Here is a 72,089-nt window from a genome sequence, read left to right on the forward strand (position 1 = left end):
GCCCTCATTGACTAACTTTTACAGGTGCACCATTGAAAGCATCCTATCTGGCTGCATCACAGCTTGGTATGGCAACTGCTCGGCCAAAGACGACAAGAAACTTCAGAGAGTTGTGAACATTGGCCAGTCCATCACATGAACCTGACTCTCCCATCTACTGACTCTATCTACTCCTCCCGTTGCCTTCGGAAAGCGGGCAGCATAATCAAAGACCCCTCCCACCCACCTTATTCATTCTTCCAACTTCTCCCATTAGGCGGAGGTACAAAGGTCTGAGAACACCCACAAACAGATTCAGAAACAGCTTCTTCCCTGCTGTTACCCGACTCCTAGACGAACCTCTTATGGACTGATCTTCTCCACTGAGTGGTACTTCACTCGTGTATGCTTCACCCGATGCCTGTGTCTATTTATTTACATTGTGTATTTTATATTTGACCTCTGTATTTTCTTTTCATCTATGGAATGATCTATCTGAGCTGTATGCAGAACAATGCTTTTCACTGTACGCCGGTACATGTGACAATAAACAAATCCAAATCCTTAAACTGAATGATTTGCTGGGCCACATTGCTGTGCGGGTCTGGAGTCACACATGTGGGTCTGGAGTCACATGTAGACCACGCATCTAATGGTCATCATTAGACTTCTGATTCCAGATTTTAATTGAATTTCACCATCTTCCCCAGAGCATTATCCTGGGTTTACTGGACTACTAGTTCAGTGACAATAGCACTCTGCCACCTCGCAGTCTGCTCTACTAGGAATCAATTTTACCTGTGTAGGTTGCACAAGATCTGCTTTGATGATAGGTTTTTGCACAACACACGCTTGCTGACTAAAATAACTACAGCAGAATGTCTAAAATGCACCCAACAATCCTATTAATTGCTTTCATGACACCATAAACAACCTGTTATTGCTCTTTATTTGATATATTTTGGATGATGGGAATATTCTATCAACTGGAAGGTAGCACAGTAGTTAGCACTGTTGCTTCACAGCTCCAGGTTCCCAGGTTTGATTCCCAGCTGGGTCACTCTCTGTGTGGAGTCTGCATGTATGTGTGGGTTTCCTCCGGGTGCTCCGGTTTACTCCCACAGTCCAAAGATATGCCGGTTAAGGTGGATCGGCCATGCTAAATTGCCCTTAGTGTCCAAAAAAGTTAGGTGGGGGTCACTGGGTTAATGGGATAGGGTGGAGGTGTGGGCTTATCTAGGGTGCTCATTCCAAGGGCCGGTGCAGACTCGATTGGCCGAATGGCCTCCTTCTGCACTGTAAATTCTATGATTCTAGCAGGTGAATGTCTTGAACTTTCTCCAGATCGTACCTTTATTAGTAGCAAAATCCAGAAAAATGCCTCCTTAATTTATTTTTGTCATATGTTTATATCACAAATTGCTTTTGCTCTTGGTACAGTGCATGGCTTTATAGAATGCTACTGTTAAAAAATTTTGTAGCATTTTTCCCCCCCCTAAAAGCATTAAGTCATCTGACAGCTATTTGGACTGAAGGATTATTTTAGAAATAGAAATTTCCACCTCAAGTTTACATTCTTATCTCATACTTATTCCACAGGTGGAGTTTCTCATGAACTCCTTTTATACACATTCATGAAAATGCAGTGATTAATATGCTATTTATTAAAAGGAGCTACTACCACTACTTTGCTGCTTATGCAGCTTTGACCTCTCTGCTCCAATGGTTGACCCTGACTACAATTTTTGATACCATCCCTGAAACCTTTGACCGAAGCACAGCCAATGTGAAGAGAGAACAGCAAGATCAAAAATCCTGTGAGGGTGGCATATATCAAGATCATGTTTCATGAAATACATTGGCCATTGTGACAAATTCTTCAACCTTGTTGTGATGAATCCATCTACTTCAGAATTTCATCCATTGAAATGAACATTCCCTTTCAGCAATTTAATGTTGATATCATCATATAAGTTCATTTTAAACCAAAGATTGATCCTAACCTTGAATTAAAGCTTTACTCTTCTACCAAGCCAATGCTCAGCCAACTGTGGAAATCTTCTGAGAAAGTCAAAATCAAGTACCAGAACAGTATCTTGGATCTCCCTGACCCACTTTAAACCCTGTCAACTTGATTTGCACCCAATTGATGAGTTTAAAATATCACTTCCTCCACCGTTGGTGTACTTTGGTTGCATTGCATACTATCTCTACCACTTAGAAGGATAAAGACATCTGGTGCATGACACCATCATGACATGGATAAGTATCACTGTTTTTTCAAGAAAACTGGGCAAAACATGTGAAACTTCCTACCTAACTGAGAGTACATTCACGACACAGGCTGTAGCTCTTCGAGAAGGCAGCATGGTAGCATGGTGGTTAGCATAAATGCTTCACAGCTCCAGGGTCCCAGGTTCGATTCCTGGCTGGGTCACTGTCTGTGTGGAGTCTGCACGTCCTCCCCTTGTGTGCGTGGGTTTCCTCCGGGTGCTCCGGTTTCCTCCCACAGTCCAAAGATGTGCGGGTTAGGTGGATTGGCCATGCTAAATTGCCCGTAGTGTCCTAAAAAGTAAGGTTAAGGGGGGGTTGTTGGGTTACGGGTATAGGGTGGATACGTGGGTTTGAGTAGGGTGATCATTGCTCGGCACAACACCGAGGGCCGAAGGGCCTGTTCTGTGCTGTACTGTTCTATGTTCTATGTTCTAAGGCGGCCCACCACCACTTAATAATGAGCAACTAGGGATGTATTGCCAATGACACCAATATCCAGATATATTTTTGAATGTAATTTGTTCGTATTTTTTATTGTCACAACTTCATAAAATTCACATTTCAGCAAACTACAAAGGATATCATTGTGTATCTAATTATATTCTTGGAATCTCTTTTGTGATGGGCGTGCCCAATCATATTACCAAATGGACCATATAATATTGACGCATATGTTTAAGTACTTTCCATTTAGTAATGATGTGGACAAGTGGGATAGAAAAATCACAACTGAATGTATGTATGAGAAAGTTAAAAAGGTGCTAAATTTGTGACCAAGCGTTTGACCCCCATATCCAGTTACATTCCTCAATTGGTACTTGTTGCGCACTAACAAAGAATGGTCCAGGAATGACAGAATGTTTTAATATCAGAGTTAAAATGACAGAAACGAATGAACAGTTTTGCTTCTCCATTGCAGTTAACACCTGCTAAATAATAGATTTTATGATGTTATAAAGGCATCTCTAATTTTATGAATTTCCTTGTAAAATTAGAAAGAAGCTTAATTGCCGCCTGCATGTGACTCTAGGTAACTAAACGAAAGCTGAAATAAATGCAATTGTGGTAGGTGGGGCACTGAATAGTGCAGCGAGCCAACACAGTTCCCTGTGTCCCAAGCAGCTAGGTTCGAACTTGCTTCAGTTTCTCAGTTGAGTGGATTTACAAAACAAACCTGACACCAGGCTGACATTCTGACTCAGAGACACCAGAAGAAAGGTAGAACTTGCACTTATGTGGTGGCTTCACAATGTCCCAATCATCAAAAACATTTTTAAAGTGCAGTCACTATTATAATATGCGTAAACATGATCAACAATTAGCACACTCCCAGAAACAGCAATGTGATTATGCTAGATAACTTTTGAGTCATACAGGTTGAGGGATAAACAACTAACAAACCCTCCTGCTCTTCTTTGAATAGTGCCATGTGGTCTTTTAAAGAGGTCAGAATCTTGGTTTAACATCTGATCTGTCACTGATGTGTCAACCTGTATTATATGGTCAATCTGGATTGAGTCTTGAAACGCTATTTTCAATTCAAAAAATCTGTAATTAAAAGTCTAATGATGACCATGAAGTGAAGTTCTCGGACGAGGAGGAGGAGGAGGAGACATCTAAAGATGCTGAAAGATGCCCTCGTATGAACGGGATATGGTGCTCAACTCAACAGTTCCAACGCTCCACAGCAAAAAAACTGCACTGACCTCCTCAGGAGACAAACACGGGACACAACCAACAGAGTACCTTTTGTCATCCAGTACTTCCCCGAAGCAGAGAAACTACGACATCCTCTTCGCAGTCTTCAACACGTCATTGATGAAGACAAACATCTTGCCAAGCTCATCCCCACAACCCCACTAGTTGCCTTCAAACAACCGCGCAACCTTAAACAAACCATTATTTGCAGTAAACTACCCAGCCTTCAGATCAGCGACCACCACACCACATAACCCTGCCATGGCAATCTCTGCAAGACGTGCCAGATCATCGACATGGGTACCACCATTACACGTGAGAATACCACTCACCAGCTCCGTGGTACATACTCGTGCGAGTCGGCCAGCGTTGTTTACCTCATACTCTGCAGGAAAGAGTGTCCCGAAGCGTGGTACGTTGGCGAGACCATGCAGACGCTGTGACAACAGATGAACGGACATCGCACGATAATCGCCAAGCAGGAATGTTCCCTTCCAGTCGGGGAACATTTCAGCAGTCAAGGGCATTCAGCCTCTGATCTCCGGGTAAGCATTCTCCAAGGCGGCTTTCAGGACGCGCAACAACGCAGAATTGCCGAGCAGAAACTTATAGCCAAGTTCCGCACACATGAGTACAGCCTGAACCGGGACCTTGGATTCATGTCACATTACATTCACCCCCGCCATCTAGCCTGGGGTTGCAAAATCCTACCAACTGTCCTGGCTTGAGACAATCCACACCTCTTTAACCTGTGACTATGCCTCTCTGCAGTTGCTCCGTCTGGACCTGTAGACTTAATTACCTGCAAAGCCTCGCATTCAAAGTATCGTATTGCGTCTTTGACTTTCTCTATATATATGTTTCTGGAACCCACCTCTTCATTCACCTGAGGAAGGAGCAGTGCTCCGAAAGCTAGTGATTCAAAACAAACCTGTTGGACTTTAACCTGGTGTTGTAAGACTTCTTACGATTATCATGAAACCATTGTTGATTGTCATAAAAAACCCATCTGGTTCACTAGTGTCCTTTAGGGAAGGAAACCTGTCGGCCTTACCTGGTCTGACCTACACGTGACTCCAGACCCACAGCAATGTGGTTGACTTTTAAATGCCCTCAGGGATGGGCAATAAATGCTGGCCCAGCCAGTGACGCCCATATCCTATGAACGAATCAAAAAATAAGATGAGGAGGACCAATCCCAGGCGATGGAATTTGTGACTTTGTTTATGACCACTCGTTGTGGCAGAGGAGAAACATTATTGGAAAGAGTTAAACATAGAGAGGTGGGATAGATTGCCACAGATCTGGAAGGCTATAATTCATTCACAGACTTTAGGGATCAGATAGTTGTGGGTGAGGTTGGAGACATACAATTTGTTTATAGGACAGAAACATAAATGGTGAGCTTTATTAGAAGGGACGATGATGGCAATTTTGATAGGACCCAGAACCTGAGGAGAGGAAACGATTTTGAACATAAGTAAGCAGGGGAAACCAGGAAGCCCTACAACAGGTTAATGCAATGAAATAATGAAGCAGACATTATGTCATGGTATGCATGGGTGCCTGTAGAAATGGGACATATCCCTTGTGTCTTGCCCTACTCAGATCAGATAATGCGAGCAAGGCTTGGGTACAAGCTTGTGACTTATCTGAAGTGTTTTTGGTCCACAGGGTCAGCAAGGTGACGGGTCAGGGCTCTGTTTTTGGACATCCATTATTGCTGCTGCGGGCCTGAAATATCCAAGTCCAGCAACTGGATTTGCATACTTATTTCTTGTGTAGAAACTGGGATAAATCAGGCCAATTTAAACCCACAAATGTTGTTAGATGATGTCAGGTGGAATGTGTTTATGGTGCGATGTGTATGTCCTGTGCATCATTGGCAGGGGAAGGCAGTATAACCGTTAACAGCATTTATGTAGGACAAAGATTCATGTGAAGTCAATGGCAAGAAGGTTTCTTAAGCTTAATTATTCTGGGCAATGCTATTTTTGAGGTTTTCCGTCTTTGTTTCTTCTGGCGTAATCTATCATTGTTACTATATGGGATATCCTCTATTTACTCAATACTTCCTGATCAGGCCTTACAGTCACTTAATTTTTGCCTTTTATTTTGCATTTTGTCTTTCTACACTTCAAGTTATTATTTGCCTTTTTGTATCTTGCCCATATACTTAGGAGGCAGCTTTTCCACTTCCAAAAAACTGTTTAAAATGAATCACACTGAACTTAGTAGCAATATTAATGAACTTGTTCAAATGGCCATTTCTCTCCATAGGGTTGTGAACAAACTGATCTATGGATGCTAAATACAAAATTATCGTAATTTAACTATGGATCGCATATAAACTAAGCCTATAAAAGGTCAGTTCCTTTCAAAGCTTAGGAGTTTTTCCTGTTTGTTTGGTGCCAATTTGGAAAACTGCACGGAAAAGAGGTGCTCAGATAAATGATCAACCATGATCTAACTGAATGGTGGAGCAGGCTCAATGGGCCGAATGGCCTACCCCTGTTTATATGTTCCTAGGTGATGTTTCCACAAGGTGCCAGGAGGTCCTCAGAATGGTCTGAGGTCAATTGTTAAACTCTGGCCCCGAGGTCCTGGCTACAGTTCTGCCCGAAGCTCAATAACCTCGTAAGTGTAGTTGAGCTCAGTGAATGCACCTTCAAATGACATATCCTACCCGCAGCACCATCAGCCTCTCAAGCTGCTCAATTTACCACTCTCACGTCACTCACCCAGCAGCAATGTTATCTCATGCCTAACATCCAGCTACTCCACCTCACCCTCACACACTTACCAATAATGTCAGGCTCACATCCACCTCTTGAAAATTTTGCGTAGTAAGGCAGAAGAAAGAAAGGCAAGAAAGAAAGTGTGGAGAATAGTAGAGGAATGGGGAAAGAACAGCAGGAAGAGGGAGTGTGGAAAAAGGGAAAGACAGGCCTTGTATTGAATGAGGTTCTTATCACCACCTTTAGTACATACATCTGTCAGCAGAATAAAATTTATGATTCCAGTTTGTTATATAGATGTTACTTTAATATGCCTTGAAACTCATTGGCTAATTTTCATAAATGTCTACTTGCTAACCAACGAAATTACACCCGATAAGGATAACCACAGAATAATTTAATTGAAAATCTTCAGTGGAGGGCCAAGCTGCACAAAGAATAAAAAGACAGGAGATAAATCGGGAAGAATTGATGAAGCAATGGTAACTTTAGTTATGAAAACCTGCAGGCAGAAACGTAGACTGAGGAAGATACAAAGAAACTAAATAGCATATAGTTCCAATTTGGGCTGGTTTAGCACAGGGCAAAATCGCTGGCTTTGTAAGCAGACCAAGGCAGGCCAGCAGCAGGGTTCGATTCCCGTATCAACCTCCCCGAACAGGCGCTGGAATGTGGCGACTAGGGGCTTTTCACAGTAGCTTCATTTGAAGCCTACTTGTGACAATAAGCGATTTTAATTTAATTTGTGGAGAAGTGAGGGGGAAGCAGGGATATGTGCCCAAAGTAGGTTACCTGGAAATGCCAGAAACATGGAGATTCTGCTTAATTTAATGGCACAGCCTAATCTTTGTTTTTTTCCACTCCATTTCCTGCCCTGATACTGTCCAGATTGAGAGTTTGACCAGCTGCCAGACAGGAATCCAGCAGCAGAAGGCCATGGCAGGAACAGCTGGAGGTCATCTCCAGATCATGGAAAACGTTTGGGACATTGTGGCAGGGGTGGGTGGTTGAGGAGAAAAACATGGAGAGAAGAGGAAAGGAGGGGAGTAGAATTGTATGAAGGGAGGAGGACTGGTAGGAAGGGAAGGGCAAATGTAAGATTTCAGCACCAGAGGAGGGAGGACAGGAGGGTCATTTGGAGCATAATTGGGTGTTTGGAAGATCACAGGGAGGGGAGCAGATCACAGCACCAACTGTGCTTGAGGACAAATCCTCTAGCTTCTCCTGGCCCTCAGGTAGTGCTATAAGTAGCACTTCATCTTCTGGATTCGGCATCTGCACCTTCCATTCATTGCTGTGTTGTCTGAGGCCTGGGAAACCAGGTCAACCAACATTAAATTCAAATGATTCCCAAAATCTAAGGAATAGAGCCTTCCTATTGTAATTACAGACCCACCTCTTCCAGACAGGTAACTCAGATATTCCCAAATCCACCGTGATGAGACTGGATGTAGCCATGTCTTTCGTTGGGTTGTGTTGGCTTTCATATACTGACCCTCTCCCACCTGTCATGAGGGTTTAAAATGCCCCCAATATTTGTAACTTTGGGGGAATAGACGGGCACCTTCAATATTTGGAGCTTAGAGGTGTCCATTATGGCTTTGCTATGTGGGAAGAGCCCAAAGCCACAAACCCTAGCACCATCCCCCCCCCCCTCCCCCCCCCCCCCCCCCGCCCCACTCCGCCACCCACCACTGACTACTGCCACCTCCATTAAGCTGGTAGCCTCCCTGCAGTGGGGAGGGGCCGCTCTGCTGCTAGCATTTCATGAACGATTGCTCATGATTGGGGTCTTAATGGCTTCATTGGCTGCCCACTTGTGTTGAACAGCTGATCTGCCTGCCAGCCTGACCCCGGGGCACTGCCCTGACAGTGGGAACGAATCAGGGAGTATTCCCAACATGGTTACCTGCTATTATCCTGGCCCAGCCCCAACTCCTAGCTCGCCTAGCCAAGACCATGTAAATTCAACCCAGGTGTTCTCTCAATCTATCTTTGAAAAGATTGGAGAAATACATGTGACAGCCCATAGGTTAGATATATTTGGATTGCAAATGATTTTTCTTTTCACACCATGGGCTGAAATATTATCAGGCACAGCCAAATAGGTGCTAGCATGAGGGAAGGAAAGTTCCAGAACCTCAGTGATAGAGCTTTGGAATCTTCAGCAAGGTATCAGATAATGGGGCTATAGGGTAAGATGTGCAAACATGTTCTGGAGCTTCCAGAGGCTTTGCACACCCAAGTGCGAGTGATAGAGGAGTCCATTCAGTTTGTGAGGGCAGGAATGACTTGTGTGTGTGCATAATTTCCTTCAGTGAGAGATTGACGACTGTCGTGAAGAAACACATCCAGCAAGCTGGTTGGAGGATGCTGGAGATTTGTGCAGAGCTGCATGTTATTGCCACCTCCAAGAGCTTTCTGCAGGAATGGTCGGGTGAGGAGAGAGGTGAGACACTGGAGTCATTGTCAAGTCCTCAAACTCCTCACAAGGGGTGGCACGATGGCACAGTGGTTAGCACTGCTGCCTCACAGCACCAGGGACCTGGGTTTATTTTTGATCTCGGGTGATTGTGTGGAGTTTGTACATTCTCCTCTTGTATGTGTAGGTTTCCTCCAGGTGCTCCGGTTTCCTCCCACAATCCAAAGATTTGCAGGTTAGGTGGATTGGCCATGGTAAAAATTGGAGCTTTGACAAAGAGTCATCGGACTTGAAACATTAGCTCTTTTCTCTCCCTACAGATGCTGCCAGACTTGCTGAGATTTTCCAGCATTTCCCTTTCGTTTCAGATTCCAGCATCCGCAGTAATTTGCTTTTATAAAAATTGCCCCCTTAAGATGGGGTGCAGGAACAGATCGGGGGATTGGGCCTAGGTAGGGTGGTCTTTTGAAAGATTGGTGCAGATTTGATGGGCCGAATGTGGAAATCCAGATAGCTGCACTTGAGCTGGACGAGTTTATTTCCTGATTTTAGATGCTACCTTCGGACCACGGAATCTCTACAGTGCAGAAAGAGGCCATTTGGCCCATGAAATCCACACCAATCCTCTGAAAGAGCACCCTACCTAGGCCCACTCTCCTGCCCTACCCCGTAACCCCAGCTAATCTACACATCCTTGGACCCGAAGGAGCAACTTAGCATGACCAATTCACCTACACGGCTTTGGACTATGGGAGGAAACCGGAGAATCCAGAGGAAACCTATGCAGACGTGGGGAGAAAGTGCAAACTCCATATAAATAGTCACCCAAGGTCGGAATCGCACCCGGGTCCCTGGCGCAGTGAGGCAGCAATGCTAACCACTGTGCCACATTGCTGTCCTTGATGTGTACTTGTCTGAAATGTATTGTTCTTTGGTGGCCATGAAAAAGACCCTTTATTTCTTTAAAAACACCAGCACAACAATTTACATTTATGCAGTGCACTTAACATGATGAAATTTCCCAAGACACTTCACCAGCAGCATTATCAATTAAAACATGACATTAAGTCGCACATGGAGACGTTAGGTCAAATGACTGAAACCTTAGTCCAATAGGTTTTAAGGAGTATAAACGAGGAAATGAGTCAGAGAGACAGAGTTTTAGGGAGGGAATTCCAGAGCCTGAGCCTAGACAACTGAAGGCATGGCCACCAATGATGGAACAATTATAATTGGCAATGCACACGACGCCAGAATTAGAGGACACAGATATCTCTGAAGGCTGTAGGGCAGGAGGAGATTACAGAGATAAGGACAGGCTGGGTGTTGTAAGGATGTGAAATCAAGGTTGAGAATTTTAAACTCAAGATATTGCTCAGTCGGGAGAGAATATAGGTCAGTGAGCACAAAGGTGATAGGGGGAATGAGACTTGCTGTAAGTTAAACCACAGGCAGCAGAGTTTTGGATGACTTCAAGTTTATGGAGTGTTGTCTGTGGGAGACCAGCCAGATGTGCTTTGAATTAGTCAAGTATAGAAGTAACAAATGCATGAATGAGGGTTTTAGCAGCAGATGATCTGACACAGGAGCAACGTTGGGTGGTACAATGGGTGTAGAAGCGGATGTTCTCAGCGATGACATGGCCATGGGGTCAGAAGCTGATCAGGGGGATGAAATATGATACTCAGGTCACAAACAGACTGTCCTAATCTAAGACTGTTGCCAGGGAGTGGGCTGCTGCCGGCAGTGAGGGTTCGAAGTTTGAAATGGCTTCAGTCTTCCCAATATTTAATTGGAGGGAATTTCTGCTCACTCAGCACAGGATGATGGATAAGCAGTCTGATAGTTCAGCAAGAGTGGAGGAGTCGAGAGAGGTGGCGGTGAGTTAGAGCTAGGTATCATCAGCAGGTGTGAAAACTAACACTGTGCCTTCGGGTAATGTCACTTACAGCCAGCATGTATTTGAGAAATAGGAGGGGACCAAGGATAGATCCTTGGGCGACATCAGAGATAACGATGCAGGATCAGGAAGAGAAACTATTGCAAGTAATTCTCTGGCTACAATTAGATAGGTAAGAATGGAACCAGGTGAGGGCAGTCCCAAGACAGTGGAGGAGGACGGTGTGGTCAATACATCAAAGGCCACAGACAGGTCAAGAAGGACCAGGAGTGAAAATTCCCCTTTGTCCCAGTCATCAGGGGCTGGTTTAGCACAGTGGGCTGAACAGCTGGCTTGTAATGCAGAACAAGGCCAGCAGCACGGGTTCAATCCCCGAACAGGCGCCAGAATATGGTGACTAGGGGTTTTTCACAGTAACTTAATTGAAGCCTACTTGTGACAATAAGCGATTATTATTATTATTATTATTATTATTATTTGTAACTTTGTTGGAAGCTGGGCGATGAACAGTTTGTTAGTGGCCACCCAGGGTGTGCAGGGAAGAAGCACACTGAGTGAAGTCACAGCATTTCACATGCTGCTATCTCATGTGATGAAGGGCTGCAGGGAAATAGTAAGGATAATCAAGGACAGCACATTGGGTCAGCAGAAGTTGGAGGAATTATTGGATTGACTGGGTAGGATTCAAGTGAAACATGCCTGAGTAAGTTCTCTGTGACCCTCCCTTGTGTTTTTCTCATCGCACTTTGTCTGATGTGCTCAAAGTGTTCACCCTGTGGTACCTGGTCTCCACAGACAAACATCCCCCCCCACCCCCACCCACCATGATCCTCAGCACCAGAGAAAACATCATACCCTGGATATCCTGGGTACCCTGGATATCTTCATTGTCCAATACTTCTCCCCTGTGTAACACCAGCGCAAAGCACAGCACAATGTGTGAGACTCTGCTGGGGAAGTTTGAAAGGCCCAAGCAGATCTATCCAGGCATCTGAAACTCGTCTTCAGTTGTCCTATGGCCTGTTCAATGGTCGCACGTGTTGTCATGTGGCATCTGTTATTTCTCTCTTCTGCATCTGTACTAGAGTTCCTCATTGGTGTCATCAGCCATTTCGTCACACAGTATCCATCACTGAAGCTGCACCAAGGGCCTGAACAGGTTGGGACCCAGTGCTGCCTTAGTATGTATACATTCTAACAATTTCCCAGGATCCTTGCACAGATCTGAAAGATTTGATTGAAGTGGTCACAGACCATTGAGTGAGTTGACATCATTCCTGTTGATGAAGGCTGCTGCCTGTGCTGAAGGAGCCTTGATGGCCATGTGTGTGCAGTCCATGACACCTTCCGCTGGGGTAGTCCGAAAATAGTCCTGAAACCTATGGCCCTCTCAGCTTGATTGTCCAGATCAGTGCAAAACCATGCATACTGGATAGCCCCCTTGAACATGTCATTGGTGATCTTCCTGATACAGCAATAAGCCACAGACTGGGAGATCCCATAGATATCCTCTGAAGATCCCTGGAATGACCCTGAGGTGTCGAGATTCAGCGGCATGGCAATCATCAATGTGATAGGTGCACTCTCCTCTCTATAGGATCCAGCTAATCTGCATTCGTGGTACATTGGTCAGTAATGAATGGTCTCCATGGAGAGGTGCATTCTTTGACGACTCTGCTCCCAAAACATTTGCAGGAAATTAGGTCACCAACAGGAGGCATCATTTGTGTTGCAGTGGTTGGTTTCACCCGCATCTGCACGTCCTCTCCCTTGCCCACTTCCAAACTCCTGATCCTGGTGACCCTCTAGGTGCTGCGTTCCTGCTGCCCAGTGGTTGCAGCTTGCTCCCTCACTAATGCTCCTCCTCATTAGAGGCCCTTAGCAAACAGCCACACTCTGAGCCTTCCACTTCCTTCTACTCCATAGATACCAGTGTCAATTCCATGACGACAATTGAGCCATCTGCTGTGCTAGGCAAATTCGCCCTTGCTCTCAGCTCCTACTTCTACTGCCCAGTCAGTCTCATCCTGTCTGCCAAGCCAGTAATAATACTGCTGCCTGCAGCTAACACTGACATCTCACTAAAGTCCCCACTTTGTTATAGCTGGTGAAGCTCCAAAGTGCTGCTGTTCCTGGGCACTCCTGGAAAAATTAGAAAACCTGGTCAAATCATTGTTAATTGCCTGTTTCCCAGACATCACCTGGCTCCCGGGTGATTTCTTACCTCCAGCCGGGCCACCTTTTGTAACATCAGAACACATTGTGAAGGCATTGGGCCTCGCTCTCAATGACCTAAATATTGAGGCTGGCTGGGAAATGGCCGTAAGCAGTCAATAAGTAGCCACTTAAGGGGCTCAACTTGGGCAAGAGTGTGCAGCCAATCTGGGGCCTCGCCCACCCAGTGTAAAATTGCAAAGAAGTTGTGGCTGGTGGGAACCCAGCAGGAAGCCCATCTGAATAATTTTATGCTCACCACCGCCTCCAAACCCACCAGCAAGGGAGCATAAAATTTAGGCCTCAGTCTTGTGAAGCCTTGTATCTGAACTGAATAATGCTTTATTGCAACAGGAGGTGATTTTTTCCTGCAATTAAATCTCTCACCATGATGGAGCATAAAAATCCCTCCGTAAAATAAAAGTTAAATTACAAGTGATTACTACTAATAATTAAACATTTCATTTCACTACCCACTCTGATATAGATATTTAAAAGAAAGATATATAGAGAATTTGTTTTTCAATTTAAAAAATCTCATTTTTAATTTCACTGGCCGCTGTCACAAATGCAGCACAGAACCCTTATTTCCAATTATGTCATAATTGGATATCAAACCCATAACCTTAAAAATCTGGTTTGCCAAAACATCACATTTGAGTTTTGACGCTCAATAGATTTAAGGTATGAAACATATCTGAATCTTGATTTTGGTAGTTTTGTTCTCAAAAGCATAAGATTTTAAACAATATTGGAAAGGTAGCCATCTGCTGCTGTATGGAAAGATAAACCATGTTTACTACTCTCTTTCTATATCGCTGTATAGGTGCCTACAGCAGATACTTCAAAGAACTGCCAAAGTTGCCTTTGCAAGATACCCCAAATCTCTTTGCAAGAATTGTGGTCCAATCATCCAGCTTTGCTGGGCAGGACATCCTCTTGGCATCATAGAATCCCGACAGTGCAGGAGGAAGCCATTTGACCATCAGGTCTGTGCTGACCCTCTGAAAGAGGTAGCTCCCGACCTAGGTCCACTCACCCACCCAATCCCCATAACCTAACCTGCACATCCCTAGACACTTAGGGAAAATTTAGCATGGCCAATCCACCTAACCTGCACATCTTTGGACTGTGGGAGGAAACCAGAACACCTGGAGGACATGCAGACATGGGGAGAATGTGAAAAACTCCACAGTCACTCAAAACCGGAGTTGAACTCGGGTCACTGGCACTCTGAGGCAGCAGTGCTAATCACTGTGCCAACATGCTGCCCATGTTGTTAGGACTGACACCAGACCCCCAAAACAACTGCTCTGCTCAGAATTTGGTCACAGCAGGGGACTTCCAAGAGGTCAATGTCAAACACTTTAGGCATCTCCGGAATGCATCCCTGGAAAAGTTAAACATCTATGCCAACTCCTGGGAGTATCTGGCTTGTGACCACCCAAAATAGGCAAGTTTGAGAAGGCACTGAACATATTCAGAAGATTTGTCAGGAACAAGCAAAGGCAAATTTAAGGTGTTGGACAGAGTGCACAATCCTCCAAACAACTTGTCCAGCAGGCCATCCAAGCACCAACTGCCCCGCAGGTGGCAAAATCTGCAGATCATATATTGGGGTTTTCTGCCATCTCAGAACTCATCGTATTGGAGTGAAAGCGACTCATCCTTGATCCCAAGGAACTGCCGAAGAAGGAGAAGATATAACTGTACATGAGTGTGATATCATAAATGTCCACCATGGAAATTTTAAATGGACAGATACATATTCACTCCAAAAAATATACCTGATCTGAGCAAAAAACCTCAACTGAACAAGCAACTACCCATTGTACATACATCCTGATTCAAGCAAAACAAAATGGAAAATCCTCAACCCAAGCATAAAATAGAACACAATTATCTGCATTGAACTCTCTTGACTGAACATAGCTAATCCATTGCCAATTTTCACTGATAACATTGTTATTCTGCAGCTACCAGTTTGACACTGATGCTTCTGTTACATTTTTGGCTTTTATTCTTGCTATTTTTTCAAGTTCAGCATCTCAGTCCACTTCCATTGGCACATCGACGTTCCGTATGTTACAAAGAACACCTTTACTTGCCCAATGACGGGGTAACTGAGCTTAGAGACAAGGGAGGCCTGCCATTTTTTCAAAATATTGGTTAAATGTCTTACTTTAAACATGATCAAGTTCAGAAGAAAACAAAGATTTCACTAAACCATGACTGGACAAACTGCCAGACAGGTTGATTAAGCAGTTACTGGATAAATAAACAGAAATATTGACACATTGTAGACATGACGATAGGGTGAGATGAAGTAAGGTGGGAGGAGGCTTGTGAGTCACATAAACTTCCCAGAGATCTACTGAGTTAAATGACCTGTCTCTGCTGTTAATTCTAGGAATATTTACAGTCATAATTGGCCAGGTATTCCTTCTTGGATGGTGCAAAGGTGGCCATGTAAATAGAAACTGGACCAGGTATCAAGTCTAAATTTTAACATGTATGTGAAAGTCTGTTGCCAACCAATCATGGGTGGCATGGTAGCACAGTGGTTAGCACTGTTGCTTCACAGCGTCAGGGTCCCAGGTTTGATTCCCGGATTGGGTCACTGTCTGTGCGGAGTCTGCACATTCTCCCTGTGTCTGCGTGGGTTTCCTCCGGGTGCTCCGGTTTCTTCCCACAAGTCCCAAAAGAAGTGCTGTTAGGTAATTTGGACATTCTGAATTCTCTCTCAGTATACACGAACAGGTGCCAGAATGTGGCAACTTGGGGCTTTTCACAGTAACTTCATTGCAGTGTTAATGTAAGCCTTCTTGTGACACTTACAGATTATTACAAAGTCTATCTGGCCTTTCGTGCTCTCTCAGATGTGTTTAGATGGGCAGCTCACCTTAAACAAGTGTGCTGAGAAACTCTTAAAACATCTTATCGAGACCAAGGACGTCCAAACATGTAAGTTACAAACTCAAAATAAATTACCTATGAAATAGATATGCAAACAAAACCGACAAATATTTGTTTCTCAATTGATTGCGTGGACTCCTGAGGCTACCTGACTTGGGCATCAAGATTCTGGGATACATGTATCAAAGTCAACAAGGCAACCTCCAGTGAGTGAAACTGATTTTGAATCCCATATGCACTGTGGCTACGCGATAAAAAATACCATGACATCTCATGAACAAAAGTATTCATTTTTGTTACGGGATATTTAAAATACTAAATTATATTGCCAGCTCCATATCATTCCATGGCCAGGAAAAGGTGTGTCCATGCAGGCGTGTTTGTGTGGAGTTCTACTCACTGCAGTTCAAACACTGGTTACATTTTTAATGTTAACAGCCAGCTCCCTGATAACTTAAAAACGTCAAAAGCCGGGTTAAAAGTTCACTTTGCACTTGCTTGTCGAAACACTGAAGCTGGCGGGAAATTAAAAATGGAGTCCCGCAATACAATGTGACATCAGGGGGTGACAACTTTTTTCCCTGTGCTTTATCTTAAAGTTTGAATGCATATGAAACTGAAATTAATGCAGAATATTCTGGTCTATTACAAAGAGTAGGAATTTAGAATAGTATTGTTGTGCCACGCGTAAGTGTTCTGTATCGAATTTCCGATTATGTTGAATGAGGAACTTAATCATTGAACAAGAAGTGACAGAAATATATGCCGCTGAATTACTTGTGGATGAAATCCAGAACTTAAAATAACTCTGATCCAAACATTACGTGCCATGGAAAATCCACGAGGCTGTTATAAAGAATTCAAATTAAATTTCCCTATAAATGAAAATCCAAAATGTTGAATTGCAACGATGGTATCAAGGAGAATTCAAATGTGCCTGCTAACTGATACTTGTCGTCTGCAGTCTGCACTATTAATAAGCCACAATGTACAAATTAGTTGTTAATATTAAATCACAGTCGTTTGTGGAAATATGTGGAAATAAATAACTCATTTGAAATAACACAATAGTATGTGACAATTATTAACTGTAGTTTGGGAGTTTTTGGCTATTGGTGAACTCTCAAATATACAGCTGCCTTCTCATGAGCTACAGAAGCAGACAATGTTGAACGAGTTTGTACACTCTCACGTGGATCTGTAACGCTTGGGTCAATAGTTTGCCACTACAGCTCTGGACTGTCAACAATATTTGTATTATGCACTCGAATCCGCATCACCTCATTCTAAAACAAGCAACATCTGACAATGTGCTGACAATGGAACATGGGAAATGTTATCAAATTGGAATTTTCCTTCCACCCAGGAGTTGGTCATCCTGCACAGGTCACAGCAATCAGATACAATGTTTTTTTTTCTAAATATATATTTTACACAAGGACCCAGCGAAAAAGAGCAGAACACTTGCTGCCCATAGCAGAGAAAGACTGACTTTCTGTAAGTCTGACAGGAATGTACTGAACGAAAAATTGAAACAAGGGATCAAAAGAATGTTCTGTTTAAAGGATTATTTGGCATTTAAGAAGAAAGCGCTAGCTGCTTGGTTTATATCTGGAGTGGGAATAATGGAAAGATAAGATGACCTATGACAGGACCAGCGCCAACTCTATCTTTGTTCCTTCTTGTTTACCTTCAGTAGAACGCACGAAGATACGGTATCCCGTTTACTTGTATATATTTGGATTCAGGCAAAAGCTGCGCATTATGAGGCATCTAAAGATGAAAAATGTGTTTTGAAAAAATTAAAAGAGGCTTATCACTTCCCCACACACAAAGGGCCATGGTAAATCAAGGTTCTGTGTCCGTTGTAATGCAGCAGGGGAAGGAGACACTGCCTCGTTTATGGGGAGTAGCCGATGAAAGCAATGAATACATCAACAAACTGCAAATACATTAGTGCAGCTGTAGGAAACGCATTAAAAAAATCTAACGAAATACTTCCATTTTACAAAATATGCCCCGTGCCTCTTGGATCTGGCATGAGTGTAAAGACAAAGTCCAAATGAGTTACATTAACGCCTTCAAAATGCTTCAGTATCAATCCATAATTAGCCCTTGTTTCCGATATTCAGAAATTATTGGTTGCCACATTTGTAAAATAAAACACTGGAACATTTACTCATCGTATTATTCTAATTTTCACAGTAACTTCATTGCAGTGTTAATGCAAGTATACTTGTGACAATAATAAAGATTATTATTATTAATAGTCGAAATATTTGAACCCGAGTGCTGTGTTGAAATATTAGACTGAGTGGCCCTTGCAAATGCGAACATGGTGAATTTAACATGTTTAAATATGGCGCGTTTATACCGCAGCTGTTACTCCCGACGCTTCACAGTTAGTCCAGATACAAAGATCAAATTAGACCTTTCTACGTTGATAGCAGTATGTTCAGTCATAGCACTAATATTTTCAAATCTTTCCCTGGCGATTCGTCAAAACGCAGTTTTAGCGAATGTTTGCAACATTACGAACGGAACATCTATATGATATATCAAATATCCAATTCTATTTATATATCCAGAAAAATCTATGATTATGTTGTTGTTGTCAACATGATTTCTTGAGGCATCAAGGTGAGACTCCCCAACTGTAAGCACAGCGCTGAAACATTGTAATGGTCACGAAGGTTTCATCCGCCTTGGCTCTTTTATGTAACTGCTTTATATTTAATCTTTATAAATTTAAAGGCCCTGTCATCTGCTTCGAAGTGTGTGATTGCGAACGTTAAAACCAGGAATTAAGCCCCAAGCATCTGAAGAGGGATCCTCGATTTCCTGTACCAGCCAACCTTCACATGTAAACCGCCCACTGATTGTTTTCACCGGAGGGTGCGGTCCTCTATATTACTCGGAATATATTAGTAAACAGATGATCAAATAATTTGTAAATATATATACTAATAGTCCTGTATCCTGAGGGGTAAAATTGAAAAATCCACATATCTGAACTGCGTGGAACGCTTACAAGAAAGCTATGGCAACAATTACATCTGATATGTAGTCATTAAATGCACTGCACAGAAACAAATATCCATTAAATTCTATTTGATTACTTTGCCACTAATGTCACGTGAAAGCTGATTTCTCAACAAACATCTGAATGCTGTCCAAAGATGTGCGGGTTAGGTGGATTGTCCGTGCTAAATTGCTCCTTAGTGCCCCAAGATGTCCAGGTTAGGTGGGGTTGGGGTATTGGGTGGGGGGAGTGGGTCTGGGTAGGGTGCTCTTTCAGAGGATCGGTGCACACTCGATGGGCCGAATGGCCTCCTTGTGCACTGTAGGGATTCTGCGATGGCAACAGGTATAATTCTACTATTGTCACTTTTAAAGCAGCAGTAACAGGAATGTATAGTCAAATCTTCAACTGTCTAAGTGCAGTGGATATTCTGAAAGGCGGGAACGCCATTCAGTACTCAGTTTTTCTTTATGAATTGTTCATTCTTAATTTCGTGAAAAAAACCGTTTGAAGAATTATTCCCCCCCCCCCCTACGTGGTTTTCAAATTTCTTTAAAATAGTCATTTGGTATTACAGAACGTCACTATTACTGAAAAAATACAGTTTGTCCAAGTTTTGCATCTTGCACTGTTCAGGTCCACCGCTAGAATACCAAATGCCAGGGGAAACAACACTTTATGTTTCTTTAAAAATAATAAAGATGCCGATTCCGAATTTGTCAGTTTCAGACCATAAATTTGCGATTTGCTACCTTGACCAATATGTTGAATAATAATAAATAATGTTTCACAGTAAAAGTGTTTACATTTCTGCTCGGAGTGATCAATGGGGTTAGAGTCTAGTCCCAAATGAATTTACATAGGTGAAACATCCCTCCTCTCTTTCAATCATTGACGATATTTCTTTTTTTTTAGTGGGGCAGAAATTGTGGGGACAAAGCAATATATGTCCCCAAAGAATTAATTAATATGGGAATTTCGGAAAGCATTGGATCGCCCGTTATATTTTGTAATGTTTCTACACGATGTTCCATTAACCTTCCATTAATCTTTGCATAGAGGTATTTCTAATTAAGGAAAATTATGCTTCATGGGCATCATGGTAGCATGGTGGTTAGCATCAATGCTTCACAGCACCAGGGTCCCAGGTTCGATTCCCGGCTGGGGCACTGTCTGTGTGGAGTCTGCACGTCCTCCCCGTGTGTGCGTGGGTTTCCTCCGGGTGCTCCGGTTTCCTCCCACAGTCCAAAGATGTGCGGGTTAGGTGGATTGGCCATGCTAAATTGCCCGTAGTGTCCTAAAAAATAATGTTAATGGGAGTTGTTGGGTTACTGGTAGAGGGTGGATCCGTGGGCTTGGGTAGGGTGATCATTGCTCGGCACAACATTGAGGGCCGAAGGGCCTGTTCTGTGCTGTACTGTTCTAATTCTAATTCTAATAACAGAACACAGTTAAAACGACGGTGTAACTTGGGCCTCATCTGCGTTTTGTTTTAAAGTCAGTGCAAAACACACCACCAGGCAGGTTAATATTCACTCTAAACGAAAGCAGGATTGTTTGTACTTCTGAAAAGCAAAGTCCCTCCCCCACCGAGCCCGCCCCTTTCAAGAGCGCTGCTTTATCGAAACGTTTATCAAAATATCTTCAGTATTTCAGTGCAAGGTAATGGTAGAAAAATGATGTAATCAATTATTGTTGGATCCCGAAAGAAATTCCGACATCTCTAAACAGACGGTGCTACCTGTTGAAGTGCTGGACGCAGCCTTGTTCCAGTTGGACATGTATATACAGTGATTGGAGTTTAAATTCATAGTCCGTTCACTTGGGGACCACTGCAACTTATTTATCAACATATCACGCTTCATCAGATTTATTTCTAATCAGTCGGGGCTCTGATTTTATTTTTATGGGGCAGCTTTGGCAATAAAATCATGAGTTTACTTGAATGTGCTGAAGCGGTATAGGCATCGTTTCACTAAGTGTTCTATTGGATGTGAAAGGTTAGAAGTCGAAACAGAAAGAATCTCTCTTGAAATTCACGATTGGAATGTTTCAATTTCATCCACGCACCTGCATAAGTGATATTCTGAGCAAATCCGTTCCAATTTGGCCATGCACACCATTACTGATCGGGGATTGAAACATATCATTCGCGCCAAAAGAAACATATTTTTCACCAGTTTTAATTAAAATGACAGATTGTTTATTTCACGTTTAAACTCACAGTAACATTAACGGTGCGCAATTTGACTATTCAATCGGAATCTCCAGCTGAACCGGTCTAGTGATTGAAGACAGAAAACAGTGTTTGGTTGTGCAGGTTCTGATCGAAATCTTCATATTGTCAGTGCCGATTGCATTACAGAGGGCTGGGGGGATTTAATGAAGTAAGGGAATTGAATTACATGCCACTGCGTTTAAAACCGATCTGTCATTCCATTTCATTTCATTTCATATAGCCCAGTAGACTGAAATGGATTTGCTAATGATGTTGCTAAACCGCAATGCACGTTGTCAAATGGTGAATTGTTAAAAGACATTTCGTTTCTAATTGTCCGTGCCTCCCAGTGAACAAGTAACGCACAAAGAAGCACGAAAAATAACCTTTATTGGAACTGGAGCATCGTTCGTTTGAAAGTACGTCAACACGTTCAATGGAGTATGTTACACTTAGAGACATGCTTTAATGGGAAACCTGGACACAAAATGAAACATCAAATAATATTTTGTTTAGCACAAACGTTGACATATCAGGAGGACTGAATTGTGCTCGGATCCAACTGTAAGTAATTAGGGGATGCCGATGTTTTGATGTTCTTTTCCTTTCTTCCCTTGCAGCCTGTAAAAAAAATGTGAGAGAGCTGCTCTCGGCTGGGGAGACAGTACGGCGTCCAACGTTCATTCTTTAACACCGCTATCAGGGGAGAACACACACACAGCTTGTTCTGTTTAGTCCAGCCACCTCATCACTCTTCTTCCTGACCGCAACAGCACAACAATCTCTCCAGCTCCGTGCAACCAGCAGCCGTCCTCAACTTGGCAGCAAAGAGCCAGACACTAAAAAGCTCGTATGAAATTCTCGGCCTTCCTCTCCAGCGCAAATATTAACCAGCCACCCTCCAAAGTTGGACGACTCGTTTTAATCCTCGTCAACACCAAACCATCAGAATTAGACAAGGATACATACATCGCCCGGCAACAACAACAAAAAAAAACAAGTTGCAGTCCCATTTTTCAAGGTAATGCAATCAATTGCTCTTTGTATTAATATCAATTTGATCCCTTTACAAGATCAAACAGACATCTCCAGCACGAAAAGTAGGAATCCGATTAGAAGATGAATACTTTGGCCCACCTTAGAAACCAAGTTACTCCGCTAAGGCTTAAGAGAAGTCATTCTTCTTCACGGAGATTACAAGCTCTAAGGATATTTCATATAGTTGCACACCAAGATGCATTCACACTTGAATATGCACCATGCGTTAGAGGAATAATCGCTTGTGAATGCAAACTGGAAGACACTTAGCATTTCACCGAATTAATACACAACAGACAGTTCCATACATCGGCCAAGTGCACTGAAAAGCTATTTAACATCAATTGTCTGGTCGCATTACACGCTCCAGGCTATCTGCGAGTGCACACATATATTGACATAGGTATATAGCTTTAAATACACTAGACTCTTGCAACTGCTCTTTTCTGGTCCCAATATTGTATATTATCTCCTGACAACGAAATCCTAGACCTTTTTTCCTGATCACTTTAATCTTAATCTTTGAGAGCTGAAAAAAGTAACATAAAAGTTACTTTAAAAACTTTTTTTTGTTGAAAAAATCGACCTGTCAATGCAGATGACTGCTCCATGCATAAAGCAACCAGACCGTAAACACACGCAAGGTTTGACTTCTTTTCACCCGGGAGCCACAAGTTCATCCCACAGTTTCAATCAAAGCGATTTAGCCACTGACGTGATTATCTGACTAATTGTTTATTTCAATTTGCACTTTGTCCATTATCCAGTTTATGAAATGAATGGCGGCAGTAAATTATCACTTACTCGGAGTCTTCAAAGAAGGATCCCCGGTCAGGCAGTGGAAAGGTGTCAGGCCCCCGACGCCGAGATGCTTTAACTAAACCTTTGCAAATAGTTCGAATGCAGTCGCAGACAAATTAACAGGACAGACCATTGATTAGTAAGAACTTCTTATGCAACAAGCGGCAGATACAGGACGATTTGTAACTCCCTCGCAGGACTGGACGTAAGGATTTTTTTTTGCAAAAACTGATAACGACCTCAAAAGCAGATCTGGAAAAACGACGATTGCATAATTGCAGCCACGATACAAACCCCTTAAGTGTCGGAATAAAATGCCCACATTCCCAGTGATATGGTGGCGCGTGAATATCGATATTTCTGATAGTGTGTAACGGCAGTATCGATCGTGGTTTTTGTGTGTGTGGGGCAGAGCAGCGGGAAGATAGCTGCATTGTTGTTGTTTTTTTAAATAAGTTCTGAGTAGGAAGAGAGTGTTTTCAGACTCTCTTGCAGAGAGTAATATAATTCTGAAAGATGGAATTGAAAATCGTTCTACTGTTTGGCGATACTATGTAAAGATGAATGCATTGTTACAGTGTAATATCCTGCTGCTTCATAACAAGTGGTAAGAAGGTAAGGATTTGATTGTCATTGGTTGAAATAATGAATCCCATGTTGTTTTTTTTGATGTTTTTATTCAAATCTACTGCAGGCACTGGTGCGACGCAATTGTTTACAAAAGTGAAATACATGGGCAATCAATTTCAACCCAAACCATGCCTTGTTCTCATCTCTTGAAGCGATTGCCTTTGTTGAAGTTGTGAAGCTGTGTGTGTGTTTCCCGGGTGTTTTTCTTGCAGTCGGAATTTTCAGATTTCCCTGTCCCGCAGTCCAGCCTGATGTCTCCATGAATCCCGGCCTGGCCGAAGATTGATGATAGAAATGTGAATGCCGAACTGCACACCTGACCTCAGGGCAACCAAGTTATTTTAACCGCGCAACACCTCTCAGTGTCTCTCTCTTTCTCTCTCCCTGCGGTGGGGCCGCTTCACCCTTTAATAGCAAACTAGCGGCAAGGTTAGTGTGTGGGTAACGTTGCATAATATATCTGGAAACGTATTGCTCTCAGCTTATTCGGCCCTCAAGAAAAAGTAGCTGAAATGGACGGAATGAGACAGGTGCAGTGAACATTTACCACCGCAAAATTGGCTGTCCTCAAACAAAACCCCATGGTTTTGAACACAACAATTAATTCTGAAATGCACAGTGTGTCATATAATTAACCCGGGTGGCAGTATCGAATGTGCTACTTTTATTTAACGTGTTTTAAGAGCGGGGGTTCAAAGATTCGCCTGTCCTTTGTTGCACACAAACATTTTGACATTCTTTTTAAAAAAAGAAATCTATCTCTCTGTCTCCGATTCCTTCAGTCTTGCCGTCTTCACCTCTCTATGGAGAAACGAGACGTGTGGAGCAGTTGGGAGTCTTGCTTGTGGGTGAGTTTTTGCTGGGGTCATGGTGTATGTTAGAGCTGGCACCGCTGTGGAGGCGCTGCAGAGTCTGTGTTTAGTCAGCACTGTGTGAATCCAATCAGCAGCTCCAGTTTACCAGTGGATTGTGTTTAAGGCGCTGCCTCCTCTCAAATAGCCCAGCAGAGAGCAGAGACTCACACTCTACCACCCAGCACCTAGACACACTGGTCTTAAGACACACTGGGCTTCTACAAAGATCTAACTGATGGCAAACCACCATTAGGTCGGCACCTTTCTTTGCACACTCTTTTCCGAATGCTCTACGGTCTGGTTCAAGTGTGGAATGACGGCTGTGATAGTACTTGGATGTTTTGTGGTTATTTATCGTGTTTAGTTCTTATCTGTGATAGTTCTTATCTCGGAGTTATCTTACTCGAGTCTGGCGTAACTAAGACATATTACTTACTGTTCGTTTTGGGCCTATCTCTATCGATGTGTGGTTTCTGTAATTTCTGACGAACTTATCTTTGGAAACCTCAGCGCTCTCGCTACTCCGGAGAACGCATTAGTTTCGAGTTTGCGAGTTGCCGAGTTTTGTCTGAGCCAGTTCCGTCGAGATCCCGAGTTCTTTAGCAGGGACTTATAAGGACAGGTCCACGTCGCTTCAATGTAGTTGCCGGCTTTAATATCGGTTTCTATATTTCTATATTCCAATAACGCTGTGTCGGCAGCAAACGGTGGGAGCGCCAGGGAAGAGGAGGGAGCATGTCTCGTCACCCGCTTCCCTTGTGGGCTCGACTAGGAAGGAATGCGAATGAGTTTGTAAAGCTCCGATTGAAAGGCAGAGTTTGCGATGGTTTAGACTGGGATGGTGTAAAAATCAATGTCTGTAAAGCAGGTAGGTGAAACCTACAGGGACCGATAGAAAAGGCTGTGTTGAACTGGCTATTTGGCATGTTCTCTCTGCCCCCCCCCCCCCCCCCTTCCCTGACCTCCCAGGCATGTCCACTGCTGAATGTTATGAATGTTGAACCCTTATAAAGGGACTGATTTTTCAGCCCATTGAGAGAATTCACCGCCGTCTGCTCTTTGCGGACCACAGCAGCTTCTTAAAGAGTCAACAAGGTGATTATATTAGATATGTCTCAGGTAAAGTTAATAAATGCAGAGTGCCATGCTCTTTCGGAGCATCAATACAGTCGGAGCCAAACAGAACACGTAAAATGGCACTGCCTAGGTTTCTGGATGTTTGTTGAGAAGCGCCACTTGCTTCTCTGGCTCAAGAATATCAACGTCTGCCTTTCTGAAAGCCACTTAAACGTAGTCTTGATTCAAACCCCGTGGGATAAGCGATAGAACAACTCGTCATTTCTGATCTTAAACTGGGACTATTTAACTTTCCAATAACAAACTTAGTTTTAGTTCATATTCCCCCCCCCCCCCCCCCCCCCACCTTCGAATGCCTCTACATGTCGGGATTAGTTTAAAAGGCCCTTGGGAACCAGTTCACGGTCAGAATCACTTTTGCAATTTGGAGAGTGAAGGAGCTTCAGCGAGGAGTAGTCTAAAGTGAAACACTTTGGGGCTCTTTAGGTTTCATCATCCTCGTCAATATAAACAGTCTCTCGAAGCAGATACGCAAGGCACATTCAATACGTTTCACAAATTGGCCGGTCAATGATCCTTCAACTCTTAACCATTTTATCAAATTAAATTGTGTTGAGCAAGAACAGACACTGCAAGTTGCTGGGACCTTTGTTTTGAGAAGGTATTTACGTGTCTGATAGCATTGTTCCTTTGGTCTGCTGGGCGACAGTATGATAATAGAAGACTTGAGTTAATTTAATTAACTGGGGAATGACTTGTCTTGCTGTGTGTGTGTTTTTTCTTACCGCCCCCTCGCTGTTATTGATTCTTTACATTTACTCTGTGTTTCTTTCGGGCTGATCTCCAGGACCCAATATTGGCGTTTGGATTTCTCAGAACCTGGATGGACCTGAATGAACCCGACTGGTCAAACGTGGCAAAACATCTCGCGTCAAACGGGCTGGGCTCGCCGCCTGAGCAGCCGTACCTCAAGTTTGTTGCTGGTCGCCACCACAGCGGGGCAGAGGAAACCCCAGCGTCGGAAGAGAGCTTGAGGCTAGCGGGCTCTTCAGTTACCAACCTGGACACTGACAGGAGCCACCTTGTACAGGGGAGGTCAGTAGACGCCTACGTCCCCTTTGGCCACGGCTCGGAGGAGCTCACAACTTTTATCACGGATCTGGATCAAACGGGCAAACTGTTTCTGACCCGGGGAATCAAGAGGGAATTCGTCACCCATCCATCTGTTGAAATGTACCAAAGTCTGCCTGTGGCAGCTGCCCAGGGTCCGAGTAGCTACCCTCACGATGTTCCCAACAACTTCATGCACTCCAGTACCAGCTCTCCTGTCTATGTTCCCACCACCAGGATCCAGAGCATCCCTTACCTCCAGGGCAGCGGAGCGAGCCAACAGGGTCACCCCGTTACTAACCACTCGGCCTGGACTCAGCCTGCTACAGAAAGCTCGACCTACAGCTCCAGCAGCCCTCACCATATGGTTTCCAGCCGGTTCTCCTTCTCGCCGAGCCCACCCATTTCAAACGGAGCTGCTCGAGATGCCGGCTACACTAACAGTCTGACTATGAACGGCAGAGATCAATACACTAGCCCTTTGGCTAGGCCTCTTAATGGATCTTATCCCAGCCCTTACACTTCTTACGTTGGGCCACAGTTGACCTCGGCTTGGACAACAGCAGGAGCTTTCGAAAATTCAATGCTGCACAGCTTGCAGGGCAGGCCCACCGCTCTACCTGTCCGGGGACCCAATGGAGGTGAGTCAACCCTCTCAGTCTTTGCTAATGAGACGTGTCGTTACTTTTCTATTGTAGCCGACAGTCCTTAATTCAAATACCCCACCTTGAATCCACGCCGTGGGCCTGTTAACCGCCTAAAATTATGTTGGTGCGACTCTGATATCAAAAACCGTGCAAATGTTGTAGTTCGGTGGGCCCCTTACCTGTAAAAGCGGTCAGTTCCTATTGTCAGTACCAGACCTCCCAATACATTCTCGAGTTTGTCTGGAATTTCTATCTTGTTAGAAAATGACAATGACGAACGGAAGTGTCTGTTTTAATTATTATTATATCACTTGCTCTATTCCAGTAGAAACGGTAGAACTCATGCTTGATATCACTTAAATCAGCCCTTGTTCTTGGGCAATATATCACTTAATCATCAGTAAACAGTTATGAATTTGAAAGCCAAAGTCAAAGAAAAGCCAACGTGTAACGGATATAAATCAGAACTTTAGAATGTAAGCTCAGTTCACTTGTGTATTGCTGCCGTGAGAATGGCTTTATTCCAGTAGCATAACCCGTTAACCTAACCGAGTAGTTATAAATCATTGAATATGTCAAACCTCTCTGACGTATTAGTATATTAAATAAAATTGTGGAAGTTAAAACATTTCGTTAACTGCAAGTCATAGAGTAAAATGGGAAAAGTCAACAGGTCCAATAACATTGAAATAAGCAACTGGTAATCAAATCGTACAGAAACTTCCAGAACCCGAGTCAGCACATTAAACTGAAATGGCCAAACCACAAGCCAAAATATCGTCAATTCGTGACACCCAAATGCACCACGTATGCATTTAGCAAGATTGTTTCCTTGTTGATAAAATTCACATTGAAATTTTCTATTCTCCAACTCCCACTCGAGTTTATTGATAACGAAAGATGTTCGTTGTTCTAACCGCAGCGCGTTTTACTGGGTTAAACGGGTAAGTAACAAAGTCCTGTGACGCCGTATCAAAATGTAACGGTTTGCAAAGGCAAAAAAAAAAACATATTTTGGCAAGCAAAAGAAAAGAACAGCCATAAGAACTTTAGATTTGTACAATGTGATGGGACTTCTTGTATCCGCTAACCACTGAAAAAGCCTGTGCCGTGACAGTCTACAATCATCGTCAGTGTGTCATGTTCTGGAATTAATACAAAATTAAACAGCAGTATCTTTCATTAAACGGTTTTGGAAATATGCATTTGCCAATAGCCTGAAAACTCAGCAAATGCCAATATGAAGTAGAATGTGGCTGACGCACGTGTGTATAATTCATACCTATAAAATCGGAATCTATTTTGTAATCCACTATATTGTAGCAAAATATATCGGAAATTATATTAATTTTGGGGGCTTTTAAAAGATTTTCATTCATTTGCATGGTCGAGTGGGATTCTAAACTCAAAACAAAGTTGGACTTGCAGATGGCCTGTTGAAATTCGCCAAATAATTGTGAAGAAATGGTGTTAGCATCATGCAGTCTTGCAAAAACAAATCCTAAAAAGAGGGGGGGGGGGGGGGGGGGGGGGGGGGGGGGGGGGGAGTTCTCTATATTCTGGCATGATCGACTCGCCTCTGACAATAGGAAACAATAAGGTTTGAATAGGAAAATGAATTCTCAAGGGATACAAAATGACATGCAAAGTAAATACGTAAGCGACATTGAGTCTCGGTAATCTGAAAGCAAATGTTAATTGATCGGGAATGGTTCTAAGTTTTTAAAAAATTTAGTAGTAACATAACTATGACAGTATTATGACACTATGTTAAAACGAATAGAAATTCCACCTCATTTGCCAAAGATAACAGCCAGTAGATAAAAGGTAGGATTTACGCCAGGTAACAACCCCTGGAGTAGTGTAATCTCAATGTGATAATTTCATTGAATTCATCATTTATTCCGACCAAAAATGAAGGAGCAAATCAAAAGGCCTCTTGTGTCCTGAGAATTGTTTCTTAAAAGTCCTTTTCCTTTTCCTGCGCCCCTTACATTGGCCAACATTTAAAAAAGAAACTGATCGATCTTGAGTTTGTGTAACTTTTTGGCTCCAGCATATATTGTTCAATGTCCTTAATTTATAGAACATAGAACATAGAACAGTACAGCACAGAACAGGCCCTTCGGCCCTCAATGTTGTGCCGAGCCATGATCACCCTACTCAAACCCACGTATCCACCCTATACCCGTAACCCAACAACCCCTTAACCTTACTTTTATTAGGACACTACGGGCAATTTAGCATGGCCAATCCACCTAACCTGCACATCTTTGGACTGTGGGAGGAAACCGGAGCACCCGGAGGAAACCCACGCACACAGGGGGAGGACGTGCAGACTCCACACAGACAGTGACCCAGCCGGGAATCGAACCTGGGACCCTGGAGCTGTGAAGCATTTATGCTAACCACCATGCTACCGTGCTGCCCCGTGCACAATTTCATGGGCATAGTGAGAAAAAAGGAAAAACAAAACACCGAGGGACGATGTCGAATAGGAAGATGTAGGGAAGAATAATGCAGTTTGGAATTAGATTACTGAAATTATAAAGACAAACTCCTAGGGGAAAAACAACACGCTTCGGCTTTGAATGAAGATGCCAATTTACAAAGTATTTTGGTCGTGTTTGTTTTTTTTTGCACTCTAGGACACAACGCTTTTGAAATTAACAGTCTGTTATCTGAATTCAAAAATTAAAGTGACCTGTAGTCGGGAAGGCTGTTTTGCGCTCAGTAAGGTTTCGGAGAACACGTTGCAGCAATAACACAAGAAAGGGAATTATTTAAAAATAAGATTGGGTGGCCAGCGGTCAATTCCACATTCCTGACATTGTGATATCCACCTCATAGGCCAAAGGCTGAGGGACACAAGGAGTTAAAGCTTGTTATCCGTACCCATCCTCCCAGATTGAGCGACTGACGTTATAAACGTAAACTGTTGCTGAAGTCAAACCACAAATCCGAGAGGAAAGTTTCATTTCTTCCACCCGCCCACATCAGTGACATTATCTTGCCCGGCCAGATTTTAAAGGCTGAAATGCCTTTTGAGAAAGCAATGACATAATGGTTTCCAATACAGGCAGATCTTTAACATCAATCGCAGTGACTACACGCGGACTCAGACATGATAAGCTTGAGACATGTGCTAATATCTGGAGCCTTTGTCGATCAAATAGATATTGTTCCTTTGATATCCCGCAATGGATATTCGGCAGTATGAATATTCTGCAGTGCATTTTTCCAAATGCTCTCTATGTGTATTGGAGCCACGGTGCTCTCGCTGTAAAGACGACCGTTTAGGGCCCCTCTCTGATTCTATTGCTATCTTTGCCCGCCGCCCCTTCCCTTTGCAGAGTGACGGGAGAGGACCAGCTGAAACCAGATGTATGCAGATCAAAGATCTGTTCGGGATACAGTTGGGACTCTCAGCTAAATCCGAATCAAACAAAGTAAATATTACTCGTTCAATCAGTTCACCATTGAAAAATGTTTGAACACTGATCAGGCTGATATCTTTCGTTCTCAAGTTCCCGGTTGCCATTCATTTTAAAGTTCACATTTGCTACATTATTTAGTAAAGTCCGGTCTAATCAATGACTGGTCGTGGTTAGACCAGCTAAATGGTCAAAAATGACAGATCTTTTCTGAAGGTGAATGGTAACATCTCGTGGTCAACGGATCTGACTATTTTTTATAACATACCACATTGTGTGATTCACGGTTTCTGAACACAATCAATCCCTCAGGGCTGATGGTTTTCACACACACACACTGTAGGTCAAGGAGCAGCTTATGGTACAAAATGCCGTGAACACTATATTTACTCATGCTTTGGGAGCACAAATTGGTCCAATTGTGGCAAAATTCTCCCCCAAACTGCAGCCACGATGAATCGAGTAAACCGAAGTGATCCAGGCATAAGAGGTGGCCTAGTTTACTCCCAATTCCAAATCAGCTAATTATGAACACCATTATTCGACATACAAATGGAGCAGTTTGGGCTGAGGGTAAATATGTACCCGGGTCTCCCTAGTCTCTGTCCAGCCATAATGAAAGTGGGTTCATAAAGGCCTGTCTGGTGTTTTCCCTTTAGCGAAATGAGAAACCTTTTTCTCTCCAAACGGTTGTCGAATGCTGACTCGCCGGAGCCATTGTTTCTTTTTAATCGGTGAAAGTGCAACCAAATCATACTTTTCTGCAAAACTTAAACGTGTTTATGAGACATAATTTACCTCTGCAATATAAATTATGTTGAAAGGTCCAGCAACGTTAGCTGGTGTCTAAAATCACGATTGTAAGTAACACAAATGACACACTTTCCATTTTCTTGCCGGTTTTTGAATGTTGAACGAGTGATGCATTGTTATGTTAGATCATTGGGTTGGAACAATGCGTAGCGTGGCAGGTTGCTGAACATTTCCAGCCCTTTCTGACTATTTCTGACCCCCAGCATTTTGCCCTTTCAATGTAGCAAACTGTGGTGTTTAATTGCATCGATCGGGTCACACACACAGCCCAGAGGGCGAGAATAACCCTCGTTTGCCAGCCCAGCTGGGACGTGGGGGCTCACTTTGGAGACCCTCTCCTCGTTGTTACCTCCCTTCAGTTAGCCACAAGGACAGGGTAAACACAGGAACGATGGCGCTAAATCAATCCACTTTGAAGCAAGCCGCAAAATAAACGGTTCTGGTGCTGGGGAAACAGGGCAACGTGTTTGCAGAAAGCGTTTGTGTAGCGACTGCTGTGAAGGATAACAACACGAGGTGGATTCTCTACCCGCTGTTTATTGTTGCAGCCATCAATCTAGGAGACAATGGTCTCCAGCAATTATGTGTCCTGTAGACTTGTAGGTTACATCTAAATCTTGGGAGTACTTTGCAAGGCCTGTCTACTCTCCGTGTTTCGATCGGTCAATTTCGACAGGGGGAGTGGGGGGGGGGGGGGGGGGGGGGAAGTAAAAAGATTTTGAAGGGAGAAAATATTTTGGAAAGCGCGGGATATAAGCAAGTGATTTTAATGGCACAATATCACACTTGCTTTTAAATTCAGTAATTTTGTTTTGAATCCAGGAGGATTCCCTATTGCATTCATCATCATTATTAACTGGGACAATTGGAGGAAGGTCCTGCCGTCTAATTTGATGGCATTATAGCGCTACTGATTTATAACCCCAGGTCGTGCACTTGCATGTGGGCTGGGGAAAGCGCGCAAAACGCCTGTTCTTCCATCTGAAATCAACCAGGCTTCCCGACTGGGCGCGGGGAATGGGAGGTGACGCTCGTGCTTTATTTCATTGCGGACAGAATGAATACATTTTTAATTTGGCATCTATACGACTGATCATTCGAAAGATTATACATCTTTTACAATGGCAACAAAAGCAAAAATGTTGGAAATGACCAGCATCAGTGAAGAGAAAACCCAGGTTGACGGTTCATACGGAACCTTTGGTCAGAATTCATGTATATCGGCCGTATATACAGGGAGCAAAAGTGAAACTATCTTCTGGAAATATGTCCAGCTCTGTCAACTCAAAAGGCATTTGAAAAATATATAGAAACCCTAAGTGCGAACACTGAACAACATGGCTCCCCTTTGCTGTGTGCTTAAAGAGAACTCTCCGAGTGTTGTCTTTTGAGTGTTGTCCTAGAAATAATAACCCCAAACGCTGCAACCACTCAACATGCAGGCAGCACTGGTGTGGGGAAGGGAGGCCACTTTATTTCACAATTTCATCATCCATAGTACCTTCATTTTGCTGGGATGGGGTATAAATACAGTGGATCATTTCGGGCTTTATTAGTGGATCCGTTTTTATTCTTAGGCGCTCTTCTTGACCCCAATTAGTTATGCAAATATATTCTTTGAAGACGGCTTTACTCATTATTAAATATTCAAAATAAATAAATTGACCTTTCAATTACCAACAGGCGAAAGGTTGTTAAGAAAAATAAGCAACATGTCATATCTTCTCTTGGAATCCAGTTTTGTCATTGGATTTTGTTATACTTAGAAAACACTTCGGCAAGAATGACGTTCATTGGAGATTTACCAAAAAGAGGTTTTCTTGAGTGAGGAGGTGAAGGTTTAGCCCAGCTCTGATAACTTCACAGCAGCGTGGCTCTCTGCTTTTTGCTTAAGGTCGAGTGCAGGATGGAGAACAAGACGGGGTACATACAACACCTTTTCTTGTCAGCTTGCATCGAGTGCATCTCTCTTGTGGAGACCAGGAATTGGATTCAATTTGAATTGTTTTTTTTGGAGTAAGCAATAAGATGGAGTAGGAGCTTGCCACGTTCATTCTGCGCATTGACTTTGTAACTTTGAGAATGGAATACATTTTTAAAAAAAGGGAACACACTTTGAGATATATCGGATTTGGTTTACACTAACTACACAGCCTGCTTTTAGTGATTAACACTAAGGACGTTTTTCGTCAGCATTGAAGCACAACAAATCGTGGGGTAATAGCGGCGTAACATATTAGTAACGAATTGTGAGTGTCTATTAACATAATAGGAAACTGTCTCGTTTGACTAAAAATGATTGGTTTAGGCAGGGAGTAATAAACAGCGAACTGGGTCAATCAAGTGGAGGGAACATTATCTGGAGTGATTTATATTAAACAATCCCAGGTTGTGAGAGCTGCTCCGTTTTGTTTGAGTGGAGAGAGTGTGGAAGGATTCCTGGGCTGATTCTCAGCCCACTGAACCGCCTCACGAACCATTCCTACCCTGGCGAACAAAACCTGGCCCGGGTCTGTCTCGCTTAGATGTCCAGCATTTACTTTGAATGTGCAGGGTGGCAAAAAAAAAAAACATATTGCCGCATAAGTCAGGGCCCGGATCCAGTTAATCAGAGCACGAGTTGAGCGATCACCAGGAGTGTGCTGTGAACATGTTGGGGCTTGGCTACTCAGTCAGCTGGGAGGCCCCCGATTTTAAAATGCTCTCAGCAAGCATGGATATCCAGTGGGGGTATCAAAGATATAAACCTGCCTATTGGATACTTCCAGCGGGTTCCCTCTGAAATCCCATCTGCCATTCATTTTAAGGAGTTTTCACCTCTTCGAAAACAGGAGAGCCAGGAGTTTTAGGCGAATGTGTGCAACATCTGTATTACCTGCTTGTAAATGGACATAACGTTCACCCTTCAACAAGATTATTTGTGTTATTCTAAACCAGACTGCTTCTTTCGATAAGACGTTAAACGCACCCTTTATCCTTCAGCAGCCAGGTCATTTCTATCTCCCAAATTCCTGAAATTCTTCTCATTTCTTGGGACGGATCCTGATGCGTTGGGGCGATTTGAACAAATGCGCTAAAAACCAAAGAGAATCTGACATTAAAATATTCATTGCACCCCCCCCCCCCTTTAAACGGAGAGCAAAATATAAAGCAATGAAAATGCATTCCCTCAGGTGGATTGCATTTAAAGATGGAAAACTTGCACGAAAGGTAGGCACAGCAAAGGATTTAAAAATAGGACCGGTTAGCACTGCTGCCTCATGGCGCCCAGGACCCGGGTTCGAATTCGGGTCAGTGTTTGTGGAGTTTGCACATTCAGCCCATGTCTGCGTGGGCCTCGCCCCCATAACCCAAATACGTGCAGGTTGGGTGGATTGGCCACGCTAAATTACCCCTTAATTGGAAAAAAAAATAGGACCTATTTATCTGACTCTAGTACTAACCTTTTACAGTTCAGTCCAAATCCTTCACAGCATCTAGTCACAATAAGGGCGGCATGGATATTGATTGAGTAGAACCTTACTATATGTGCAGCGTTTGGTGCGGTATTTCCGTGTGGGGAATTCTTTCAATAACGTGGATTTGTTCATGTTTGTGTGTGTGGATGGCAGAGCTGCTGGACGAGCTGTCTGAAGCCCGGGAGTGTGTCAACTGTGGGTCCATGTCCACCCCTCTGTGGCGGCGGGACGGCACCGGCCATTACCTGTGCAACGCCTGCGGTTTGTACCATAAGATGAACGGACTCAGCCGACCTCTTATCAAACCTCCGAAGAGAATGGTAAGCGACTTATGCAACCCTGTCACTCAACTCCAGATGCAGCAGGTATACTGATAAGTGTACAAGATAACCTGGCTCTGCAAGGCAGCAATACCTCCAAAGGAAATGGAGCCAGGCTCAAATAACTGTTCATCAGAGAAAAAAGGTAGCCCCCCCCTCCCCAACTCTTTGACTGGCATTTACAGTCAAATGAGGCATTAGACCGTCTAATGATTTTCACCCTATTATTTAGCCAATCCCGCTGAGATTGTGAAGTTCACCATTTCCAATTATTACTGTATTACTCTCAACCTTGACGTTTATTTATCAATTAGGGCCTCGGCTATAACACGAATAAATAGTTTAAATCCCAGTGTTCATTACTGCCACTTTGTTAACATTAAAACATGGCTCAGTAATAATAAACCAAGTGTAGCTGTCGCATTAAGATTTTCTCTGATTTGCCTACAATCCACCCCCCTTAATCTTTTCTAAAAGTCCAATTTGTTCACAGAAGATGTAACACGGAAGGAATGTTAGATTATTCCCTATGGGAAAACGGCAAATGCTGCAAATCTTAACCTAGAAACAATAATATTTACTCGGAATACACAACAGGTTTGTCAGTATCTGTGAAACTGCTCTGATTGGAACAGGATTGTGAGAAAGTCCTCGCTATTCTCGACTGGTTTCCTTTCTGATTCGAGATGAAGCGAGGCGAGTCACCGCTTCCCTTTAATAACCAGCAACCCGGAATCAATCATCTTATTTTAAAAACTTATACTTGAATTAATTTCTGCCATCCTGTAACCAGGGGGAACCAAAGATAGAAAGGTGTGATTTGACACAATAGGAGCTGCCGAAGGAGTATCTGCACATTGTCCCGCTGCTTGATGGTATTAAAAACGTCTATCACAATGTGACCAAAATTAGCATTGGTGTGCGGCCGACTGTACTGCAATGGGTGTTAAATAAATCAACAAGCAGACAACCCAGCAAGTCCAAACAAGCCGCTGAGATTTCATCTGATCACACCTTGACTTCATCTATTCTCCTTGAGAAAAGCGAGAAACCTTTTAAAAAGAGTGTTAATTAACGTTTTGCAACCCATTGCACCCCCAGCTCAACGAATGACGCCCCCTTTTTAATTGTGTTAAAATTAAAACAACTTTAAAGTCTTTTTAAATCTGGGGCGGCGGACGAATTGTATCTTCAGCCACTAAATTTAATGAGACAAATGGAGTTGAGATAAGGCAATAGGAAAATACTATTGTGTCTGAATGAATAAGGGTGGGGGGGGGGGGGGGGGGGGGGTGGGTCAGCCTCTGTTGAGACAGAAGGTTTGAAGTCCGAAACTAACTAAGGCACAACGCAAACAACGAATTTCAACCTTTATGCCCAGGTCACTTTGCATCATTAGGGTTTGCATGGAGACTCCAGAGGAGCGTGTTGCTCCCATTGTCCTACCGCATTATTTTTTTTTGGAAAGATTTATTTTGAGATAAATCGCAGTCTGAATCTGACGAGTAATTTAATACGGAGTGAGATAATTTGAAATGTTGAAACCTGAAGTCCAGTTAAACGTCGACCCACCCCATTCTTCAGAAGTAAACTTTGAACTTCCACCGGCACCTTATCGATTTTCCAGTTAATGATGAAGCAATCAGAAGTTGGGGGAGGCGAGGCCCTGGAATTCCTGTCAGTTTAATTATCTACCATCGTCTCCAGCTAGCAAGTGGAATAAAAGATAACTTGTGCTCCCAAATGCACACGTATGAATTCTCCCCGGCTGCTGAGGGAGTGATGAGGCCAGCACTAATCTTTTAATATCACCATTCATGATCCGCAATCGGCCGACGACCTGGCCCTTCAGTGCATTTTATTAATTTACACTTCCCCTTCACAGAGGGTCGGCTGGGTGGGGAGATTATAACAGTTGGGAATTTGAACAAGACCCCCACTAAAAAAGCATGGTGTCCAAGTAAAAGGAATAAAACCGCTCACATCATCTGTCTAATGTGGCTGAAGTTGCCGAAATGCATTTTTATAATTCTTTTTGCTGGAAATATTGAAGAACAGGATCCCACTATAGCTGGATGTTTTTTTACTCTAAATGTCTTGCATTAGTTAACCTGATAGCCCATCAAATAACCAGCGTGTTCTTCACTTTCACCTCCAGCTGTTTCATCTCTTCCCCACCATACACAGTAGAATTCGTTTTATTTTAACAATCACCGCACTTTTTAGCGACTGAACCATACTTGGGTAGGTGTCTCCTGCTGTAATGAGCAGGCCAACGGCAGCAGTCCTCCCAGAGCAGCAGTCCTCCCAGAACAGCACTCCTCCCACGGCAGCAGTCAGCAGTCCTCCCAGAGCAGCAGTCCTCCCAGAGCAGCAATCCTCCCAGAGCAGTGGTCCTCCCAGGGAAACAGTCCTCCCAGAACAGCAGTCCTCCCAGATCTGCAGTCCTCCCAGCCCAGTGCAGCAATCCTCCCAGGGCAGCACCAGCTGAGGTATGCTAATCAGGGTATGCAGTATCAGGAAGAATGATCTGCAGCATCTCTTCCATCTAACCACCCTGAAACCAAGGGGAATCTGTGTTGTTAGACACATTGATAGAGTCTTCATTCAATATACACTCTAGCCATACCTCAGATTGAGGTTAGTGGTCAAGGGGGTTGCTTTGCACGCAGACATGCAGTAATCACCTAGATTAAAATGTGTATCGGCACGAAGTGTAGTTGCGGAACACAAAGGGCACCTTTTCAGCATTGGTTTTGTGCTTGACTAATGCTTCGTCCAAAATGTAAGCGGAGCGATCAAAGATGGTCTTGAGCATTTTAGTTAAATGATCTTGGGAGTCAGGTTGACATTAGTAAATGTTGTTTTGTTGTGGTCACACCATGGAGTTCCTCTAACACGTGCCTTGTAACCACCCTGAAACCAAGGAGAATCTGTGTTGTTAGACACATTGATAGAGTTTCACTAACAGCTGGTTGCCCTGTTGCTGGTCCAGCTGGAGCAGCCCATCTCAAGGCAAGAGATGTCAATTGCATTAAAAAAAAATCACCATTAAAAAAAAAATCACACCCTTCAATCCTACCGTTTTCTATGGCCAATCCCGGGAAATACGAATTGTTGAGGGCAGGGCAATCCAACAGCATCTGAGATCACATGAACGTTGGAGGCCAGTGATTTATCTCCTTCATCAATACAATTTAAAATAGAGAAATGAACTGATTGAATGGCCCAGAGAGAAATAGGGTGAATTGGAGATGCACACACAATACAGATACAGAAAAACACAGAAAAAGAGACAGAAAGATAACAATATTTAAAATTGAACATTAAAAAGAGACAGAAAGATAACAATACTTAAAATTGAACATTTAAAAAATAGGCACTACCTGTGGAAGTGGCAGTAATTATATTATTCCCTTTCCCGAAGTGGACTCCTCACCATTAATCATTTCATAACAGGTTCTAAATAATCAATGACCAGGCCTAAAGGTCTGCAGCGACATTCATTCATATTTACAAGTTTAACTTCCCAGTCAAAAGAGGAGTGTGTGCCAGGGATGTGTAAAACCCACAACACAGTTCAACCTGGACTCTGAAGCTATCTTCAGAGACACAGAAGATCTACCAGGTTGCAACATTTGTGATTTGAATGCCAACAACTTAGATAGGCAGAACACACTGCACTGATTGTAGAGTCAAGAGGATGCAATCCAGGAAATTGTTTTAAGTGAAAGCAATGAGGAACTAGGATTAAGAATGATTGGGAAGAAGACCAAGGCAGTGGTGATAAGCAGAGATCATACCCCAGAAAGGAAAATTGAAGGAAGCCTTCGAGTCCTGTAACAAGTTCACATACTTAGGATAGATTAGCATAGGCGATGGGAGATGTGATGGTCAGATCTGAAGAAGGACGAATAAGGGTAGGGAATCTAATGCATGGGTTAGGGTCTATGGCCGGGGGTGGGGTGGAGGAGGGGGGGGGGGGGGGCGGTTGGGTATGTTATTCTGGGTTTTTATGAGTGTTGGATCTCTTTGTTTTTTAAAATGTTAAAATTATAAGTGCCTCAATAAAATATTTTCTAAAAACAACGATCCGAAGAAGGATTGAGATAGCCAAGACCAGCTTTATCAGAATGAAGGATGTATTAATATTTTTTAAAAAAATAATTTTTATTGAAATTTTTACAAAATATAAACATCTCAACTCTATTAACAAAACCACCGCGGTAACACCCCAAGAACAATACCCACCCACTTCAAAAGCAACTACAAACAAAAGAAAAAAACAAAAGAACACCCAACGACAAAAGGGAAAGAGATAACACCCGCCATATCCCACACACCCATGTACACAGTTCTCCCTCCCACCGATCAAAACCCCCCCCCTCCCCCCCCCGGGTTGCTGCTGCTGCCGGCCTATTTCCCTACCGTTCCGCCAGGAAGTCCAGGAAAGGCTGCCACCGCCTAAAGAACCCTTGTACTGATCCCCTCAGGGCAAATTTCACCTTCTCCAATTTAATGAACCCCGCCATATCATTGATCCAGGCCTCCACGCTTGGGGGCCTCGCATCCTTCCATTGGAGCAAGATCCTCCGCCGGGCTACTAGGGACGCAAAGGCCAGAACACCGGCCTCTTTCGCCTCCTGCACTCCCGGCTCCACTGCAACCCCTAAAATTGTGAGTCATCAGCCTGGCTTGACCCTGGATCCCACCACCCTCGACACCGTCCTTGCTACCCCCTTCCAAAACTCCCCCAGCGCTGGGCACGCCCAAAACATATGGGCGTGGTTCGCTGGGCTCCCCGAGCACCTAGCACACCTGTCCTCGCCCCCAAAAAACCTACTCATCCTCGTCCCAGCCATGTGGGCCCTGTGCAGCACCTTGAACTGTATGAGGCTAAGCCTCACACAAGAAGAGGAGGAATTCACTCTCTCCAGGGCATCCGCCCACGTCCCCTCCTCAATCTCCTCACCCAGCTCCTCTTCCCATTTACCCTTCAGTTCCTCCACCGAGGCCTCGTCTACCTCCTGCATCACCCGGTATATGTCCGACATCCTCCCTCCTCCAACCCACACCCCCGAGAGCAACCGATCCCGCACCCCTCGTGGGGGCAGCAAGGGGAACCCCTCCACCTGCTGCCTGGCAAATGCCCTCACCTGCATGTACCTAAACATGATCCCCAGGGGGGAGCCCAAACGTCCCCTCTAACTCCCCCAAGCTCGCGAACCTGCCCTCCACAAACAGGTCCCTCAACCTCCTAACCCCTGCCCTGTGCCAGCCCAGAAATTCTCCATCAATGCTCCCTGGGACAAACCGATGGTTCCCCCGTATCGCGGCCTCCATCAAGCCCCCCACTTCTCCCCTATGCCGTCTCCATTGCCCCCAAATTTTGAGGGTAGCCGCCACCACTGGGCCCGTGGTATACCTCGTTGGAGGGAGCGGCAACGGCGCCGTTACCAGCGCCTCCAGGCCCGTGCCCACACATGACGCTGCCTCCATCCTCTTCCATGCTGCCCCTTCCTCGTCCATTACCCACTTACGCACCATCGCTGCGTTGGCAGCCCAATAGTACCCACAGAGGTTGGGCAACGCCAGCCCCCCCCCTATCCCTGCCCCGTTCCAGGAACACTCTTCTCACCCTCGGAGTCCCATGCACCCACACAAATCCCGTGATACTCCTGTTGACCCTCCTAAAAAAGGCCTTCGGGAGGCACTGGAACAGAAACAAAAACCTCGGGATCACCGTCATCTTAACGGACTGCACCCTGCCAGTGACAGCGGTAACATATCCCACCTCTTAAACTCCTCCTCCATCTGCTCCACCAACCTTGTGAGGTTGAGCTTGTGCAGGGCCCCCCAGCTCCCAGCCACCTGGACCCCTAGGTACCTGAAGCTCTTCCCTGCCTGCTTCAGTGGGAGCCTACCAATCCCCTCCTCTTGATCCCCCGGATACACCACAAACAACTCACTCTTGCCCAGGTTCAACTTATACCCAGAGAAACCCCCGAATTCACAAAGAATCCTCATCACCTCCGGCATCCCCCCCACCGGGTCCGCCACATACAGCAACAGGTCGTCCGTATATAGCGACACTCGATGTTCCCCCCCACACCGCACCAGGCCCCTCCAGTTCCCTGACTCCCTCAATGCCATGGCCAGGGGCTCAATCGCCAACACAAAGAGCAAGGGGGACAGGGGGCACCCCTGTCTCGTCCCCCTGTACAGCCGAAAGTACTCCAACCTCCTCCTATTTGTGGCTACACTCGCCATCGGGGCCTCGTAGAGCAGCCTCACCCACCGGATAAACCCCTCCCCAAACCCAAACCTCTCCAACACCTCCCACAAATACTCCCACTCAACCCTATCAAAGGCCTTCTCCGCATCCATTGCCACCACTATCTCCGCCTCCCCTTCCATGGCCAGCATCATAATGACATTGAGGAGCCTTCGCACGTTCGTATTCAACTGCCTTCCCTTCACAAACCCCTGGACCTCATGAATGACCCCGGGCACGCAATCCTCTATTCTAGTGGCCAGGATCTTTGCCAGCAGCTTAGCGTCGGCGTTTAGCAGCGAAATCGGCCTGTATGACCCGCACTGCAGAGGGTCCTTGTCCTGCTTCAGGATCAAGGAAATCAGCGCCCGTGACATAGTTGGGGGCAAAGCCCCCCCCTCCCTTGCCTTGTTAAAGGTCCGGACCAACAGGGGGCCCAACAGGTCCAAATACCTTTTATAAAATTCCGCCGGAAACCCGTCCGGCCCCGGCGCCTTCCCCGACTGCATGCTCCCTATCCCTTTGACCATCTCCTCCAGCTTGATCGGCGCCCCCAGTCACTCCACCTGCTCCTCCTCCACCCTCGGGAATCGCAGCTTGTCCAAGAAGCGCCCCATTCCACCCCCCTCCACCGGGGGTTCCGACCGGTACAGTTCCCCATAGAAGTCTCTGAAGACCCCATTAACATCTACTCCCCTCCGCACCACCTTCCCAGCCTTATCCTTCACTCCCCCAATCTCCCTGGCCGCGTCCCGCCTTTGGAGCTGGTGTGCCAGCATCCTGCTCGCCTTCTCCCCATACTCATACACCGACCCTGTGCTTTCCTCCACTGAGCCTTTCTGGTAGTCAATAGGTCGAATCTGGCCTGAAGGCTACGCCTCTCCCCCCCCAATCCCTCCTCTGGAGCCTCCGCATATCACCTATCCATCCGCATCTCCCCTATCAGTCTTGCCCTCTCCCTTTGCTCCCCCCTCTCCCTATGGGTTCGGATGGAGATCAATTCCCCCCTCATCACCGCCTTCAATGCCTCCCAGACCATCCCCACTCGGACCTCCCCGTTGTCATTGGCCTCAAGGTACCTCTGTTACACCCCTGAACCCTCTCGGCCACCTCCTCATCTGCCAGCAGCCCCACCTCCAAGCGCCAGAGCGGACGTTGGTCCCTCTCTTCCCCCAGCCCGAGGTCCACCCAGTGCGGGGCATGATCTGAAATGGCAATGGCGGAGTATTCCACATCCTCCACCCTCGAAACCAACCCCCTGCTCAGGACAAAAAAAAATCAATCCTCGAGTAGGCCTTATGTACGTGGGAGAAAAACGAGTATTCCCTGGCCCTTGGCCTCGCAAACCCCCAGGGATCCACCCCCCCATCTGGTCCATAAATCCCCTCAACACCTTAGCCACCGCCGGCCTCCTACCCGTCCGGGACTTGGATCGATCCAATGGGGGATCCAGTATCGTGTTGAAGTCCCCCCCCCATTATCAGGCCCCCCACCTCCAGGTCCGGAATGCGACCCAACATACGCCGCATAAACCCCGCATCGTCCCAATTTGGGGTGTACACATTCACCAACACCACCTGATCCCCCTGCAGCTTACCACTCACCATCACATATCTCCCGCCACTGTCAGCCACCACATTTAATGCCTCAAACGACACCTTCTTCCCCACCAGGAACGCCAACCCCTACTCTTCTTATCCAGCCCTGAGTGAAATACATGGCCCATCCATCCCTTCCTCAGCCGAACCTGGTCCACCACTCTCAGGTGTGTCTCCTGGAGCATGGCCACATCCGCCTTCAGCCCCTTCAGGTGCGCAAATACCCGGGCCCGTTTGATGGGCCCATTCAGCCCCCTCACATTCCAGGTTATCAGCTGGATCAGAGGGCTCCCTGCCCCCCTCCCCTGCCGATTAGCCATACCCCATCCCTTGCCCACCACCGGCAGCGTCCCCCGCTCTGCCAGTTTCCCACGGCGGCAACTCCCCCCCTCCAGCAACCACTGCATCCTCCAGCTCCTTCCTGACCATTTCAGCAGCAACCCGGTACCCCCCCCCCCCCCTCACCCAACCCCCCCCCCCCCCCCCCCCCCCCCCCCCTCCCCCAGGCTAGGACCCCTCCTAGCCGCGCCCCTCCCTCCATAGCACTCCCGTGAGCCAGCTAACTTCTGCTGACCCCGGCGACTCCCGCCCTACCTCTGACTCCTCCCCACGTGGGACTACCCCTCCTCCATCGTGCCCGTCAACGGGTCCTCCCCCCCCCTCTCTTGCGCGGGAAAAGAAAACAGCCAGCAATGACACGCGCTTCTCAGCCCGACCCCGCCCCCACCATCTCCCAGTGTGGGAAACCCGCAGAAAGCCCGCGCTTTCGCCCTGCCCGGCCCCGCCTCCTCCAGGGCTACTACCATTGTCAGTTCCCCCCACCAGCTCCCCGAACTCCCCATTTACCCCCCTGCCCGAACCCGTCCACCAGACCCCTACAGAGAAACCCATATAGAAAAGACAAATCGGCATCACCCCACCCACCCTAAGGCCAACCCACATCTTACATTAAACCAAGCAAATACAAATACAGTATTATACAGCATCCCCCATCTTAGACCCTCAGTTTGAGTCCAATTTCTTGGCCTGCACAAAGGCCCACGCCTCCTCCGGGGACTCAAAATAATGGTGCCGATCCTTATAGGTGACCCACAGACGCGCCGGCTGCAACATGCCGAACTTCACACTCCGTCTATGGAGCACCGCCTTCGTCCGGTTGAACCTCTAACTCCAGGGGCCCCTGGAAGGACCCAGGCCCCATCAGCGAGTTTAACATAGCCGCCACATAGGCCGCTAGGTCCGACCCCTCCGTGAGGCCCAGGATCCGCAAATTCTTCCTCCTCGACCGGTTGTCCAGCTCCTCGAACCGCTCCTGCCATCTTTTATGGAGAGCCTCGTGCATCTCCACCTTCCCCGCCACAGCCACGACCTCATCCTCCCTTTCGGAGGCCTGCTTCTGCAGCTCCTGGATCGCAGCCCCCTGGGCTGTCTGGGTCTCCATCAGCTCTCTGGTGGTTACCTTCAGCGACTCCAGCAGCTCCAACTTAAGCTCCTGGAAGCAGCGCAGCAGAGTCGCCTGCTGCTCCTGAGCCCACTGCCTCAGCTCCTCAAGGCCTCCGCCGGCCGCCATTTTGCCTTCCTTCCCCCGCTTTTTCAGGGGTGCTTTCTCCGGTTTTCTCCTTACCCCACTCCTGGTCCGGACCATAGGACCGTTGGGGTCGACTCCTGTCCTCTTCCCACGTCGGGATTTGCCGACACAGCTCCGTTGGGGGCCCTGAAAAGAGCCCCAAAGTCCGTTTTCAGCGGGAGCTGCCGAATGTGCGGCTTAGCTCCTCATTGCCGCCACCGGAAGCTCTGAAGGATGTATTAATATAAAGAAGTTGAACTTAAATCATGGGAAAAGAATACTGAGGTGCTATATTTTGGCATTTATGTTATGCCTCAGAGACATGGATGACAAAGATAATTTATATGCTGAATGCATTTAAGATGTGGGCAAATAGGAGGATTTGTTTGTTATTTACAGCCCAAAGGGGGCCTTTCCACCCATTGTGTCCGCATCGGCTCCCAAAACAGCTACCGAGCTAGTCCCATACTCCAGCCCTATCTCTGCAGCTCTCTAAATTAATCACTTTCAAATATGTATCCAGCTCTCCTTTGAAACCTCCTATGGAATCCACCTCCACCACTCTCCCAGGCAGCACATTCCAAACCCCAACAACTTTCTGAGTAAAGAAGTTTCTCATTATTTCACTCCTGGCTCTCTTGGTAACCATCTTGAAATTGTGTCCCATAGCCACTGACATACAGCTAGTGGAAACAGAATATCCTTCTTTACCCTGTCAACATTGTTTATAATTTTGAACACCTCAACAAGGTCACATCTTGCTCCAAGGAGAACAAGCCCCAATTTCACCAATCTTTCCTTGCATCTAAAATTCCTCTTTCCTGTATCATTCTAGTAAATCTCCTCTGCACTCTCTCCAGGCCTCAACATCCTTTCTTAAATAAGGTGCCCATAACTGAACACAATACTTCATATGTTTAGGGGCTGTTTAGCACAGGGCTAAATTGCTGGCTTTGAAAGCAGACTAAGGCGCGCCAGCATCATGGTTCAATTCCCGTAATATCCTCCCCGAACAGGCGCTGGAATGTGGCGACTAGGGGCTTTTCACAGTAACTTCATTTGATGCCTACTTGTGACAATAAGCGATTTTCATTTCATTTCATTTCATATGTGGTCTGGCCAGTGATTTTCAGAGGTGTAGCATCACCTCCTTGCTTTTATACTCTATGAATCCATTTATAAACCCAAGGATCCTATAAGCCTTCTTAACAACTGTTTCTACTTGCCTGGCCACCTTCAAAGAAGTATGCACTTGAATCCCGAGGTCTCTCTGATCCTGTTCTCCCCTCAAAGTTGTACCATTGAGCCTATATTGTCTCCCCATGTTTTTTCTACCAAAAATTTTGCTGCATTGAAATTCATCTGCCAGGTATCTGCCCATTTGGCCAACTTGTGAATGTCCCTCTGAAGTCACTCAGCATCATCCTCACAATTCACTATTCTCCCTAGCTTAGTGTCATCTGCAAATTTAGAGGTTTTGACCTCAACACCCACTTCTAAATCATTTATATAAATCAGAAAAGGCAAGGGTCCCAACACTGAGTCCTGAGGAACACCACTTTCAACTTGTCTCCAGTCTGAGAAATGCCCATCTATACCTACTCTCTGGTTCCTATCTCTTAGCCAACTTCTAATCCATGCTGCCAAGGATACATCAATCCCAAACATTGTTAATTTGATAACCAACCTGCCATGTGGCACCATATCAAATGCTTTCTGAAAGTCCAAACATATAACATCCATGGCATTACCTTCATCCACTGCCTGTATCACCTCGTCAACAAACTCAATTAAATTTGTCAGACATGACCTGCACTTGACAAAGCCATGTCGACCGTCTAGTATTAACTTATTTTTATCGACGTGTATATTTATCTCATCCTGTATTATAGCCTCCATCAGTTTTCCCATTGTTGATGTCAAGCTGACAGGTCTGTAGATCCTGGGTTATCTTTTGCCCCTTTCTTAAACAGCGGCGTCACATTTGCAATCCTCCAGTCCCACGGGACTAATCCTGTGTTCAGAGAGGCCTGGAAAATTTCTGTCACTGGTTCCACAATATGCTGGGCAGCAGGGTAGCATGGTGGTTAGCATAAATGCTTCACAGCTCCAGGGTCCCAGGTTCGATTCCCGGCTGGGTCACTGTCTGTGTGGAGTCTGCACGTCCTCACCCTGTGTGCGTGGGTTTCCTACGGGTGCTCCGGTTTCCTCCCACAGTCCAAAGATGTGCAGGTTAGGTGGATTGGCCATGCTAAATTGCCCGTAGTGTCCTAATAAAAGTAAGGTTAAGGGGGGGGGGTTGTTGGGTTACGGGTATAGGATGGATACGTGGGTTTGAGTAGGGTGATCATGGCTCGGCACAACATTGAGGGTCGAAGGGCCTGTTCTGTGCTGTACTGTTCTATGTTCTATGTTCTATGCTCCCTTACCTCTCTTAGCAATCTAGGATGCATCCCATTCGGGCCTGGTGACTTCTCTGCCTGGAGTGCTGCCAGCCTTTTTCGCACCTTTTCTTTATCTATCACTATCCTGCTCAGATGCTCAACACCTACATTTCAAATGGGCCATTGTCACCATCTTCTAATTTGGTAAAGAAAGAAGCAAAGTACAAATTTAGTACCACTGCTATACCCTCCGCTTCAGTGAGCAATTTACCCTGCTTGTCCCTTATGGGCCCCACTCTATCCTTCACTAATCTTTTACCATTAAAATGCTTGAAGAACATTTTACTATTTGTTTTAACACAGCCTGCCATCCTTTCTGCATGCTTCCCCTTAGCCTTCCTTATTCCAGCCTTATTCTCTCTCCTGCATTTGACATACTCTTCCTGATTTTCATTGCTATTATCATTCTGGCATCCATTACATGGCTCTATTTTTCTTCCTTATTTTATCATCAATATTAGTCATCCAGGGTACTCTAACTTTGAATACTCTGTATTTATTTATCATAAGTATGTATCTAGCATGCACCCTATTCATCTCTTCTTTGAAATTCTACCATTTTTCATCCACTATTTTATTGACCAAAATGCGTTTCCAATCAACCTGCTCCAGTTCAACTTTTAGTTGAAAAAAAAAAAGCCCTTTTCAGTCTGGGATCTTAATCCTGGATTGATTTTTTATCCTTTTCCACCTTAATATTGAATTGTATTATATTACAATCGTTACTTCCCAATGGCTCCCCCACTAGAACATAGAACAGTACAGCACAGAACAGGCCCTTCGGCCCTCAATGTTGTGCCGAGCCATGATCACCCCACTCAAACCCACGTATCCACCCTATACCCGTAACCCAACAACCCCCCCCCTTAACCTTACTTTTATTAGGACACTACGGGCAATTTAGCATGGCCAATCCACCTAACCCGCACATCTTTGGACTGTGGGAGGAAACCGGAGCACCCGGAGGAAACCCACGCACACAGGGGGAGGACGTGCAGACTCCACACAGACAGTGACCCAGCCGGGAATCGAACCTGGGACCCTGGAGCTGTGAAGCATTTATGCTAACCACCATGCTACCCTGCTGCCCGTATGACGTTCTCCACCTGGCCTGCCTCATTTCCTAGGACTAGATCCAGGACAGCTTGCTCCTTGGTAGGACTGTACTGTTCCAGAAAGTTCTCCTGCACACACTGCAGGAATTCATCTCCTTCCGTCTCCCACACTCTACCCTTTTCCCAGACTACCTTAGGGTAATTGAAACCCCCAACTATCACAACCCTACGTGCCCAGCAGGTTTCTATAATCTGCCTACAAATGCTCTCTTCCATTTCCTCCCCACTATTTGGTGATCTAAAATAAATACCAAACAAGGTCACTGCTCCCTTCCTGTTTCTCACCTCCATTCATATAGATTCTAATTCAGGAACTGCATCTCATTCAAGGGCCATGAAACTACCTTTGACCAAGACTGATACATTTCCTCCCTTTTTACCCACCCTGTTTCTACTAAAAACCTTATAACCCGGGATGGTAAGTATCCAGTTCTGACTTGAGCCACATTTCTGTCAATGTTACTATGTCATATGCCCCTGGAGCAATTTCTGCTTCCAGTTCCCCAATTTTGTTCATTATACTCTGGGCATTTACATACATACAATTTAACCCTGCCCTTATCTCTTTCTTGTCCTATGGGAGGTGACCATTTCATATTCACTCTTAACACTCAAGCCTTCCCTCACTTCCTTTTGCCTATTCCCCATCTTCTCTCTTTTACTCTCACTAGTACTTCTAAAACTAGGCCCATTAGTCAACACCCCCCCGCCTTACAAGTTTAAATCCACCCTCACTACAGTATTTACTCTCTCAGCCAGGAGATTGGTTCCATTTCAGCTCAGATGAAGTCCATCTCTTCTGAACATCTTTCTCCTTTCCCAAAACTGATCCCAATGTCCCAAAAATCTAGATCCCACCCTCCTACATCATCGCTCAAGCCATGCATTTACCTCCCTGATCTGCCTTTGCCTAAGTGATGAAGCTCGTGGCACAGGTAGTATTTCTGAGATTACTACCCTGGAGGTCCTACGTTTCAAACTTTTCCCTAACTGCTGAAACTAGTCCCGCAAGACCTCAAAATTGCCCCACTCTATGTTGTTAGTTGCCACATGAGTCACAACCTCTGGATGTTCACCTCTTCTTTCCAGAAGTTTGTCCATCCCATCCATTATGTCCTGAACCCTTACACCCGGGAGGCAACAGACCATATGGGATTCATGATCTTGGCTGCAATGTAGACTGTCTATCATTCAAAGTATTGAGTTACCTACTCTATCACTTTTCTAATCTGCATACCGGACTCCCTCTCTTTTCCCAGAGTGGCTTCTCAGAGACCAAGGTACTACGGTTTCCCCTCGAATCATCTACGCCTGATTCAGTTGTGTTGCTCACTTCATAGTCATCGAACATTTTGTATCTGTTAGACAGCTCCAAGGAGTCCTGTGTTTCTTGGACCTGCTGTCTCTTTCCTTTCGACTAATGTTCACCCACTCTCTTGCCATTCCTACACTCCGCCCTGCCTACCTATCACAATGTGGAGTGACCACCCTCTGGTACTGTTCTAGAAACCTCTCTCCTTCTTCTATAGTGTACAATGAAGAGACGACTGACCAAATCAGCCACATGTTGTTCAAGGTGGCACTTCTTGTAGATAATATGATTGTCTCTGTCTGTCTGTCTCTACCGTTCGTTGACACTGGGTTCGCCGTGAACCTTTTCTCAGTTGTGGTGTGTGAGCCAATTTCTCCCAGAATTCTCCTCAGTCACTTCTTACTACCGCCCTCTGGTGGATGTTCTACTTATCCGACACAGGAAGTACTGGAAATGGTTGCAGATAAGAGGAAATTAATGCATAACATCAAAGAGAAAAATATGCAATACTTGGGTCACATCATTGGAGCAGATGTTAGACAGAGACAGCTATTAGAGGGGAAGATCAGTGTAAAAGCTAGCGGAGGAAAGCAGAGGAAAAATGGATGAGGGATATATAATGGATTGGTTGCAGCTGACTTATGTGGAATATGTAAGGGCAGCACAGAAGAGACAGATGTGGGTGTACATGGCAGTCAACCTTCTGGGAAGGTGACAAAACCAATGAAGGAATGAAAGAACAAATCTAGCTACTTTATGATACCAGGTGGTAATGTATTGGATTCTGATAAAGTCAATAGGAAAGTAGCACAAATCATCCAGCAGTTTGCAGTGAATCACTACTCATGGCTTAGCTTTGCCTCACCCCAAAATTACTGGGGGTTTTCCGTGCCTGCCGTGGCGTGTTTCTCGCTGAAGGGAAGCAGCCTGCCGTTACGGTGGTGGGATCGCCTGGTCTTTCCCACTGTATCTATCCCCCGTCACCGGGAAACCCACGGCAGGCGTTAGCTGTCAGCCGGACAGGAAGATCCCATTGGTAAGAATGGCTGGAAAACTCCCCCTGACATTATTACACAGTAGTAACAACATGCGCCATGAATCAGCCATCATATTCCCAGCAATTTCTGGACCATTAAAAAAGAAACAAGAATTATGTTGTCACTGAGGAGTGACATAAATTGTACCCTAAAGTATAATATGCTCACATGCCATAGTCAGTGTGAAAATGAAATAGGGTGAGACTGCCTGTTGGAGGTAACCTCTCATTTGCAGCCAAAGTTTGATCGTGAACCAGTTTGGCTTTAGCGTGCATCATGCTGTGCAAAGCCAAAACAATTCAACTATTCTATAACCCAATTGACAATAGTCATTGATAATAATGTAATGTGTAATATTTTTCCTTTCTGTAACCTCTGTGCACTTTATTGATGTAAATAATTTTGGTTCTGGAAAAATGGCTGATATTATTCATTTACCACTTGCGATCTGAAACATATGAAAGCGCCTCGTACTAAAGTGAAATTAATTTTCTAAAAATCAATTCAGAGTGCCCAATTAATCTTTTCCAATTAAGGGACAATTTAGTGTGGCCAAACCACCTAACCTGCACATCTTTGGGTTGTGGAGGTGAAACCCACACAGACATGGGGAGAATGTGCAAACTCCACATGGACAGTGACCCGGGGCCGGGATTCAAACGTGGGTCCTCAACGCCGCAGTTCCAGTGCTATCCACTATGCCACATGCCGCCCGAGATCGGTTTTAATTATTTATATGGATATGTCACAGTTTCCCTTTTCCGCTCATTTGTCCTTCCCTCACAGTGTTTGCTACAGCAGTTGTGGTCCCCTGTGTATCGCTCCCCGCCGGTTTTCTGCTCTCTTTTCTCCCCCCTGGTTCTCATTGTTGTTACTGTTTGGTTGAATTTCTTGTTGCCCTGACCCCCGCCCTCTTCCTTACCCCCTCCCTTCTGTGCCGTGGTAACTTTCTTGATCTTGGCTACCTATTTGTCGGCAACAAAAATGCCTTGGAACAACCAAGTGAATGGCCTCCATGTTCTGTGGAAGCCCTCTTTCTACCCACGGATGGCGAATTTGATTTTCTCCATTTGGAGAAATTCTGACAGGTTGGACAGTCAGTCTGCAGATTTAGGTGGTGCTGCTGACTGCCAGCCAAGCAAGCTTCTCCGGTGGGCAATCAGTGAGGCAAAGCAAGGGCATCCGCCTACCTCCCCATGAAGAGATCCAGCTGTTCTGATACCCTGAAGACTGCCACTCTCGGGCATGGCTCCACCCTCATCCCCACCACTTTGGACATTGCTTCGAAGAAGGCTGTCCAGTACCCAGCAAGTCTGGCGCAAGACCAGAACATGGGGCGTGGTTGGCTATACTTCCTTGGCACTGTTCACATCTGTCCTCCACCTCCGGGAATAACCTGTTCATTCGGGCTCTTGTCAAGTGGGCTCTATGTACCACTTTTAGCTGCGTTAGATTGAGCCACGCGCATGTGGGGGTAGAGTTGACCCTGTGCAGTGCTTCACTCCAGAGACCCCACCCTATTTTGAACCCCAAGTCCTCCTTCCACTTCTCCCTTGTCTTGTCCAGTTGGGTGTCCCCCCCCCCCCCTTGTTTTGTCCAGTTGTCCAGTTCCCTTGTGGGTTCACCTGGAAGATTTCACTTTTGCTCACGTTGAGTTTGTAGCCCAAGAGGTTCCAAACACTTTCAAGGGCGCCATGATTCCTTCCATGCTGCTTCACGGCTCCAAGATGTAGAGGAGCAGGTCATCCACATAGAACAAGACTGTGCTCACTGTATCCTCTTCGGACCCCATCCAATTCTTTGCCACTCTGAGCGCGATCGCTAGTGACTCTATCGCTAAGGGCTCTAATGGACCTGCGACCTGCCCCTGCGCAGCTGGATGTATTTAGAGCTGGAGGTATTTGTCCGTATGCTCGCTGTGGAGACATTATACAGGATTTTCACCCAGGCGGTGAACCCTGTTCCAAGCCTGAACCGCTCCCGTACCTCTATGAGGTACTGCTATTCGACTCTGCCAAAGGCCTTTTCTGCATCCATGGAGACCATCACCTCTGGTGTTCTCTCCCCGGATGGGGTCATGATCATGTTCAGCAGGTGCCTGATGTTCGAACTTGGCTGTCTACCTTTGACAACGCCCGGCTGGTCCCTTGTGACCACCTCCGGCATGCAGTCCTCTAGCCTTTTGGCTAGGATTTTGGCCGTATGTTTACGTCTACGTTTTAAAATAAATAAATTTTGAATACCCAATACATTTTTTCCAATTAAGGGGTAATTTAGCATGGCCAATCCACTAACCTGCACATCTTTGGGCTGTGGGGGCGAAACCCATGCAAACACGGGGAGAATGTGCAAACTCTTATCGGACAGTGACCCAGAGCTGGGATTGAACCTGGGACCTCAGCGCCGTGAAGCAGCAGTGCTAACCAGTGCACCACTGTGCTGCCCCTGTATCTACGTTTAGTAGCAAGATGGGTCTGCAGGAACCGCACTCTGTTGGGTCTTTGTCTTTTAGATATCAGCAAGATTGAGGTTTGTGCCAACGTAGGCGGCAGTGTGCCCCTCACCAGCGGGTCTGTGAACATCAACTATAAATACTTCTAACTAAAAATGACTTTCAATTATTTGTGCATCATGATTAAAATGGTCTGTTTATTGGTGTCTCATTCTCTTACAGTCTTCATCCAGGCGGATTGGCCTGGCTTGTGCCAATTGTCAAACAACAACCACCACTTTGTGGCGCAGGAATGCAGAAGGCGAGCCAGTCTGCAATGCTTGTGGGCTCTACATGAAACTTCATGGGGTAGGTTACCTTGTTCCTTCCATTGGAGACCAATTCCATACAGTCACCAAGAGAACCGTGGAAAAACGTTTAATAACTTTCTTCAGATAGAACCAAGTTTTTGCTGTTCACCCATGGATGTGTAAAATGTATCATGGTTCTGTCTCATTTGTTGAAAACACAAATAAATTGATTTAATTTGAAACTGGGAACTGTATACTTCACATAATAATAGGCACCAAGGGAAAAAGAAAATCTTTTAAATTGACTCTCTTGACTCCTATTGGCACATACATATTTTTGATCCTATTATTTTGTGTAAGGAAACTAGGCAGTGAATATTTCATTATATGTAACAATGTTATGTTGCTGTTTTAATGACATATACAATGGCATAAATCTTCCGATCCCGCTCGTCACGGGAATCATTGTGGGCAGGATGGATAAGACTCTTACCAAGTTTCACAGATGCACCATAGAAAGCACCCTGTCTGGCTGCATCACAGCCCGGTAAGGCAACTGCTCGCCCCAAGACCGTAAGAAACTATAGCGGTGAACACCGCCCAGTCCATCATTCGAACTGCCTCCCATCCATTGTCTCTGTCTACACCTTCTCCACCTTCGCTGCCTTGGGAAAGCGGGTAGCATAATCAAAGACCCCTCCTACCCGGGTTATTCTCTCTTCCAACTTCTTCCATCACGCAGGAGACACAAAAGTCTGAAAACATGCACCAACAGCTTCTTCCCTGCTGTTACCAGACTCCTCCTTATGGATTGAACTGATCTCTATACCCATTTTCTCTACTGAGTAGTACTACACTCTGTATGCCTCACCCGATATTTATGTCTATGTCTTTACATTGTGTATCTATCGTATGTCCTATGTTTTTCATGTATGGAACAATCTGTCTGGACTGTACGCAGAACAATATTTTTCACTGTACCTCGGTACAGGTGATTATAAACCCAAACCCAAATCCAAATTTGATGGACCAGCGAAAAGTCCGTTGACTTTTGGTGGGAATTTCTGATCCTGGGCTAGATGGGTCCGAACATCCCACCCAATATGTTCATTTAAGCATTGTACAGTTTACAGTCTGCAAAAACAAAAACCTTTACTTCATAATCAGTTGCAGTTTCAAAACATTTTTTCATTCATACCAACAGGTACCGCGGCCTCTGGCAATGAAGAAAGAAGGAATCCAGACTCGAAAAAGAAAACCTAAGAATTTAAACAAGTCCAAAGGCACTTCAAGTGAGTCTGAGATTACTAGTTGAAAGGATCTTGGAAATAAGTATAGAATACCGTCTTCAACAAGACGACTGACTGGCTGACAAAATATTTTGCAGGCACAAGCAATGCAGTCACAATGACTCCATCTTCATCATCGTCTTCTACGTCTAATCAGGAGGAGATAGCCAGAGTGAAAAGCGGCTCGCCTCCTGGCCAGACCACAGTTGCAGCTTCAGGGGTAAGTTTCAAACCTTCCCTGTGTCTCTGCTGCACCATAAGTATTGAATACCCTTTGAGACATTATTCTTATTGCCAGACTTTTTTGGTCATAGAAACAAAAAGGTGCATTTCTGAAATCCTAATAGTACAAGCAACTGAGCGTAATTTTGAAATGGTTTTTCCAACGGGCATTGGGCTTTGTGGCAGAGTTCTGCAAAGGATCTTTGGGGTTGTTTTGATAATGTTTTGGCAGGGCTAACCATTTCAAATTAATGGCAGTGACTTTGACTCACAGCAAATTACTCAAATTTGGAATGTGTGCGGAATAGAGAAGGCAGTCAAAAAGGCTACAAACGGGGGAGTTAAAAATCTGTAAGTAGGCAGAAAGGTACAGGGCAGGATTTTCCATTCTTTCCCATCCTCCAGTCCCACTGAAGGCAGCCGCTGCAGCGGGTTCCCTGGTAGCGGGACGGATAAGCCACACAAAATGCCATAAAAATAGGCAGATTGGAAGATACCACCGGCAGCCAATAGCGAGCCGTTTCCAACGCTGGAAAACACTCTATGGGAGGTGTCATGTGAGAGTACCTTTAAGAAATGGATGTTTAAGCAATGTACCTTTAAGAAATGCAGTGATGTCAGAGTGTGGGTGCAGCTGGGCTTCAGCTCGGCCATTTTGAAGTTTTTAGTTTCAGTTTGAGAGAGCAGCTGTGAGTGTTTGTGTGTTTTGCTGAGAGCCGCAGGAAGGAAAAGAGCTGGTCTGGTGATTTCTGCAAATCCAAAGACTATAAATATATTGAATGTAACCTGTTCCTATTTTTGAAGGGTTGAAGTCTTTTGGATGTTTAAAAGAACAGTTTGCAGGATTGGGTAGTGTTGTATTATTTTCGGGGTTATCTTTGAAGTAATGGGTGTTAAGAGATCCAATGTTTATTTTAAAAGGTTAAGTTGAGTTCATGGAATAAACATTGTTTTGTTTTAAAAACCATTTGTCCATAATTGTAATACCACACCTGGGGAACAAGCCGTGTGCTTCGAAAGCAACAATCCATTAAATGGGGGGGGGGGGGGGGGTTGGTTGAACTCCATGATACATTTTGGGGTTCTGAAAACACTTCTCCCATAACAGAGGGACGGAATATCCCAGAAACATTAAATTTGATCCAATGGGCGGGATTCTCTGATCCCGAGGCTAAGTGTTGACGCCGTCGTAAATGCCGTTGTGTTTCTCAATGGCGTCAACATGGCCCCAGGATCATCAATTCTGGCCCCTACAGGGGGCCAGCATGGCACTGGAGTGACCCACGCCGCTCAAGCTGCCAATCCTGGTATCAGATAAGAGCTGCCGGTCTGCACATGCGCGGTGGGACTGACGTGATTTCCGCGCATGCACGGTGTCTCCCTTCTTCGCGCCGACCCCAACGCAACATGATGTAGGGCTACAGGGGCTGACGCAGAACAAAGGAGCCCCCCAGCCCGAGAGGCCTGCCCGCCGATTGGTGGGCCCCGATCATGGGCCAGGCCACACCGAAGGCACCCCCCCGGGATCGGACACCCCCTCCCCTCCCCCCTCATCAGGCCCCCCCCGGACCCTTCCACGCCCAGGTCTCACCAGAAAGACCACTTTAGAACGGTGCCAGTGGGACTTGGGTTTTTCGGTACGGCCGCTCAGCCCATCCCGGGCGGAGACTCCACGGCCAGCACCGTGCTGGTGCCGATTGAGAATCGCGGCGTGGCGCGATTCGTGCCGGCCCGGGGTCAGAGAATCCCTCCCCATTTGCGTGTGGTAAAGCATATTGGAAACAAAATGGCATTGGTAATGAATGGTATCAAAAAACAAAGGTGCATTTGAATTGGCAGAATCCAATTTAAGCATTACATAAAATTTACAGTACAGAAACAGTCCAACAAATGTAGCTGGCTTTTATTCTCCACATTGGCCTCTTCCCATCTTTCTTCGTGTCACGCTATCAACATATCTCACCCAATAACATGCCCTGCAAATGCGAAGTAGTAATCATAAAAATAGTAGAATAGCCATCTTTATTGCTGAATCAGCTGAGTGTAAATTGATGGACGTCATGCTGAAATTGTAGACTTATCCTGACCCAAAGGCCTTTGTGCTTTAGCTTCTGTTTTGGTTGGTAAGACATACAGAGAGTAAAGGCAAGAGTGTTGGAATCATTTAAGAGACAGTTGGATGTTGTGATTGGCAGAAAATAGGTTTTTCTAAATGCTTTGGCTAATGGTCTCCCTCATCTGTAGTTTTTGCGTAATCTTTTGTTCTCCTGATTCCTTACAGTAGCAAGGATAAGAAACTGACTGTTCAGGAAACCACATGCTTTTACATGGCCAAATGGTTTAGCATAGGAGGACATGCTTGATCTGTAGGAAGCTGTTAGAAAGAAATCAGATTAACTTTTCAGGTCTATTAGCTAATCTCCATGTTCTGTTAGTTCACATTAGAAAAGTAAATCACCTTCTTGAGAAAGGTTCAGATTGTCTCTCTCGTGCAGACAAGATTTTTCTTTGGGTGAATACTTTTAAAAATAAATGTAGAGTACCCAATTATTTTTTTCCAATTAAGGGGCAATTTAGCATGGCCACTTCACCTGCCCTGCACTTCTTTGGATTGTGGGGGTGAGACCCATGCAGACACAGAGAGAATGTGCAAACTCCACTCAGACAGTTTGGGTGAATACTTAAAGGAAAATAGGGCAGGATTCTCCCATTCGGCAGCACAGTGTCCATGCCATCGGAAACGCCATCGCATTTCACGACGGCGTGAACGGGCCGCTGGAAGTACCGATTCTGGCCCCTAAACGGGGCCACCACGGCACTGGAGCGGTTCACGCTGCTTCAGCCTCCATCCAAGTGTGAACTGTGCGCCGCGCCAAGCCGCGCATGCACGGTGGCCTCGCTCAACGTGCCGGCCCCGATGCGACATGGCGCGTGAGTTCAGGAGCGACGCATAGGAAAATAGGCCCGGGGAGCAGGAGGCCGGCCCGCCGATCGGCAGGCCCCGATCGCGGGCCAGGCCCCAATGGAGGCCCCCCCCCGGGGTCAGAGCCCCCTCACCCCCCACCCCACCCCTCCCCCTCCCACAGACCAACCCCCGACCCTGTGTGCAGAGTTCCCGCTGGTTGCGATCAGGTGTGGACGGCGCTGGTGGGACTCTGCCTTTTTAGAGCGGCCGCTCAGCCCATCCAGGCCGGAGAATTGGCGGCCCGGCTGCATAGAACGGCCTGCGCATGGCGCCGCGCCAAATGCGCCGTGCCAATGACGCTGCTTCTCCGCGGCATGCTGGCGTCGGGGCGGCGTGGTGCGCTTGAGGGAATTCTCCGGCCTGGCATGGAGCTGGGAGAATCCCACCCCTAATTCCTACTTTCTTTTGATGAATGTAATCTGCAATTAAATTTGTGACTCGTAAAGGGGCTTACTGCTCTCAGGTTTGTTTTTTACTGAGGAGTACTGATGAAAATCTTTCTCATAATTTTAATTTATTGTGGGCAGCACGGTAGCATAGTGGTTAGCACTATGACTTCACAGAGCCAGGGTCCCAGATTTCATTCCCAGCTGGGTCACTGTCTGTGCAGAGTCTGCATGTTCTCCCCGTGTCTGCGTGGGTTTCCTCCGGCTGCTCTGGTTTCCTCCCACTAGTCCCAAAAGACTGTTAGGCAATTTGGACATTCTGAATTCTCTCTCTGTGTACCTGAACAGGCGCTGGAATGTGGTGACTAAGGGCTTTTCACAGTAACTTCATTGCAATGTAAGCCTACTTGTGACAATAAAGATTATATAAAAAAAGTAATATAAAAATTCCAATCAATTGCTAATTAAATGATGTAACTATTTAATTCACGACTCAAGTCATTAAAATAAATTAAGGTTCAGTTGAACAATATAGGCTTTGCCCCTCACTAACTGATTTTGTATTTATACTTGAAGCCAAATACATTTATCTGGTTATTTGTCATAGTAAGCCAAACCACTGAGCTTTGATGTAATCTAATACTTTCACTAATCTTTGTTGACTAGTCCATTTTAGCAATGCCAGGCCAAGGAGAAAGCAACAGTCCAAAAAGCTGTGCACTTACATTTACAGAATAGAAGTCGCACACTGCAGGAGTAAATCTAAGATCTGTAGCTGAGATTTATGATTCTGTCAGATTGGATTGTTGAGGCAGTATGATACTGATAGACATGGCATTCCTCCCTTCTCTGTATGCATTAAAAAAATATCCTGTCCTCAACATGTTTCAAATTTTCAGATGTTTTGCCAATTAAAGAAGAAAAATAACCACAAACAGTAAAAATTGCAAAATGAACAAAATATTTCCAGTTTTTACATGTTTTGATCGCAGAGGCAATTTGCCAAACTTTCCCTTACTCATTTCTGTCTACTGACTCCAACTTTGCAGGACTATCAACCCTTCCAACAGCCTATGTGGACTGATGATGAACAGCTCCATGGAGTCAGATAACAGCACATCTCTGAACATAATTTCTTCCCTATCTCCAAGGAAAGGCACATCCTCCAGCAGCCAGTAAAGCTGCCTGTTTATTTTGGATCCATTTAGTTTTATTTAACAAAAAAGCTGTAATGAGTATTTTCAGAATTCAGATGCCAAAATGTCTGCAAAGAAACAGCTGAGGCATGTTCAATGCTGTAGCTTAGGGTAATCTGACATTGCCTAATTTTTGCCAAAATGAGCATGGGTGATGAGCCCCTCACATTACTGTTCAAGTTTGTTCCTACACCAATTGTAAAGGAATCAAATAATGTTTGAAACGACAGATAGGCGATGAATGTTAGTTGGTGCAGTGCAAATTCTGAAAGTTCCCATTGCAGTCATTAGCTTCATACTGGTCAATGTTTTAGAGACAGGGTAACAAGCGGATGTATTCTTCCACATTTTAACAACTTCATTGTACGAAACGAAATGCAATTAGTATTGCAGAAATCAGTATTAAATCAAAATGGTTCAAAATTAAACAACCTTCTTCTAGCAATGAATGTAAACCTTCTAAGTTAATGGTACTTGTGTAATTTAAAGATGATAGCTAAGTTAGTATCTGCAACTGGATACTTTATTCATTTTCTGTGTTTTAAGAATCATCCGTATAGTCTTTCTGGTAGTTTGGGAAAAGAAACATTATGTTAAGAACAAATTTCCTCTCAGGTAAATCCATTATTGCATTACATTTTGTAAGTTTTGTAAAAAAACCCACAAAAATATTGCCTGGCTATAGGCTAAATATATGCAAGACGAAATGAAATGCAAACTTTACTACCTATGTGATGAAATGTAAATATTTTTCTGAAAAATTGTCTGAGGATTGTTTGGCTTTGACGATGCAACGTGTATAAAAGAAGACAAACTGGTGTTTAGACCGGTACATGCATTTTTAAAGGTGTATGTCATTGCTTGTATTGTTATTTGTTTCTTGAAAACAGATTAAAAGGTGTCCTTTTTCGAAAATATTATTGGTGTTTTACTTTATACTTCATTGTTCTATAGTCGGTTACAGATGTGCAATGATCCAATCAGATTTTTGACAAAAGCAAAGAACAACAATTCTCTGAGGATGAGAACAATTGTTTCTTTCATGTGTCTGTGTACTATTAATGGTTAAGTGTCACTATATGAAGTGTCTTTTATATTTATGTGTCTTTATGCCATAGAGAACTGAATGCTTTCTTGTTTGGATTTATGTAGGTATCCCACTCAAATTCAAAGGAGTCAGAATTATATTCTCAGCTTAACTGAAGGATTTATGTAATGCAGTTTCATCATGCTCAACAACCATAACTGACACTAGTTCAGCTTGTTGGGCATTGTGTTTAACATTTGTTTCATTATGTTTCACGTGACCTCAGTCTGACGCTTACTTATTTTGTGTGGGTTGAATATGCTAAACAGATAGCCTTAAAGAAAATACAAAATAGATGAATGAGTTGTGCAATAATCAGTATGCATGTGTTTTCCAGTCAACCTCAGTTCATCAACTCTAACTTGTGACATTATTTGAATTTCAGAAAGGTCATTATCATTTACCTCACAATTTTTCTGCTAGTTAGCACTGTTGCTTCACAGCGTCAGGGTCCCAGGTTCGATTCCGGCTTGGGCCACTATCTGTGCGGAGTCTGCACGTTCTCCTCGTGTCTGCGTGTGTTTCCTCTGGGTACTCTGGTTTCCTCCAACAAGTCCCGAAAGACGTGCTCTTAGGTGGACATTCTGAATTCTCCCTCAGCCTACCCGAACAGGAGCCGGAATGTGGCGACTTGGGGATTTTCACAGTAACTTCATTGCAGTGTTAATGTATGCCTATTTGTGACAATAAAGATTATTATTGTTATACAGGGCACTGGAAAGCCATCCCAAGAGTTAGTTTTGCACTAAACCTTTGGGGGAAACAGACTGTGGCAATACAAACAGCTGTCACCATTTTTTGGGTTATTAATGACACAGTCCAGCAATATAGATTTCACATCACTGTCACATTCTGATGTTTCAAATAGCTGCATGCACATTTTTCTGTATTTCACCATTGTCCAATAGGTAATACAAGTGGAACTGATTCTATTCAACTTGTATTTGGTTCTTCTTATGCTTTATTCGTTAAGGAATAAGGAACCATCTTGGAAACATTATAGATCAAGGTATCCCACACCTGCAAGCAACATGATGATACTTAAGTGATTTGATGATATCTACAAAACAAAGTACATAATTCCATTGTATGTTCCTTGACAGGAGCAAAAAATCCTCTGAACCACGTTTAGAGAGAGGAGTGGTAGCATATCAAAATAATCTTCCAGAGAAATATGAAGCACAAATTTAGACTTGCAGGGGACATATTTCCTATGTGTGCAATGAAATCATAAAAATATTATTTCTGAACATGTTTACATCATTGTTGGACACTAGCCATTGAAGAAATCTTTGCCATTTTGCCCTAGATTGCTTATTAAATCATTTTGTTGGAAATTATTTGATCAAAAAGATTTTCAAAAAAATTCTATGTTGCATTTCAATTAAGATTTTTGTCCACAATAAATTAAAATATTAAAACTGATTAGAATAAAGTAGCTAAAAGAAGCAGCGAGGCTAATTTTCAAATGTGGTGAACACTAATATACTTTACAAATTGTAGAACATGATATGCAGCAACAAACATATGCAAGAAATTCATAAAGATTAAGCATAAAGGGGAAGCTAGAATTTAACTTAACATAAGAAATAGGAGCATGGGGTAAGGCCTCGTGCCTGCTCCAACATTTAACACAGCTGATCTGATTGTGACCTTCACACCCCTTTCCTGCATGCCTCCATAACTCTTGACTCCTTTGTAGATGAAAAAGTCTGTCTAACTCAGCCTTGAATATATTCAATGATCCATCCTCCATTGTTCTTAGGGATAGAGAATTATGTAAATTAATGGCCCCCAGAGAGAAGAGCTTACTCCTCACCTCTGTCTTAAATGGGAGACCCCTTATTTTAAAACTTTTGTCTCCTAGTTCTAGATATCCCCATGGGGAAATATTCTCCCAGCATCCATTCTGTCAAGTCCCTCAGAACCTTGTATGTTTCAATAAGATCCCCTCTCATTGTTCTTCACGTTAATAAGTATAGGTCCAATTTACTCAACCTTTCTTCAAAAGACAACTCCTTCATTGCAGGAGTTAACCTAGTGAACTTTCTGTGAAATGCCTCCAGTACAAGTATATTCTTCCTCAGGTAAGGGCACCAAAACACAGTACTCCAGGTGTGGTCTCACCAAAGACCTGTGCAGTTGTAGCAGTAATTTCCCACTTTCATACTCCATTTGCCTTGCAATAAGGTTAACATTTCATTTGTCTTCCTAATTACTTACTGTACCTACAAGCTAATGTTTTGACACATTGTGCTTTCAGTACGTTCACAGCCACTACATTCTGGAGTACTAAAGAAATATTTCAGTTGTGGATTTGATACATTTTGATAAGATTTACATGCAGCGTAAATGGATTTCTAAAATTCCAGCCATGGATCAAAATTTAGAAGGGGCATACAGTATGATGTCAGAATTAGAATTCTAAAGGTGCTGCTGCTCTTAGTTTAGTGAAAAACAAAATGGTTGGATAGCTTTAGTTTCACTTTCACTGGTTTGTGTCAAACATGCAGAATGAATTGAGCTCTCCAACACTTCATGAGGCTGCAGCTACGTAACAAGACGGGATGTAAAATAGCCTCTGATAAATTAAGTTGTAATTAAAGAAATATATAAAGCAAGTTACTGCCACAAATCATACACATATTGCTGAAAAAAGACATATGCTGTCAAAGTTTTTGTCTTATATCCATCAGGATAATTTGCAAGAATACCAAATTGTAAAGTGAACAACAATTTATACTGCAAGAGAAGAGAGTGCTCATTGGTTGGAAAATGGACTCTGATTGGTATTCTTGTGAATTGTCCTGTTAAGCAAAATTTGAAAAGCTTCGACAGTGTGTGCCTTTTTTCAGCAATACTCATATCTTTATTGATAAAACAATAACCAAGCACAACTGAACAAGTGATCGAACATTCAAATCAAATGTGAGGAAATTGTGTTTTGATGCAGGACTGTAAAGTAGAAAGATCAATAAAGTTCATAGATTTAAAATAATTGAAGGACTAAGAGGGCACTGAAGCATAATTTTTTCACTTTGAAAGGTGTTGTGGGTCTGGAACTTCTTGAAGAGTATTGTAGTAGTCAATCATTTGGTAGTTACTGGAAAAAAGAAACTAAAAGCAAACAGTAAGCATGTGACTACATACAGATTAAAACATTGAAAATAAAGCTCCTGTTCACACAGAAACTGGTGTTATCTCTACATATCTCCAAGGCATAAAACACAACAATTGATGTTGAAGATGGTGGGTAGTTTAGATTTATAGGCTCCAGCACCATTCCTTTCTTCACTGGCAGATCAACACATGTCATAGGATTAATGGTTTTGCATTTCAAGATCTATTGGTCGTTAATGGGATGAACAGTCCTGATGGAGCAGTGACCCATGAGAAGGTAATACACATGCATCACCTTGGAGCAGATGGCAGGTGAGCATTCAGTTAACAGAAGACATACCAACATTACTTCAGCCGTAAGTGCTTTTGAAAAATACGTTGGGCCAAAACAAAGTGTGATGATCATACGGTGTATTTTCAACCAGATGTGCAAGAGAGCCCAAATTCTAGCTTCACAACAGCACATCCAGCTCAATGGAAAAAGCAGAATCACTTTGCAAAAATGTGCATGTTGAAGAAGAACACTTCATCAATTCAACAGATGGAGGAATCTGCTCCTGAGCGAGAGGTACAGCATCTGCATACCATCATGGACAGAAAAGCACTGGGTCATTTTAAGGAATGCTCAAGTCAAGGTTGCAGGCATCTCAGTGTCACTCATTATTGTTGGAATGGACGTAGCTACAGTATTTTGAATGACAAGCTCTACCATGACTATTTTTCACAACTTGCATTCACGCCTGCGAGGGATACTCTTCAAATCTATGATGACTCAATTATTCTGTTTTTGGGAGTTCCAGTATGCCACAAGAACATCACCCTAGAATGGTTCACATTCTACATAGCCAAAGGCAAGCCTTTTGAGGGTAAACCTTTTCGACAAGCTGGAGTTCAAACTTGGCTTGAAATGCCAAGATTCCATCAGAGCACACATTAATGTGATTAATCAGACAGACTACACAACAGTGTACTTTCATATTTATCAGATTTGGGGAGACAGTGTCATGTGCTTGGATTGGATTAGATTGGATATGTTTATTGTCATGTGTACCGAGGTACAGTGAAAATAATTGTTCTGCGTACAGTCCAGACAGACCATTCCATACATGAAAAAAACATAAGGCAAACATAAATACACAATGTAAATACATAGACACAGGCATCGGATGAAGCATACAGGAGTGCAGTATTACTCAGTAGAGAAGATGTGTGAAGAGATCAGATCAGTCCATAAGTCCATCAGTCCATAAAAGGGTCATTTACGAGTCTGGTAACAGTGGGGAAGAAGCTGTTTTTGAGTCTGTTAGTGCATGTACTCAGTCTTTTGTGTCTCCTGCCCGATGGAAGAAGTTGAAAGAGTGAATAAGGCAGGTGGGAGGGGTCTCTAATTATGTTGCCCGCTTTCCCAAGGGAGTGGGAGGTGCAGACAGAGTCAATGGATGGGAGGAGAGTTTGCGTGATCGGCTGGGCTGTGTTCATGATGCTCTGTAGTTTCTTACAGTGTTCGGCAGAGCAGTTGCCATGCCAGACTGTAATATAGCCAGATAGGATGCTTTCTATGGTGCATCAGTAAAAGTTGATAAGAGTCAATGTGGACATGCCGAATTTCCTTAATTTCCTGAGAACGTATAAGGGCTGTTGTGCTTCCTTGATCGTAGTGTCAATGAGGGTGAACCAGGACAGATTGTTGATGATGCGCACACCTAGGAATTTGAAGCTGTCAATCATCTCCATCTTAGCACCATTGATGCAGATAGGGGTGAGTACGATATTTTGCTTCCTGAAGTCAATGACCAGCTCGTTAGTTTTGCTGATATTGAGGGAGAGATTGTTGTTGTTACACCACTCCACTAGGTTCTCTATCTCCCTCCTGTACTCTGACTTATCATTGTTCAAGATCCGACCCACTACGGTCATGTCATCACCAAACTTGTAGATGGAGTTGGAGCCAAATTCTGTCACACAGTAGTGTGCGTACAGGGAGTATAGTAGGTGGCTAAGTACACAGCCTTGCGGGGCCCCAGTATTGAGGACTATTGTGGAGGAGGTGTTGTTTATCCTTACTGATTGTGGTCTATGGGTCAGAAAGGCGAGGAACCAGTTGCAGAGTGAGGAGCCAAGTCCTAGGTTTTGGAGCTTTGATATGAGCTTGGCTGGGATTATGGTGTTGAAGGCGGAGCTGTAGTCAATGAATAGGAGTTTGCATAGGAGTCCTTGTTGTCGAGATGTTCTCAGGATGAGTGTAGGTCCAGGAGGATGACGTCGTCTGTGGACCGAATGTGGCAGTATTCAAATTGCAGTGAAACTAGGCATTCTGGGAGTATGCAGTTGATGCGTCTCATGACCAACCTCTCGAAGCACTTCATAATGATAGATGTCAAGGCCACTAGATGGTAGTCATCAAGGCACGTTGCCTGGTTCTTCTTTGGCACCTTGAAGCAGGTGGGGACATAGGAATGGAGTGGGGAGAGGTTGAAGGTGTCCACGAACACATCTGCCAGTTGGTCCACGCAGGATCTGACGCACGATCAGGGACCCCCTCAGGACCCCTCGCTTTCCAAGGGTTCACATTCAGGAAGACAGATATGAGTTTGGAAGCTGTGATGGTAGATATGGGTGTGTCCGAGGCTGCTGGGGATGTTGACAATGGTTTGATGTTTCCTGCTTGAACGGAGCATAGAATACATTGAGTTCATTGGGGAGGGGTGCGCTGCTGCTAGAGATTCTACTTGGCTTTGTTTTGTAGCCCGTTATGATGTTTAAGCCTTGCCACAACCGACGAGAATCCATGACGTTAGTTTGTGATGCTAGCTTAGTCTGGTATATTTTCTTGGCATCCCTGATGACTTTGCGGAGGTCATACCTGGATTTCTTGTACAGGTCAAGGTCGCCTGTCTTGAGCACCTCAGATCTGTCCTTCAGTAGGGAGTCAATCTCCCGATTAAGCCATGGTTTCCGGTTGGGGAATGCACGCACATTGTGTCAACAAGTTAATTCCACCAGTTTTGCAAAATCTGAGCTGGTTTCCATTTGCGATCTGTGCCAAAGTCTCAGGAGCTGAAATGACTTGAAGCAGATGGTATCATTGAAAATGAAAAATGAAGACTTCTGGTAGCGGCCATGACCAGCTAGGTCGCACACATGGCAGCTCCCGCCGGGACCTGGATTTTGGGCCATTTAACGGAGCGGCGGCGGCACTTGTAGGGCGGGTACCGGCGTGGGAACGGACGCTGGAGAGGTTCCCCCTGGTGCTGTATGGAGGGAACCAGGAGCGGGGCAGTAAAATTGCGGGGAGGAAGACAGAGCGGGCCCGGGAGGACAAAATAGCTGCTGGCACAGATCGGGAAGCAGGGGCCCAGTGGGCCAGAGAGCAGCAGGACTTCTTGGGGAGCTGTTTTGCGGAGCTAAAATCGGAGATGCTGGCTCCTATGAAGGCCTCCATGGAAAAGATGGTGGACGTCCAGAAGGCACAGGAGAAGGCGATCAAGGAGGTGGAGAGGAAGGTGTCTGAGAACGAGGATGAGATCCTGGGCCTAGAGGTCAGGGTGGAGGCGCACGAGGCCTTAAACAAGAGATGGCAGAAGAGGATGGATGACCTTGAATACAGGTCTCGGAGTCACAACCTGCGGATCCTGGGCCTCCCTGAAGGTGTGGAGGGGGCGGATGCGAGCACGTATGTGACCACGATGCTGGGGACGCTGATGGGCGCGGGGGCTTCCGGCGGCCCTCGGAGCTGGTTGGGGCGCATAGGGTCCTCACCAGGAAACCGAGGGTGAACGAACCACCAGGGGCGGGTGATAAGGTTCCACTGCTTTACAGACAGGGAACGGGTCCTGCGGTGGGCAAAGAAGGAGCGGAGCAGCAAGTGGGAGAACGGCGAGATTCGCATTTACCAGGAGCTGGCGAGGAGGCGTACGGGTTTCAACCGGGCCAAGGTGGTACTCCACAGCAAAGGGGTGAAGTTTGGGCTCCTGCACCCTGCGAGACTTTGGGTAATGTACCAGGACAGGCACCACGATTTTGAGACGCCAGATGAGGCGTGGACATTCATTTGACATGAACAGCTGGACTTGAACTAAGGGGCAGCTGCATGTGGGTGAAACGCATTGGCGGGGATGTGTAATCAGGGGTTGGCCTGGGGTAAGACTATTTGTAGAATTTAAGTTTGTTTGCTTCTCCGTTATTGTTTTTTGTTTCAGGGGGCATGGTGACGCCCGGGCTGTGTTGTCCGGTGCTCGGGAAGGACCCAGATGGCACTTGCCCTCTTACCCTGTGGGGGAGGGGGGAGTGGGGGGCCCGGAAGAAGAGACAATAGTAAGTTTGGAGTTAGAGGCGGGGGCGGCCGGGGTCAGCATGGGTCAGCTGACATACGGAAGCGCAATGGGGGGAAATCAGTGCTGAGCGGGTGCTTGGTGGGGGGGGGGGGGGGCGGTTGCTGGGGGGGGGGGGTGCCACTTTGCTGACTGAAGGGGAGGCAGTTGTTGTGGATGGATGGAGAGTCGGGGCTGGGGGGCCTCCGGCGGGGGGACTGGAGTGAGCGGGGGCGCGGGCACGTGGCTGGCCGAAAAAGGGAGATGGCTAGTCGGCGGGGGGGTCAACCCCCCCGTCCAGGCTGATCGCGTGGAATGTGAGGGGCCTGAACGGGCCGGTCAAGAGGTCCCGCGTGTTCTCGCATCTAAAGGGGTTGAAGGCGGACGTGACTATGTTGCAGGAGACGCAATTAAAACTCGCTGACCAGACGAGGTTAAGGAGAGGATGGGTGGGCCAGGTGTTCTACTCGGGGCGAGACTCAAGGACCAGAGGGGTGGCAATTTTGGTGAGTAAACGGGTGCCGTTTGAAGCAGGGAGCATCGTGGTGGACAATGGGGGTAGGTACATAATGGTGAGTGGCAGGTTACAGGGGGCCTGGGTGGTGTTGGTGAACGTGTATGCCCCGAACTGGGATGATGCAGAGTTCATGACGTGCATGCTGGGTAAGATCCCGGACCTGGAGTCAAGTAACTTGCTTATGAGGGGGGCCTTTAATACTGTTTTGGACCCAACATTGGACTGGTCTAAGTCCAGGTCGGGAAAGAGGCCGGCGGCAGCCAGGGCCCTGTGGGAGTTTATGCATCAGATGGGGGGAATGGACCCATGGAGATTTGGGTGGCTGAGGGCGAAGGAGTTCTCCTTTTTCTCCCACGTCCGTAAAGTCCACTCACGGATTGACTTCTTTGTGCTGAGCAGGGCGTTAATCCCGAGGGTGGAGGGGGTTGACTATTCGGCCATTGCGGTCTCGGACCATGCCCCGCACTGGGTGAACCTGCGACTGGGGGCGGAGCGGGGGCAGTGCCCTCTCTGGATGTGGGGCTGCTGGCTGTGTGTGGGCGGATAAGGAGGAGCATTCAGGACTATGTAACAACGAATGACACGGGGGAGGTAACAGCAGCGGTTTGGGAGACTATGAAGGCGGTCATCGGGGGGGGTTAATCTCTATTAGGTCCCACAGAAAGAAGAGGGAGAGGGCGGAGAGGGAGAGGTTGGTGGGAGAGATACTTAGGGTGGACAGGAGGTACGCGGAGGCCCCCCGAGGAGAGGCTGCTAAAGGAGCGCTGGAAATTACAGGCGGAGTTCGATTTGCTGACCACTGGGAAGGCGGAGGCACAGTTGAGGAAAATGAAAGGGGCAGTCTATGAGTATGGGAGAAGGCAAGTAGGATGCTGGCGCACCAACTGCGCAGGAGGGAAGCGGCCAGGGAGATCGGGGGAGTGCGGGATAAGGAAGGTAACACGGTGTTGAGCCCAGAGAGGATCAAAGAAGTCTTCAAGGAGTTCTACGGGAAGCTATATGAGTCAGAACCCCCGAGGGGAGGGGAAGGGAATGAAGCAATTTATGGATCGGTTGAAGTTCCCAAGGGTGGATAAGATGCTGGTGGAGGGACTGGGGGCCCCGATTGAGTTGGAGGAGGTAGTTAAGGGGCTGGCAAGTATGCAGTTGTGCAAGGCCCTGGGTCTGGACGGCTTCCCTGTAGAATTTTCTAAGAAGTTCTCAGAGCTACTGAGCCCACTCCTGCTCAGAACCTTTATCGAGGCGAAGGAGAGAGGAGCCCTCCCCCTGACGATGTCGCAGGCATTGATCTCGCTCATTTTGAAGAAAGAGAAGGATCCGCTTCATTGTGTGTCCTACAGGCCGATATCGCTCCTGAATGTAGATGCCAAATTGCTGGCAAATATTCTGGCCACCAGAATAAGGACTGTGTCCCGGAGTGAGTGAGGAGGACCAGACGGGTTTCGTTAAGGGCAGGCAACTGAACACGAATGTGAGGAGGCTCCTGAATATTATTATGATGCCCTCGGAGGGGGGAGGACGTAGAAGTAGAAGTATGTGGAGAAGGCCTTTGACAGGGTGGAGTGGGAGTACCTGTGGGAGGTGTTAGGCAGGTTTGGATTCGGGGAGGGATTCTTCGGGTGGGTCAAGCTACTGTATCAGGCCCCCGTAGCGAGCGTGTCCATGAACCGGCTGAGGTCGGAGTATTTCAGGTTGCACCGACGAGGCAGGGGTGCCCCCTGTCCCTGTTACTATTTGCCCTGGCAATTGAGCCATTGGCCGTAGCGCTAAGGACTTCAAGGAACTGGAGGGGGCTGGTCCGGGGTATATTTCGGACCCGCTAGAGGGGATGGGGGAGGTCATGCAGATACTGAGGGACTTTGGGAGCTTCTTGGGGTACAAGCTGAACGTGGGGAAAAGTGAGCTGTTTGTAATCCATGCCCGGGGCCAGGAGGAGAGACTGGGAGAGCTCCCGCTCAAGGTAGTGGAGAAGAGCTTTCAATATTTAGGTATACAGGTGGCTAGGAGCTGGGATGCCCTACACAGGCTCAACTTGTCTCGGCTGGTAGAGCAGATGGAGGGAGACTTCAAACGGTGGGACATGCTCCCGCTTTTCCTTGCGGGAAGAGTGCAGACTGTGAAGATGACGGTTCTTCCGAGATTCTTGTTCGTTTTTCAGTGCCTCCCCATTTTCATCACCAAATCTTTTTTCAAGCGGGTAAACAGGATTATCACGGGATTCGTCTGGGCAAATAAAACCCCGTGAGTCAAGAGGGTAGTCTTGGAGCGTATCCGGGGAGGGGGGGGGGGGGGGGGGGGGGGGGTGTTGGCACTGCCGAACCTCTGCAGCTACTATTGGGCGACGAATGTGGCCATGATTAGGAAGAGGAGGAGTCGGCATGGGAGCGGCTAGAGGCAGCGTCATGCAAAGCCACCAGCCTAGGGGCACTAGTAACGGCACCGCTGCCGTTCTCGCCGGCACGGAACAGCACAAGCCCGGTGGTGTCGTCGGCACTGAGAGTCTGGGGTCAGTGGAGAAGGCACAGGTAGGAGGAGCCAATGCGGACCAACCACAGATTTGCTCAGGACAGGATAGATGGGGGGTTCCAAGGCTGGTATAGGGCAGGCATTAGAAGGATTGGGGACCTGTTTATAGATGGGACTTTCCCCAGCGTGAAGGCGCTGGAGGAGAAGTTCAGGCCTTCCCCCGGGAAATGCTTCCAGATAGCTCCAGGTTCGGGACTTTCTCAAGAAACAGGTGGAGACATTTCCGCTGTTACCCCTGCGAAGGATACAGGACAGGGTGGTGTCTGGCATCTGGGTAGGAGAAGGGAAGGTGTCGGACATATATCAGGAGCTGCAGGAGGTGGAGGAAGCCTCAATGGAGGAGTTGAAGGGCAAGTGGGAGGAGAAGCTGGGCAAGGAGCTGGATGAGGGCCTGTGGGCTGATGCCCTGGGCAGGGTGAATTCATCCGCATCATGCGCCAGGCTCAGTTTAATTCAATTTAAGGTGGTGCACCGGGCTCACATGACGACGGCAAGTTTTTTGGGGTAGAGGACAGGTGCGCGAGTTGTGCAGGGAGTCCAACGAACCATGTCCATATGTTCTGGGCATGCCCGGCACTTAAAGAATTCTGGCAGGGCTTTACGAGGGCTATCTCCAGGATTTTGGACGCGCGGGTGATGTCAAGTCCAACAATAGCGATATTTGGGGTGTCGGAGGATCCGGGAGTGCAGGAAGTGAAAGAGGCCGAGGTGTTGGCCTTCGCCTCCCTGGTAGCCCGGAAGCGGATCCTGTTAATGTGGAGAGACTTGAAACCCCCCGAGTGTGGAGACCTGGGTTAGCGATATGGCTGGGTTCCTCAG

General features: G+C 45.5%; 1 protein-coding gene across 6 annotated transcripts; it reads left to right on the forward strand.

The window, feature by feature from the left end:
- Positions 1-21,298: 21,298 nt before the first annotated feature.
- gata6 (GATA binding protein 6) lies at positions 21,299-60,627 on the forward strand. Of its 6 annotated transcripts, XM_038809727.1 has the most exons (8): positions 21,299-21,800; positions 22,002-22,402; positions 26,629-27,532; positions 35,397-35,563; positions 53,585-53,710; positions 54,857-54,944; positions 55,040-55,161; positions 59,564-60,627. In XM_038809727.1, exons 3-8 carry the CDS (start codon positions 26,665-26,667, stop codon positions 59,624-59,626), a joined length of 1,434 nt encoding a protein of 477 aa, XP_038665655.1. In that variant the 5' UTR covers positions 21,299-21,800; positions 22,002-22,402; positions 26,629-26,664; the 3' UTR covers positions 59,627-60,627. The 6 variants fall into 6 exon arrangements, with proteins under 6 accessions (XP_038665655.1, XP_038665656.1, XP_038665652.1 ...); XM_038809728.1 differs by having other exon boundaries at positions 21,299-22,402; XM_038809724.1 differs by lacking the exons at positions 21,299-21,800; positions 22,002-22,402 and adding an exon at positions 23,684-23,835.
- The last annotated feature ends 11,462 nt before the right edge of the window (positions 60,628-72,089 follow it).

The sequence above is a fragment of the Scyliorhinus canicula genome, chromosome 10 (assembly GCF_902713615.1).
Source record: "Scyliorhinus canicula chromosome 10, sScyCan1.1, whole genome shotgun sequence".
Classification (NCBI taxonomy): domain Eukaryota; kingdom Metazoa; phylum Chordata; class Chondrichthyes; order Carcharhiniformes; family Scyliorhinidae; genus Scyliorhinus; species Scyliorhinus canicula.

What these genes read in the sequence shown, in the direction of transcription:
- gata6 (XM_038809724.1), top strand. Translation starts at nt 23,785, where the DNA reads ATGCATTGTTACAGTGTAATATCCTGCTGCTTCATAACAAGTGGTAAG. An exon ending in TCATAACAAGTGGTAAGAAG is followed by an intron (nt 23,836 to 26,628) that starts GTAAGGATTTGA and finishes GCTGATCTCCAG; the next exon opens with GACCCAATATTGGCGTTTGG. An exon ending in TGTCCGGGGACCCAATGGAG is followed by an intron (nt 27,533 to 35,396) that starts GTGAGTCAACCC and finishes TGTGGATGGCAG; the next exon opens with AGCTGCTGGACGAGCTGTCT.